Here is a 66,137-nt window from a genome sequence, read left to right as displayed (position 1 = left end):
TGAATGGGAGGGGGGAGTGATCATTCTTCGTCACCTTGTTTAGCTTTTGTTAGTCCATACAAATCCTTCAACCTATGACAGTCCTCGTCCGTAATAACTCGTTCTCCTCATTATTCACCTCAGTCACGTCTCTTTTCTTATGCACACATTGCACTGGGCTGACCCATGAACTATTAGAGATAGGGTAAATCATACTAGCATCCAACCACTTGATGATTTCATTCATCACCACTTTCTTTATTATGGGGTTGAGTCTTCTTTGGGGTTCAACAAAATTGTTGTGGTAATCTTCTAATTGAATATTATGCAAGCATATATAGGGCTTATTCCCTTCAAATCTATCATAGTCCACCCTAGAGCTTTCTTATATTGTGCCAAGTCATTTGGCAAACTGCATTCTTGCTCGGGGGTTAGACTAGTAGATATTATATTAGGCAAAGTATCTTCACTGCCTATATAAACATATTTCAAATGTGGTGGCAAAGGTTTAAGTTCCAAGGTAGGTGCATGTTGTAGCGAAGGTTTTGGAGAAATAAATTCATCAAAGTCAAGAGGTTCGAAACACGTACCTAGTCTAGTTAAGAGCAAGCTAGACTACTGTACTTCTGATGAAAATTCTTCGGACTCTGCTATTGCTTCATCTTCATTAAGTCTCTTATAGTCCTCCAACTATAAAAAAATTGCTACAGCAGAACTTTGCAGCCTCATCCTCTACTATTGAGTCCATTTCCAACACACTTTGGCATTCCTCTAAGTCATCTACATACTTGAGTGTGTTGAAGATATTGATCGTGACACTCTGGTTAACCACCCTCATTGTGAACTCTCATTTCTTGCAATCAATGAGAATGCAACCAGTGGCTAGAAAAGGATGCCCCAGAATGATGGGCACATTGTCATCGACCTCACAGTCGAGAATAAGAAAATCAACAGAAAATACAAACTTGTCAACTTTCACTATGACATCTTCAAGAACATGAACTTGGGCATCAAATTTACACTTGACCCCGTGTCAAATAAGGCTCTCCCAACATATTTATCACTAATAGAACATGGAATAACAAAGATGCCAATATCTTTTCGCTTTGGTAGAAGTTTATTGAGAACATATGGCGACAATTTCAAATATTTCCACCTTTCTCTTCTTTGTGACAATGTCCTTGAGAAACTTGGCATAAGTAGGAATCTGATCAATGGCCTCCAAGAGCGGAACATTGATGTATAACTGATCAAGGATGTCAACGAACTTCTTGAATTGGATGTCATCATTTTGTTTCTTCAGTATTTGAGGGAAATGTGGTGGGGGTCTGACTTCTTATACTGTAGGTGGGGGAACAACTTTTATTGTAACATTTGTTTGTCTTCCATTAGTAAGTTTACTCATGGAACCCTCATCATTGTCCTTCTCCATGGGTAATTCTTTTGGCACTTCAGGTTCTAGTTGCTCTTTAGATTTTGCTTGCATAATGTTATGGCTGGAATTTTCTTGCTTCTTCCTCCCAAACTTGTCTTCTTGATTAAGTTGGATACCACTCCTTAGTGTAAGCGCAATGCATTGCTCCTTTTCATAAGGCTTAGTGACTTCAGTATCACTATGGAGAATACCTTGTGGGCGAACATGTAATGTTGTAGCGATTTAACCCACTTGGTTCTCCAATGCTCTCAAAGATGAGCTGTGACTTTGCAACAAGGCTACTTGATTTTACAAAAATATGCCTTGACTTTTAATTGTCAATGAGTGCCCATTCAATAAAGACTTTGTTGAACCCATAAATTCTTGCATAGTAGCTTCAAGAGAATTAGAATTTGAAGTATAAGCTGAACCCTTGTTAACATTCTGTCATGGCGTATGTTGTTGCTGATTCAAGTTGCATGTAGTGTTGTTGTTTTCCCCTTGATTACCCCATGAGAAATTAGGATGCTGACGCCATCCTAGGTTATAAGTGTTAGAATAGGGGTTGTTGTTGCTTCAATTTAAATTCCCCACGTAGTTAATCGACTATTGATTTTCCCAGTATTCACTCTCGTGGTGATTGCCACGACATAAGAAACATGCAAAAGTTGCCATCTTTACTTCATTCACCTTGCTAGAACGCTGTAAATTTTTCAACATATTTGTTATGGCAGAAATTTAGACAGACATTGAATCCTTAACTTCTAATTCAAATGTCCCATATGCTTTTCTTCCAATTCCAAGCCTTGAATAGAAAATTTGATAGTCATTATTGGCTATCCTATCAAGTATGTCAAAGTCCTCTTCGGGTGATTTGTCAAGGAAAGTACCATTTGCTGAAGCATCTAACATCATACGAGTGGGTGCATTAAATCCATTATAGAACATCACGACTTGAGTCCATTCGTGGAATCTGTTATTAGTGCACTTACGAAGCAAACTTTTATAACGATCCCAACACTCATAAATCGATTCGTAATCAGCTTGACAAAAACTTGTTACTTCATTTCTCAACTTATTGTTCATGTTGGGCGGATTATGCCGTAGCAAAAAGCTTTTACAAAGATTTACCCAGGATTCCATCGAGCATAATGGAACTCCACTAAGCCAAGCTCTTGATTGGTCACACAATGAGTAAGGGAACAACTTTAGCTTTAACACATCTTCACGCACTCCTTGCTGCCTAAATTAGTCGCGAACTTCCAAGAAGATACGAATGTGTTCCCTTGCATCTTCATTAGGCATATTGTTCGATCAAATTGAGCATGTTGAACATGACTAGTTTAAGCTCGAAGTGGGCTGCCTAAATCTCGGGTGCTACGATCCCTAGGTTGAATCGTCCAGATTAGGAGCTAAATGATCTCGAATAGCTCTCAGTTAATTCCACAAGTAATATCATGCACAACATGATCCCAATCATCAATGATAATTTTAAATTCAAATTTTTTATGCCCATAAAATTGAACTCTTTTCTACTTCACATAATCGTTCTGCCCACAGTTATCTTGTTCAACAAAAAAAATCTTCTTTTGCTTAATTTATTCAAGACGTTTTTATCAGTAATAGTGTTATTTGACGAGATAGAGGAACATTAGCTACATTATCTAAAGCTATTGAGCCCTGTAGAACATAAAACTTGGCAGTATTTCTATGTCATTTCATCACAATAAGAGAGTCTTTACAATTTTCATAGCTCCATCTTCAGTGCAGAATTTGTACCTTTTTAAATCTATGATACCTAAAGAAATTAAAATTTTCCTCAAATTTGGAACATGTCTCACATTACCGAGTGCTCGAACAATCTCATCGAATATCTTAATTTTAATTGTACTAATACCTGCGACTTTACAAGGGACATTATTTCCCAAAAATATAGCACCTTGAGATGTAACTTTATACATTGCAAACCAGTCACGATTGGGACTCATATGAAAACTGCTAGCAGAGTCAAGTATCAACTCATCACTTGTTATAAAGTTTTTTCATCTGCAACTAAAAGTTCTCTGTCATTGCACTCCTCCACTTATTGGCCTAAATAGATTTTTCAGGGTTATTCTCTTCAGTTTCTCTTTTGATTTTATTTTGTAACCTATAACACTCCATTTTAATGTGACATTTTTGTTACAAAAGTGATAAGTTCTAACTCGGTTAAAAGATTTTGATATGTCTCTTCCTTTACTACCAAATGAACATTCATCTTTTCTTTCATGGTCTGAGCTAGTCGATCCATGCACCACAAGACCCTTTATAGGGGCCCAGAACCATATACAAAATGCTTCATCTTATCGAACGTGTGCAAGCCATTGTACACCTCTTCAAGAGTGAGTGTTTCAAGTCTGTACAAGATTGTTCCTCTGAAAGATTAGTAAGAAGAGGGTAGTGAACATAAGAGGATCAGTTCTAAATCTTCCTGATCATACTTCACTTTTAAAGTCTTTAGAAGAGAGACAATTTCCTTGAATGCAGTCATGTGATTTTCAAGAGACAAACTTTCTGCCAACTTGAGCGAATAAAGACGTTGCTCTAAGTGCAACTTGTTGGTCATCAATTTTTGCATGCATGGTTCCTCCAATTACACATGCAACGAAACAATTGTCCGCTCCTTGAACACATCTTACAAAATTTGATTTGATAAGTGTAAATGAATCTGAGAATGTGCTTTACAGTCCTTATGTTTTTCCTCATTCGCCTATTGTGTTACCGACTTCTCATCAAATCCTTCATTGCATTGTCTAGATCTAATTGTGTGCAAAAACATCATGAATCTTCACCTGCCATAGCGATAACATGATATTTGGATTGAATAACGGAATATCATAATTCATTATTGTCATAATCTTGAATCTGAAACTTTGATATCAATTGTTAGGAATTTGAGAGCAAAAAATAACCAAAACGATATCAATATAAAATAAGACATACATAAGATACAAGATTTAATGTTGTTTGACATTGCCTACCTCTACTGAATACGTGAAAAACAATTCACTATAAACATAGAGAACACAAAAAATACAAATACATGATATCACATGCATTTTAAAACCCGATATAGATACCAAAACATGTTATATCCCAAAACACTATTCCAACAACCTACAAAACTAAGCTAAAGACATAATATTTATTTATAAAGTCAAATACTTTGTCACAAAAAAAAATTATCCTATAAGAATTCTTGCTTAAAATAAATATTTATTTTATTACACAAATATAATTACTAATAATCTTTCATTATTAAGATTATATTATAATTCAATTTAATCACCTATTATAATTTAAATCAAAATATAACACATTGGCATCTCCAAATCCATTAGCATAAAGTCATTCTCTCTCTTTTACCGTAAAAAAGAAAGAAAAGAAAAAGAGAGCGAAAAACCCTTTTGGAACCTTCCCTCAAAAGATTAACAAGCGCCAAGATCTGTCGTTGGCTATAAGATCTAGGGGTGTTCAAAGAAACCCAAAACCATTAATCGTAACCGTTAATCAGTATAACCGTTACATTTAACAAATTAATTAATTGAACCATTAATATTAAACAGTTTTGATTAATCGAACCGCTAAAAATGGTGGTTAACAGTTAAGGCTATGATTACAAATTTTGATAAACGGTTAACCAACTATTAAACGTTAAGGAATTAAATTTATAATTATATTTCTAATATATTATATTTTTACACAAATAACTTAATATAGTTTTCTATTATTTATATATATATATATATATATATATATATATATATATATATATATATATATATATTTAATAAAATTTGTATACAAATAATTTTATATATATATATATCATTTTTAATTTTTATTTATTTGAAAATATAAAAATATTCTTATACCAATATAATTATGTATTTATTATTACGTACTAAGATATTTGGAGATGTACATAATTACACTGATGTAAATATTCATTAAGTGCTATATTTTTTTATTTTATTTACTTACTTAAGTGTAAATATGTGTTAAATTATATAATTTTTTTATAATATGAATTATGAAAAAAATGATAAATAATTATACGATTAACCAATAACCAAACCGTTAATAATGATTAACCGTTAACGATTAACCGTTAACGATTAACCGTTTATTAATGGTGAAGTTACAGTTAAAAAAATCTTATAATCGTTATTCTCCCCCCGTTCACGAGGGAGGAGCAGTCAACCTCCACCCTCGTCTCCTCCAGGTGGCGCTCTTTTGCAGCAGCAGAACTCACAATTCCAACTCTTGCCACCGTTGTTTCTCTCCCCTCCTCGAGTCCTTTTCTAAAAGCTCGGCTCAAGCCGTTTCCCTCGGCCTTGCCGCCGTTGTCGCCTCTGTGGCCACTGCTGCTTCGGTCTACGCCAAGGAGCCGCCACCAGCAGGAATCATGCCAAAGGAGGTTGTTCTTTATCAGTATGAGGCGTGCCCATTTTGCAATAAAGTTAAGGGTAGTATGTCTTTGTTGATTATCTTTGTTATACTGTCCGTTGTAATCATTCCAACTAAAATTCACAAAACTTATGAAATTTAAATTTAGTACTTTTTTTTACTTGCTTATTTTTGCCTGCTCCGGCAAAAAGTAAATAAAAAAATTATTTGGATACTCGCGGTTTTTGAATAAATAGTTATTTTTTTAGTGAATTATAGAGGAAACTTTGAAATGCATACGCTTTAGCTATTCGCTATATATATTTCTAGATCAGATATGTTTTGGCTTATAGATTTTGCAACTTTAGGGAAGTAGATAAAATATGTAGCAGCAAAAGCTACTACCATGGAGAAACCGATTCTTTTGAAGAATTAGAAACTGAAAAAAAAAATAACAAATGCATTTCCGTCATTGTTTCTCAGCATTCATGGACTACTATGATATACCGTACAAGGTGGTGGAAGTCAATCCCATTAGTAAGAAAGAGATCAAGTGATCTGATTACAAAAAGGTGCCTATACTGATGGTTGATGGTCAACAGCTGGTGGATTCATCAGGTTCTTGTTATCAAAACTGTTTATAGTCTACGTTTTCATTGGATACTTTATGTTAGCCCCAAGAACCTACTCATTTTTCAAGTAATTGAGTTTATTTAAGCTTGTTAGTTGCTATGATAGACTGAACTGGCATGTGGAACATGCAGCTATAATTGACCAATTGGGTGAAAAGATCCTTCCTGAGAAAACAAAGACCTCAGTTGCTGACGAAGATGAAGAAACAAAATGGCGTAGGTACGGACTGTCTTGTTTACGTTGTAATTAGATTTTCAATTTTACTATATCACTACAATATTATTTAGTTCTTAAGAACTTAATCTCGATCTAGCATTTGTTAAATTCTTAAGGAGGATTCAGGTATAAGGTTGAACCCCAGCTACTTCTATCAAAAAGCTATTTATTTCTTATTAGAATCATTTTATCTGGCTTTGAGAAAACTAGCTGAGTGCACAGTGCACTAAATTTTGGTGTTTATATGTATGTGTTTTTAATTGCTCTTAGACTTTTAAGCTAATTTGGATGAAGCTTAGCATGAAGTACATTCAAAATACTGTAAAATTGTTATGCTAGTGCCAACCTGTCAACCATGATGATCAAGTAGTGTATAAAGGACTTTTAAGTCTTTTCGTATAGAATTTTAGAGATAAGATCTAAACTTAACTTAGACTTTTACTGTGCAGCAAACAAGTTTTTACTGGAATTTTTTATAACAAGTTTCAGGACTAATATGTGACATAAGGGCCTTTCCACTGTTGGAATATATGGGTGATTTTTCCTAGCATTCCTATTAATTTTTTATTACCTGGCCTTGAATGATCAGAATTCGACATTAGTTATTTACCCTCTGAAAAACTGAATAATTTGTACAACTATTTATACTTGTTATTTTAATTGAATCCCATGCATGCAAACATTTCATCTATATGCATAGAATTTGATATCAGTTATTTATCAGGTCTCGTATGATCAGAATTTGACATGAGTTATTTACCCTCTGACAAAACTGAATAATTTGTAGAACAATTTTGTTAATCGTCTTTTTAATTGAATCCCTTGCATGCAAACATGAAATCTATATGCTTAGCAAAGATGTTAAGTATCAAGATATAAAATGAGCATATATGCAAGTAGTCTTGTTAGTATATAGAGTTAGGTGTGTACCAAACTAGACACAGGCCAATTTTTCTTGTTTCTGTGTTGCTAAGAATTGATGATCACTTTGGTTAATACATATAGCTGCATTAGTGCAATTCGTAGTCTTCCTTTAGCTATAGCTGCTTTTAGAATAAAGTATTTCATCTTTGGAATACTAATAATGATTTCCTTATGTAGGTGGGTTGACAACCACTTGGTGCATGTCTTATCCCCAAACATATACCGCAACACTTCTGAGGCTCTTGAGTCTTTCGACCACATCACTAGCAATGGTAAATTAATGCATAGTTTCATATTATATACATGTAGCTCCCTTCCCGTCTTTTACAAACCTTGCTGCTATCACATTAATTTTAGTTAACGATTGATCCATTTACCCCTAAACCTGGGAATAATTACGTCAACCACTATGTTTTACATAGGTCCTTTAATAAGTAGCGAAAAGGTTATTTTATCTATTTATGGATCATAAGAATTATCAGTTATCTAGCTTCTATACGTGTTCCATTACTTGAAACGTTTTTGAGACGCCCACGACTTCTTATATACTTTCCTAAGGATATTGCAACATTTTAAAGGTCAATAAGCTTTGAAGACGATTCTGTTTCAGTTTTTATCCAGGAGATGATATTTTCCTCTGAATACTTTAAACAAGTAACATTAACATTTCCAATAATGAACCTCATATAGAGTTTTAGCGTCAATTTTCTGGGAATTGAAGATGTGAAACAGTAGAAAATGTACTTGGACAGAAGACATTTGGAAATTAGATATGTCTAGGTCCATTTATTCTTCGAACCACGTGCTATGATTTTTTAGTATTTGTTCGAGTGTAAGTGGTTTAATGGCTAGCAAGGCAGGGAAGCTGATGAAGAGAACAGCTTCCGAACCTGCTGGTTTGGTGGGGTTTCAAGGGAAAGGGTAATTGAGAAAAGAGAAAGATAGGAATATAGGTATTTTCGTTCATATTTATTCAACACAGATTAGGACTTTCTGTATACAAGACAATCTGTTAGCTAGACAGCTGTTTACACCTTTTCCCACCAGGTAATACTAATCGCTGCCAACAACTTATTAACTGCCACTAGTTGCCCCTAACAGCTTTCGGTGCTAGTGCCGTGCCGCTGATTACAAAACTTAGTTTTCTAGTAGCTTCTCACATATTCTCCCTGTATCATTAAGCATAGCTTCTAATTAGTTCCGTGAAATTCATTTTTAATCATCTATTAACATAAGCAATTTGCTTTGTACAGAATTGTTAATTACACGAATTATAAATTACCTAACCTCAATTATTACTGTCAGCTACACTTCCTATCACATTCCCGTTGATGCTATTTTGATTACGGGGTTCCGTAGCATGCAACTTTTACTGGATGATCTATATAATCAAATTGTCATTGTTTTTTTTTCCCGTATGCAAGTCTGTGATTATGGCATTTTCCAATTTGTTTCAACTTTTGTTGATTTACTTTGATGTAGTCCTCATGTTTAATTTAAAATGATCTCTTCGAGGATTTCAACTGCCTTTTTTTTTACAATAGATTGTGTTTTATGCTTGGGTTTGCTCTTTTCTATTCAATCAGTACCAACATTGGGTTCTTGTTTTTCTTTCCTCTTAACTGCAGGTAACTTCAGTTTCACTGAGAAGATAACAGTGAAATACGCTGGAGCTGCAGCTATGTATTTTGTGTCCTGAATCTAAAGAAGAAATATAACATAACTGATGAGCGTGCTGCCTTGTATGAAGCAGCAGAAACTTGGGTGGATCTCTAAATGGTCGAAATTTTCTCGGTGTGATTTATATCTGCAGTGAAAACAGTTATAAGAGATCAACTCATGATACATATGAATATGCATCAGTCATTGATTGATAATTATGACATGCATTCATCACATTACATCTTTATATATATATATATATATATATATATATGAGGTAGGGTCTAGTTAACAATGTAAAACAAAAAAGTGTTACATTGATTTAGGATCATTAGATGAATGATAATAGACGACTAAGATTAATTGTAGGAAATAAAAATATATTCATTGGGGAAACAATTAGATAATCTCAGTCATCTATTTCCGCTCATCCAACGATCTTAAATCTGTATAAAATTATTTATTTTTACATTGTGTGAGTGGATTCTAACCCTGCACACACAATTTTGAGGTTGACAAGTTGTCTTGATAGGGTTGCAATTTAATTGAAATGGTACTTTATAGTTAAGCTACTACATTGATCTGACCATCTTAAAGATTGTCATATTACTTTTCTTATCCTATTGTCCTTGAAGGGTAATCGTTATCTTTTTTCTCCGATTCTCGTTGTGTAGAGGGATCGAAGCCTAATAATCTAGCCGACCTTGCCGTGTTCGGTGTGCTAAGACCTATACGATGCCTAAGATCGGGTAGAGATATGGTGGAACACACTCGAATCGGAGAGTGGTACTCGAGAATGGAGAAAGTAGTTAGAGAGCCATCAAGGGTCAACGCTTAAACCATATGGTCTCAGCAAGGTCTGTTCAATTGCCGACACTTTGCATATCTTCAAAAAGAAAAAATAGTTTTGAAATAACAATTTTTTGTTCATTAAACAAATTTTGCCATACCTTAAGCTTATAGACAATTCTGCTATTGGAATTGGAATTGGTTTCTGTAGGTAGATTTTGTAAGCAATTCTAAGGATGGATGGTTTATTTTGCCTTGATTTTATACCTTGGCATGGCCTCATAATAAATTCAGTGGATTTGGTTTGCTTCATTCTCACTTTTTGGGCTTCAGCTATATTAGTTGTCATGCAACTAATAATAGTTGCATAATGCATAATAATGATTCATAATGCATTGTAAGTTGACAATAATAATGGTTCATAATTGACACTAATAATGGTTGAAAAGTTACATGGCAAAATTACACATTTTAGTCATTGTACTTTAGGGTATTTACAAGATTAGTCCTTAAGCTTCAACTATAAATACCCTAGCTCATTTAGCTTCAAAATCATACCAAAGCATTCTAGCTTTCTTCTAATACTAGAGAATTTAGAGAGTTTCTTGAGAGTTATTTTCTCCTTTTTATCAAGAGAGAATTATCATTGTTTTCTCCTTGGTAGATCAAGAGATGTTGTAATTCCTATTTTCTCATAGTGAAATTCTTTTACTGTTACCTGTGATATTTACTGTATATTATTTAGGGGTTTTCCACGTAAATTTTGTGTCTTCTTTATCTTCATTTTTATTTTCTCAAATTATCAGTTACGATTTTACTCTATCCGATAGTCGTCTTCCGCAACAATTGGTATCCGAGCCATATTAGAGTGTGTAATATATGCTTATTGTCTTTGTGGTTGCCACTAAAAGGTGGATCCTCCAACATAAGAAAGTAAGAAGTTATTACTCATTCATTCAAGGTTCTAGAGAACTATTTACGATAGTGAAATAGTTGGAGTTATCCAAAAAAGAAGCTATGGCAACGAAATTTGATATTGAAAAATTCAATGGGAGAAATTTCTCATTGTGGAAATTGAAGATGAATGTCATCCTGAGGAAAGACGGTTATCTAGCAGCTATCAGTGAAAGGCTGGTAGATTTCACAGATGACAACAAATGGATCGAAATGGACAGAAATGCTATGGCAAACTTTCATATAGCATTAGCAGATGAAGTATTGTCAAGCATCGAGGAGAAGAAGACAGCTAAGGAGATATGGGATCATCTCACCAAACTGTACGAGGTCACATCGTTGCACAATAAAATTTTCCTTAAGAGAAAATTATACAATCTACATATGTCAGAATCTATTTCAGTGACGGAGCACTTAAACACACTGAACACGTTATTTTCTCAGCTTACATCCTTAAGATGTACAATAGGAGAACAAGAACGTGTTGAACTTCTACTTCAAAGTCTACCTGATTCGTATGATCAACTCATCGTCAACTTGACAAATAGTAATGTCACTAGTCTAGTCTTCGATTGCATTGCAGCTGTTGTTCTACAATAAGAAAATCGGCGCAAGAACAAGGAAGACAGACAAGTAAATCTGCAACAAGCAGAAGCGTTGACAACGATGAGAGGGAGATCAACAGAACGTGGCCAAAACAGCAGTCACAAACATGGTAGATCGAAGTCGAGGAGCAAGAAGAATTTAAAGTGCTACAACTGTGGAAAGAATGGTCACTTGAATAAGGATTGTTGGAGTCTAAATAAAAACTCCAATCCACAAGGTAATACCGCAAACACTTCAGATGATGGAGATGCTCTATGCTGTGAAGCGTCAACCACCATGGAAGGTAGAAAAAGATTTACAGATATATGTCTCATTGATTCAGGAGCAACATATCACATGACCTCAAGAAGAGAATGGTTCCATCATTATGAACCTATCTCAGGAGGATCTGTGTATAGTTGCAATGATCATGCCTTAGAAATCATTGGCGTGGGAACCATCAAATTGAAGATGTATGATGAAACAATTAAAGTTGTTCGAGATGTACGACACGTGAAAAGACTGAAGAAAAATTTATTATCCTATGGATTGTTGGATAATAATGCAAGCAAGATTGAAACATAGAAAGGAATCATGAAGGTATTCCGTGGAGCGCTTGTGGTGCTGAAAGGTAAAAAGATATCAGCAAACTTGTATATGCTGAAGGGAGAGACTTTGCTAGAAGCAGAAGCCTCTGTTGCCTCATGTAGTTCAAATTCTGCAATGTTATGGCATCAGAAACTTGGACACATGTCAGAACAAGGAATGAAAGTCCTTGTGGAGCAAAAGCTACTTCCAGGCTTAACAAAGGTAACACTTCATTTGTGTGAGCATTGCATAACAAGTAAGCAGCACCGATTGAAATTCAACATATCAAATTCTAGAGGCAAAAGTGTTCCAGAATTGGTTCACTCTTACGTATAGCAAGCACCAGTTACATCCCTAGGCGGAGCAAAATACTTTGTCTCATTTATTGATGACTACTCCAGGAGATGTTGGGTGTACCCTATTAAGAAGAAGTCAGACGTGTTTTCAACTTTCAAAAACTTAAAGGCGCGGGTGGAACTTGATTCTGGAAATAAGATCAAGTGTTTCAGAACAGATAATGGAGGAGAATACACAAGTGAAGAATTTGATGACTTTTGCATGAAAGAATGCATCAAAAGACAGTTCACGATGGCGAACACTCCTCAACAAAATGGAGTGACAGAGCGGATGAACATAACCTTGTTAGAAAGAACAAGAGCAATGTTGAGGGATGCAAGCCTAGAAAAAACATTCTGGGCAGAAGCAGTCAATACCGCCTATTATTTGGTGAATCGAGCTCCATCAACTGCAATAGAGCTGAAGACACCAATGGATATGTGGACTGGTAAATCAGCTGATTATTCAAACCTCCATGTATTTGGAAGTATTGTATACGTGACGTACAACTCCCAAGAAATCTCAAAACTGGATCCAAAATCCAGGAAATGCAAATTCTTGGGGTATGCTGATGTTGTAAAGGGGTATCGCTTGTGGGATCCCACTGCCCGCAAAGTGATCATCAACAAAGATGTTATCTTTGTAGAAGATAAACTAAAAAGAAAAGAAGAATATGGTAGCACTGAAAAGTCAGAGACTACACAGATACATGTGGAAAAGGATGTTGAACAAGGAGATTATTCTGAAGCAGAACCAGCACAAGATGAACAAGAACCAGAAAGTTCTGAAGCTTCAACAACTCGTCAATCAGATCGTGTGAGAAGACGTCCCAATTGGCACTCAGATTATGTTATAGAAGGAAATATTGCATACTGCCTTTTAACAGAGGACGGTGAGCCATCAACATACCAGGATGCAATAAACAACTCAGATACTTCACTATGGATTATGGCGATGCAAGAAGAAATTGAAGCCCTTCATAAAAATAATACATGGGACCTTGTGCCACTACCACAAGGAAGGAAGCCAATTGGTAACAAATGGGTCTTCAAAATCAAGCGAAATGGTGACAATCAAGTGGAGAGGTATCGTGCAAGACTGGTGGTCAAAGGATATGCTCAAAAAGAATGTATTGATTTCAATGAAATATTTTCTCATGTGGTTCGACTAACAACAGTTTGAGTAGTTTTGGAAATGTGTGCTACATTGAACTTACATCTAGAGCAGCTAGATGTTAAAACAGCTTTTCTTCATGGAAATCTTGAAGAATAGATTTATATGCTCCAGCCTGAAGGTTTTGACGAAAAAGAAAAGAAGAACTTGGTTTGCAGGTTGAACAAATCTATGTACGATCTAAAGCAGGCGCCGAGGTGTTGGTATAAGAGATTTGATTCTTTCATTATGTGCCTTGGATACAACAGACTTAATGCAGACCCTTATGCTTATTTCAAGAGGTCTGGTGATAACGATTTTGTTATATTGTTGTTGTATGTGGATGACATGTTGGTTGTAGGACCCAACAAAGATCATATTGAAGAATTAAAGGCACAACTGGCTAGGGAATTTGAAATGAAGGACTTGGGATCAGCAAACAAGATTCTAGGGATGTAAATTCACTGAGACAGAAGTAATAGGAAGATTTGGCTTTCACAAAAGAATTACTTGAATAAGATCTTGTCACGATTCAGCATGCAAGATTGTAAGTCAATTTCTACCTCTCTTCCTATTAACTTCAAATTATCCTCCAGTATGAGTCCTAGCAGTGAATAAGAGAGGATGGAGATGTCTCGAGTATCGTATGCATCAGTAGTGGGAAGTTTAATGCTCGTTATGATATGCACAAGATCAGACATTGCACAAGCAGTGAGAGTGGTTAGTCGGTACATGGCGAATCCAGGCAAAGAGCATTGGAATACAATAAAGAGGATCCTGAGATACATCAAAGGGACCTCAAATGTTGCATTATGTTACGGATGATCAAACTTACTTATCAATGGGTATGTCGATTCTGACTATATAGGGGATTTGGATAAAAGTAAATCTACTACAGGATATGTGTTCAAAGTTGCTGGTGAAGTTGTAAGTTGGGTTTCAAAATTACAGTCAGTTGTGGCTACATCCACAACAGAGGCAAAATATGTAGTAGCTACACAAGCCAGTAAATAAGCAATTTGGTTGAAAATGCTATTGGAGAAGCTTGGGCACAATCAAGAGTATGTCTCTTTGTTTTGTGTCAAAGCGCCTTGCATTTAGCAAGGAATCCAGCATTTCATTCAAGGACAAAGCACATACAAGTTCAGTACCATTTCATTCGTGAAAAGGTAGAAGAAGGGACGGTAGATATGCAGAAAATCCATACCAAATACAACATAGCAGATTTCATGACGAAAGCGATCAATGCTGATAAATTTACTTGGTGTCGATCCTCTTGTGGCCTGTCAGAGACGTAAGCAACATGATGGTACAAGGTAGAAAGAATGGTGTGAAGATATGATTGTTCCAATCAAATCTTCAAGTGGGAGATTATTAGTTGTCATGCAACTAATAATAGTTGCATAATGCATAATAATGGTTCATAATGCATTGTAAGTTGGCAACAATAATGGTCCATAGTTGACACTAATAATGGTTGAAAAGTGACATGGCAAAATTACACATTTTAGTCATTGTACTTTAGGGTATTTACAAGATTAGTCCTTAAGCTTCAACTATAAATACCCTAGCTCATTTAGCTTCAAAATCATCCCAAAGAATTCTAGTTTTCTTCTAATATTAGAGAATTTAGAGAATTTCTTGAGAGTTATTTTCTCCTTTTTATCAAGAGATAATTATCATTGTTTTCTCCGTGGTTTTTACCCTATATTATTTAGGGGTTTTCCACGTAAATTTTATGTCTTCTTTATCTTCATTTTTATTTTCTCAAATTATCAGTTACGATTTTGCTCTATCCGATAGTCATCTTCCGCAACAAACTTTTCGTTACGTCTCACTTTGGGTGGACAAATTCCATCCATTGGTTATAGTAATATGTCCCTCTTTCGGTTCAAGGAGGAGCTTATTTTTTATTTATTTTTTTAAGGAAAACAGGTCTGATTAAAAACCTCTCCTAATCAACACAAGGTGTTTAACCTACAAGGAGAAAAGAGTGCCCAACTGCATAAATCAAATAAAATGTACATTGTTTGCCACATCCAAAGAGATAATCTCGAGACAAATCGAGTCAAAAAAATAGTGAAGACAATGATATACAAGTTCATTTGGCCAAAGTATTTGCTACAGAATTACAAGATCGTTGAATAAGAGAAACATGAAAACTAGGAGAAGCCTGAAAATGTTCCTTCGCTAGTTGAATATGACAAGCCAAAATAATGAAATCTTCATCATCACGAAGTATCTTGTTCACTAAAAGAGCACAATCAGATTATCACAAGCCAAGGATAAAACAGCACTAAAAGCATGAATCTTGGCCAAACCCGGATCACCAACACCATGCATAGTATGTGCTAAACCACCCAAGACTCTCCCACGTGGTCATGAACCACAACTCCAATAGCCATACAACCAGAACTCGGATCAAGGACGAGCTTAAGAATACATATTTGGGATATAAATTTAGAAAGTTATATTAAAAATTTAAAGGATATGGAATTATAAAATTTCAGATTATAAAATTATATTATCAATAGAAAGTATAAAGAAAATAATTAAACTATATAAGAATTTAAAAATTTTAAAAGATGTGATCGTATATTAGAATACTCTTTAATCCATCCCTTCTTTGATTATATAGTTGAGAGAGATGAAAATCGATGTTCATAATTTGAAATATCTTTAAGCAAATAGAACCCACAAGTAGAACGTTAAAAACTTGGGTAAAATGCTAAAAAAGTGTAAACCAATAAGAATGAGCTATGATTTCTTTGTGCCAACAAAAACCTGTAAAACCCCATTGGAACCCCCTGCCAAAAGTGTGCACTTGTCTTCCTGGACTTGCCTCCAGCACACGCTATTGACGAACCCATGGTCAAACCCGACTCCAGCCATTGGCTCGAACCCACGTACCCGAATGGGTTCGCCCCACCTCTTATCGTAAACAAATACCTTGTTATTTTCCGACCCACATCCAAGCAACCCACCACGCCTCCAAACTGACAGTCCAACAAAGCTTCTACAATTCTTGTGTCCTTTGTATGTTCTGATTAAATGAGAATCGCTTATGTTCCATAGCTTTAAACACCCATCGGTTCCTGCTGAAACCATTGTTTGACTGTCGAGGAATCTAACGTATGTCACGGTTTTAGTATGCCCTTCGAACACATGCAACGACTCCTCCATTTTTCGCACATCGTAGGCATAAGCTTTTTTATTGGCTCATCAAGGCTATCAGATAGTCATCGGAGGGGCTGAACTCGACGCAACAAACGGAGCTACGTGCCATTGATGGTTGCACCTTAGCCACACATTCACCGCTGCCACATCGTTGGTCCCACATTTGTATGGTGCCATCATCCGAGCCAGATGCCCCGATGAATGTGTCCCTATGTGAATATTCCACGCTCCAAACCCGTCTCTCGCCGTGCTCGTCATGTTCAAAGACCGACAGCAATTCCTCTCGAGATCGTATTCCGTGACCACCCCATCGTAGTCTCCCGATCCGAGAAGCCGCCCTCCGGACCCGGGTTTCCATCTAAGGCTATTGAGCTTAGCCGGGGTACATATTGTCGTAACCGTCTTTCGGTTGGGCCACGGAATTGGGCTTCGACTTGAAAAATGTGATTGGAGTCGCCACCGATTATTTATTTTAAAAAAATAGGTTAATCGGAAACCTTATATCTTATCTGATCTGCGTCTTACCAAAGATATGTCGGATTCGGGAGTCGGTTACGGTCAAGGAAGGATTAGCACCCTTGAACCGCCCTTTCGGTACTACGTAATTTCCAGTTGTTTTTAATTAAGAAAATCGAAAGTTAAAATTTAAAGGTAACATATGATCCAAAATTACTTACCTCCGATCAATTTGAAAGAGTACCCTTAAAAAGTCGAGAAACGCGTTAAAGGAAAAAGAAAATAAGAGTAAATGAAATAAAGAAAATAGAAGGGAAAAAATAAAAAAAATGATGAAAAACTAAAAGAGGAATAGAAATATATAATTATTAAGTACAAAATAATAATAATGATAATAAGTAGTAAAATAAAAAAAAACGCAATCACACCAAAAGAAAGTAAAAAAAGAAAGTCAAGGTTTGGTGAAGTATAACTGTCGGGAAGAAAAAAGACGATAAGGGGTAGGACCGTAGTTAATAAATGAGTGTGATGTATCCATTTTATTGCTCCTGAATTGTTTACAATAGCTTCAAAACAATCTATTTGCTCGTATTTTTTTCTGGTAATTTCGTATGCCCATCGTGTGTTACAATAGTGAGCTACAATGGCTATTTATAGTGCTTGTGGATCCTATCTTTAAGAGTTTAAAACATAGCAAAATTCTATCATATTTTTAGGAGTTGAATCCTAGCATAATTCTATCCTATTTTTGAGAGTTTGAATCCTAGTAGGACGAAAAAGGTGTGTTGACAGCTGCCCCTCTTTGCCCATAGTCGTGTAACGGGGATAGGGCAAAGATTGAAAAACACACTTTTCGTTCGGTGGAGTTGAAAATTGACTCTGATGTTTCAATAACTCCCTGTCGAATTGAGTTACGGATGACTCCTCCGTAGTGAAGTCGAGTTCATCTGGAAGCTTCTGAGCACTATATCCTTCGTCGTGAAGTTGGAATCGAACTCAAAGCTTTTGGCGAGTGGCCTTTGAATCATCTTCTGGATCAAGATACTTCGTCGTGAAGGTGAAACTTGACCTGAAAACTTCAGTGTTGATGCGTTACAGATGACTCATTCGTCGTGAAGTTGGGTCAATCTGTTTGTGAAATTGGAATCGTACAGGGCCCCTTCGTCGTGAAGTTGAGCCTGAGAATTGGATATCCTTCGCCATGAAGTTGAAATCCAAATATTGTTCCGAGTCCAATATCCTCCGCTGTGAAGTTGAAATTGGTTCTAGAACCGGGAAATTGTTTGTTGACAGTCAGCCGCCCCTTCGCTGTGAAGTTGAGCTTGTGCTGTCTCGAGTCTAATATCCTTCACTGTGAAGTTGAAATTGACTCTGAACGAAATCTTGTTGACAATCAGCCGTCCCTTCGTTGTGAAGTTGAACTTGTGTTGTCTCGAGTCCAATATCCTTCGCTGTGAAGTTGAAATTGGCTCTGAAATTTGAAAAATGTTTGTTGACAACCAGCTGTCCCTTCGTTGTGAAGTTGAACTTGTGTTGTCTCGAGTGGCACGATATCCTCCGTCGTGGAGTTGAAATCGCGGATGAAACTGAAAAGTTGTTCGTTGACAACCAGCCGTCCCTTCGTTGTGAAGTTGAACTTGTGTTGTCTCGGGTAGCACGATATCCTCCGTCGTGGAGTTGAAATTGGTTCTGGAATTGGGAAGTTGTTCGTTGACAACCAGTCGTCCCTTCGTTGTGAAGTTGAACTTGTGTTATCTCGGGTAGCACGATATCCTCCGTCGTGGAGTTGAAATCGGTTCCGAAATTGGGAAATTGTTGTTGGCAACCAACCGTCCCTTCGTTGTGAAGTTGAACTTGACTCTAGCTAAAACCTGAAAAAGTTATGCATATATGTGATGAGATGGATGCAATTCTCTTAGGTATACCTAAAATGCATATGCAACATATGTTATTTTTGGGTTCAGGAGAGAAATCTCGATCTCTGGTTGTTTGTCTGGAATCTTGGTTCTGGAATCTTCAAATTCTGATCCATGGTCTCAAATTCTTCAAATGTTCAAATCTAATGTGCACATTCTATTTTTTGATTTGAGAAATGCTATCCCAAGTATGTGCCTGAGCTGAGTGTAACGGTTCAGATGATGCTTCAAGAGAAATTGTCTCAAAAGAGACAGAACTCGTTTCAAGGGAAACGATCTCAAAGATATTTGTTGTTTCAAGGGAAACGGTCTTAAGGGAGACAAAATTTTGTTTTAAGAAAAACTGTCTCAAGAGAGACAAAACTTAGTTCCAAAAGAAATTGTCTCACGGGGAGATGAAATTAGTTCCAAGGAAAACATATTCAAAGATGATGCTTCAAGAGAAAACTGTCTCAAGGGAGACAAAATTTTGTTTCAAGAGAAACTGTCTCAAGAGAGACGAAATTCATTTCAAGGGAAATGTTTTCAATGTTTATGTTTCAAGAGAAACTATCTCAAGAGAGACGAAATTCATTTCAAGGGAAATGTTTTCAATATTTATGTTTCAAGAGAAACTGTCTCAATGGAGACGGAATTTTGTTTCAAGGGAAACTATCTCAAGAGAGACAAAACTCATTTCAAGGGAAATGTTTTCAATGTTTATGTTTCAAGAGAAACTGTCTCAAGGGAGAAAAAATTTTACTTCAAGGGAAACTGTCTCAAGAGAGACAAAGTTTGTTTCAAGGGAAACTGTCTCAAGAGAGACAATGGTGAGCACGATTCCCTTCGTCGTGAAGTTGAAATCGTGGGTGGCCCCTTCGTCGTGAAGTTGAGCCAGGAATTGAATATCCTTCATCGTGAAGTTGAAATCCAACTTGAAAATGCGAACTGGATCGGTTCTGAATTATCTCTCGAACTCGTCTAAAGTTGATTCTAAGATCTGTCGATCTTTCAATATGTCAAATTGGTTGAAGTGTAGCTTCTTGCTGCTGAGTTAAGCAACCAACATCAATCTTTAAAGGTGTTTTTGAATCGAGTATCTTTCGTCTTGAAGTCGAAACTTGACTCTAAAAGCTGTAAAAAATTATGTATGTGGAAAATGATAAATATGATGCTCTAAAATGTATGCATAAGATGCATATAACATGAATTGGTTATATTTTATCTCTTGAAAAAGGCCTGATAATTCACATTAGGATGTTGAATCCCCAAAGATGCCCAAAAAATGCCCCAATATTTCATGTTGAATCTTCAAAGATGCCCCAAATATTCCTCATTTCTTACTTCAGCATTGATTCTGAGCATGAGTTTTGTGTCTAAGAGTCACATGTCATTTACCAAGATCCACTCTAGAGAGACTGTCTTGTTTGAAAAAAATGTTTTTCTTTCTCTTTTAATATCAATTAAAAGAGTTTCAAAAAATGTTTAATCCCAAGTTTTAAAAATATTGCCCCTTTCACGGTTTTACAATTGAGACAAATCATAAAACTATAGTTCATTGGATATCAAAGAATTAATTACAATGTTAATACTTCAATAAATTATAGCTATTTGACAAGTGTCAAGATCAAAGCTATCTTTGAGAGATGGTCAAGTAAGGAAAGGATAAAAAGTTAAGGTCATTGTGTTTGGACAAAGGTTTGGCATTTGATGCTCAAAGGATTTATGGGGTAGCTTGCATGCTTCTCTACTGGAAGTGTTCTCTGACTCCCAACCTTCGTTGTCACACTCGGATTGTGCGATGCCTTATCAAGGAATTTGTGTGATCGCTTCAGTTGCACAATTTTTATATTCGAGCCACCTTTTCAGGTTTTCAACTCGAATCCTCCTTTGGTTTCAAGACGTTATTCGGGATTTACGTCTTGAACCCCCCATTTGTTATTTTTCTCTACCATACATTAATTACATTATTTTTTTGCAAACAAAGATTAATCCTGATGGGCGGGATGAAATCTGAAGATAGTCTCTTCTATTTAGAAATCCATGTATGATTAGAAGGGACTTTTAAGGCACGTAATGTAGGCCAGGGTTCGTGGTTATGAAAGAAAAGGATAAATAGGCCCAAACAAGTGTTTCAGGGTATTGAACCAAGGATCAATTCATTCTGATGCCATCGATCTTGTCTTGCTCAAAATGTCTCTTTCTCTTGATGCTCTATGATCTTCGAGTGAAGGGATTCAGTGATTCGGGAATGATTGTGCTTGATCAATCTCATTGAAGCTTGATGCACCATTTTTCTTTAGGGAATTTTTGCATGTACTTTTTGTTCCCTTTTTTATTTTTGTTCTTTCTTTTTTGTTCTTGTTTTTCCTTTTTTGCTTCTTTTCTTTTTTCTTTTTGCCCTTTTTGTTCTGATTGAATCATCGCACTTGGCATTTGGTTCACCTTTCGGTATCTCATCTGAATCAATGTCTTCACTCATGTGAGCAGATTTTCTCCACCTTGCCCCCCAGTGTGGAGGGTGATCCTTGGTTAGGGTTGAATCAGAAGAAAAAAAATACTATAGGCTCAAAAGGGGACGCAAGGGATATATATTTTCTCCTGTTGTGAAGGGATAAAGAAAGAAAGTCGTTCATCATTTCATACATGTAAGTCTTCACAGAAGAGGTATCCCCAGGGGGATAGATTTTCAGGATTAATTCTATTCACATGAAAACAGTGCAATTAATGCATGATAGAATTATTTCGAATGAATTATTTTTTCTGCTCCTTGCTCCCAACATGTCTCAATGTTCAGGCTCCTGGCGAGATGCCCCAAACTGTATCTTGGAAGAATGCTCATGTTCAAATGAACAACTCAATGCCTTGGGTTTTAATGGTAAAAAAGGTTAATTTTGAGTCTAAAAAGACAGTTGTGTGATCTTATTGACTCAAAGAAATGTGTGGGTGTATCAAAAAGATAAAGGTAATGTTCAAGAATTTCAAATGGAGGTAATGTCAAAATTTGGTTTTTTGATAATGACCATGAGTTATTTTGGGTAAAGAATCAAGGTGTTTTATTCTAGGGTTTGAGACAGGGTAAGAAAGTTATAATCTTGTCATATGTCAAAAATCTATAATTCTTTAAGAATTAAAAGAATCCTTAATTCATTTAATATTCAAAGAACTAAAGATTAAAATTTGTTCAATTGCTCTACCTTAGAAAGTAACATGAATTCAATCGTTTAAAAGATGTGTTCAAACAAAATAATCCTCTAAGTGCAAATGGTATATGCCATGCCCCCTTCTTCGGCAAGCGCCTTACAGTTTTCAGAAGAATGTTTGGGAATCCTTATGTGGCAACAACTTCAACATCATAGCCCTTAGGAGATGGGTACTCTTTTCTCAGATCATCCTGGCAGGCTTAGTTCTACAATCAGCTGATCCAGCTCCCCCTGTACTGATTTTAGTTTTTCTTTAATTGTTAAAATCTGGCTTCCATGTGGTGTAATATGGTTAAGACCACTTCATCGAATCCTCCGTGATTTAATTTCATGTTTATGAAAATGCTTAAAAATGTAGATGAAGATGCAAAAATGCAAGAATGCAAGAATGCATGAAATGTTCGAGGCATTGATCCAAGAAATGTGACTGTTATTATGAATAATCCTTATTGGGGACAAAAATGTTTTATCTTTTAAGAGAAAAAATATCCTGACAGCTTCTGACATGTTGACTAATCTTCTACTTTCGTCTTTCACCGATTGAATAACCTGTCGAACCGCTCCGGCCTCTCTGGATGAACCGTGAAAATGTTGAGTTGTTTTTTGTACTGGTCCAAGAAGTCTCGAATGATCGCATCTCGAGCATTTACTTTTGTTGATCCTGTTCCCAATGAATTCGTCATTGGAGCCTTTAATTGATAGGAACTATGTGAAGTTCATTAATCTGTTTCTTGAATTCGTCGGCAATGGTCTCCAATTTCAGCTATCATTTTACCATTGTTATGTTCAAAGGGACTTCTGAGATACATAACCTTCATCTTGCCCCTGCAACCTCTGCCAGTCAGTTCTTCAAAGATAAGCTTTCATTGTGCTTGATGTAGACCCGGTTCGTTTTGGGTCTTTTATAATGCAGCAGAGTGATATACTCTTCAATTGTGGGCACCACGTCTTCTGGATTGAATGTGACACATAGTCGCCTTGTAGACTATCCTCTGTATTTTCATCTCTTGTATTACAACACCTTTGTCCATGGATTCAGATTATTCGAGTTTTAACAAACATGTTTTAGTGGATCAATAACCTCTTTTTAATGATGCAAGTGATGAAAATAAAATAAAATAAAGATGAAAAGAGTTAGTGAGGTGAAAAATAATCAAAAACGATCATAAAAATGAAAGTCCTACCCCACATGATATCTACCCCACATGCTTATTATTCCTACCCGGACATGATCTCTATCCCGCATGCTAATTTCAAACAAATCCTAACCGCATATTTGTCTAGTTCGCATGCTTTGAACAGAAAGTAAAGCATGAAATAAAGCAGCCTAGGGTTTGAAGTGAGGTTTTGGGTGGGCTCTAATTCTCCATAGTCTCCCGGTTTAGGTTATAAAAAAACGGTACCCGAGTTCTTCTTGCTGGTGCCCCTTTGGGCTTGCCAGACCCTTAGTCCTAAGCCTATTACAAGCTTGTGTGGACTAAGTTAAACTCGAGAGGACACATTCCCTTATGTCTATGCGAAGAATAAATTCACACGAAGACATAAGGTATATGAATCCCGAAGGCTACTTGCTAGGCATATGCGGTGAATAAATTCACACGAATGCGTCGCTTTCACCCCCATTTAAAATGGGTTCAGAGCTCGGGTTTAGAGCTTTAGATGAAAAAAGACTTTAAGGGCTGAAATCATTGAGAAAACGGTTAGTACAACTATTTACTCGAAAAAAATATAATCAAAAGTAAGCAATAAGGATCGAAAGGTTACCTTAAAATTTAAACTTACCCTTTTCGTTAAAAAGACAACTGGAAATTACCTTAGCCTGACTCACTTACCTGTGTCCCCAGCGGAGTCGCCAAGCTGTCGCAACCGTCTTTCGGTTGGGCCACGGAATTGGGCTTCGACTTGAAAAATGTGATTGGAGTCGCCACCGATTATTTATTTTAAAAAAAAGGTTAATCGGAAACCTTATATCTTATCTGATATGCGTCTTACCAAAGATATGTCGGATTCGGGAGTCGGTTACGGTCAAGGAAGGATTAGCACCCTTGAACCGCCCTTTCGGTACTACGTAATTTCCAGTTGTTTTTAATTAAGAAAATCGAAAGTTAAAATTTAAAGGTAACATATGATCCAAAATTACTTACCTCCGATCAATTTGAAAGAGTACCCTTAAAAAGTCGAGAAACGCGTTAAAGGAAAAAGGAAATAAGAGTAAATGAAATAAAGAAAATAGAAGGGAAAAAATAAAAAAAAAATGATGAAAAACTAAAAGAGGAATAAAAATATATAATTATTAAGTACAAAATAATAATAATGATAATAAGTAGTAAAATAAAAAAAACGCAATCACACCAAAAGAAAGTAAAAAAAAGAAAGTCAAGGTTTGGTGAAGTATAACTGTCGGGAAGAAAAAAGACGATAAGGGGTAGGACCGTAGTTAATAAATGAGTGTGATGTATCCCTTTTATTGCTCCTAAATTGTTTACAATAGCTTCAAAACAATCTATTTGCTCTTATTTTTTTCCTGGTAATTTCGTATGCCCATCGTGTGTTACAATAGTGAGCTACAATGGCTATTTATAGTGCTTGTGGATCCTATCTTTAAGAGTTTAAAACATAGCAAAATTCTATCATATTTTTAGGAGTTGAATCCTAGCATAATTCTATCCTATTTTTGAGAGTTTGAATCCTAGTAGGACGAAAAAGGTGTGTTGACACATATGTAATAGCAACATGCATTAACATGGTCTAGTTAGGCTATATCATTTTGCTCACTGTGGCATACTCGGATGTCATCTTGTGGCAACAAAGACTTCAAATTGTAAATCCTAATATTTCTCGCGATCCATCCAGTAGCTACAATGGTATTTGAAGGATCGAATTCAATGAAGCCGAGAGTGTCGGAGACAGCGGTATTGGCACCGGAGGAGAAAAATCCCACTCGCAACGAGCTGCTTTCGGTTGACGATCACCTTGCTTCTCCGTATCTTTCCCAAAGCTTTCGTTTCGTATTCTTTTCTTCCTTGAGTTGGGAATCCAGAGGAAAAGTTGTTCATTGCCCATTCATGTGAAAAGAAGATGGTGGCGTTGGAGGCTTTTGGACCCGGAGATTGAGATAAATGTATGGCTCCCACGGACACTACCAAAGCTCAATAAAGTTTGGCTTGTGTGGCTAAATACACATCATTAAGCTTCCTCACTTTCTATGCTCGTGTTGTGTTATATTACTTTAATGCCTATACCATATCTGTACGCGGATAACCGATATATTCTATAGTTATGTGGTCATGAAAATATATAGAAATATAACGGTGTTGGTTTAAGTGGTAAGCAGTTTGATATCGTTTAAGCAAGATCTCGGGTTCGAGTCCTTGTGTATGTAGAAAATCCCCACTGAGATACTCACCCACCAAAGCTAGGTGTGCGACCCAGGCCAGTTCAGATTAGTCAAGGCGAAGCCTTAGAATTGGAGGGTAACAAAAAAATTATAAATATTCCAACACTAATAGATGAATTAGGAAAATGGGTAGAGTACATGAATGGTCCCCGATTACAGGACACTATTTTGTTGAGTCTCTCAACTAGTTATAAAATGTCCCCTCAATTATAAGACTTTGTTTTGTTGAGTCCCTTGATTAGTAAAAGTTACAAAATGATCACACGACTATTCATATGTTCTAAACTCATCATTTTCATTAAAAATGACGACCTTTTAACTTGGTCGTTGATCGAGATATGATAAAATCTGATCTTAGAATTATTTGAGGTGTATTTTGTGGATTGAGTCTCAGTTTACATTATGTCGTCAAGTTAATGCTTGCAACATTATACCGTCGAGTCAGTGCTTAAAAGTAATGAAGGTGTCAATAGACATCATTAAGATATAATTTTATCATATTCAGTCAGTAGGTTAACGTCTAGCTCAAACGACCATGGAATTTTTCAAAAGAAAAGAACGAGTTTGAAATATAAGAGTAGTCATATGACTATTCTGGAACTTTTAACAGTCGAATGACTCAACAAAGCAATGTCTTATAATAGAGAATCATTTTGTAATTTTAATTAGTATGAGACTCAGTAAAGCAATATCCTAGAATCAGGGGACCATTTGTGTACTTTACTTAAAGAAAATTGAGCAGAGAGAAGGTAATATTTAATGCAGATCATTAGTGGAGTGGCTTAAAGGGTAATGGGGAATGGTTTGTAACCACAACAATAATTAGGGGTGAGCGTTCCATCGAGTCGAGTTGAATAAAAAATTTCGAGTTATTTGAGTTGAAGAGTCATATTTTACAACTCAGAGTTGACTTGAAATTTTTTCGAGTCGAGTCGGTTTTTCGAGTTTCTGTTTAAATTTAATTGTAAATAGTTATAATATTAAATATTATTTTATTCTAATTTAAGTGACTTTCTATAATCATATATATAATACAAATATATTTCTTCATATTTTTTTTCATATGTGATATACATATATCATTCAAAGTCAAATGACTCGACTCAAACTTGAAAATAAATCCACTAAATACTAAAAATTTTGAGTTATCGAGTTGTATTTTACAACTCGATTTGAACTTGAAATTTTTTCAAGTCAAGTCGAGTTTGTGAAATTGCAACTCAAACTCAAATCGAGTTGAAAAATCGATTTTTCAACTCGAGTCGAGTTTTGCTCACCCCTAACAATGACCATTATGCTGTGATAATGATATTGTTTGAAATTACGATATCTGCAATTGTTATGTACACAAAAGCACATGTTATTAAAAATTCACAACCACAATACTTGCAATAACCACAATATCATTTGTTATGTTCACAATAGCGATAAACGCAACGCGATTAGAGACATAAATGCAAACTATAATTTAAATATTTGATTAGGGTTCTAATTTTTATTCGCCCGAGAGCTACCAAAATCTCAGAAATGGGTCTGAATCTAGCAATCGGATAGTGGATTGCATATCACATGAGTCTATCGATGGTCAGGCCAAAGTGTTGTAGTCCGGATGATATAGGAATTCAGAGACTTTGAATAACTCCATAAGCCTTGAGGAACTTCGGAGGCTTAAAGAAATGGTAGCAGAGACATGACTTCCGGAAAAGATCCGAAAGAAGCACAATAATATTGTAAAACATTTATCAATTTATAATTGACATAATGCTAAAGTTAATCCTCAATATTTATCAAAAGAATCATTTTAGTCTCTATTCTTTTTTATAGCATTTTGGCTTCCAGTGTTCATTTTAGGGCAAAATACCCCTAGCATTTGAGTGAATAGTTACTTTGGCCCTTATTATTTTTTATGGAGTATTTTGACTATTAACGTTTAATTTTAGGATTAAAAATAACCCTAACTTTTAGTGTTAACTATTTATTAACTGCACGAACCAAATTGCTCTAATGGTTAAAGGAATGATTGTTCCTCCTAAAAGTCACAAGTTCGAATAACAATGACTGCAAGTGGGGTGATTGAACGTTCATTGTCAAATTGTTGAGAGTATGTAAAACATATGCTACTTTGTAATCACGTTTAGCTTAATAAAAAAATATTTATTACCTAACAGTTTTCATCCATAGAATGATCTTTTTACCCTAAAATAAAACGTTGAAGACAAAATATTCTAAAATAATAAAATTAAAGTAATTATTTATTCAAACATTACAGATATTTTTTTGAAGTTATGCATTTATAATAATTGAACAATCATTTGGAAAATATGCATTGCTTAAACGAATAAATGTATAGTTTGGAAGGATGGTCGGACTGGACCTACAATCTAGATTGATGGAATTACTACTCCCAAATGAGTGGGAAAATATATTGGTGAAGAAGAAAGGGTGGCGCATTGAATCTCCCAAGCTTCGACTGCAATTTTAAATATTTTTTATATACATATATTTTCTATTGATAATATATTTTTTCTTAAAATAATTATAAATTCACTCTTTATATGTAGTCATCCTTGCTTAGGATGATAATCACCAATGTTTTTAAAATCAGACCGGACCTTAAATCAGACAGTGGTTAAACCGCGATTGAACCGGTTTATATAAAATAATATTTTTAAAAATTTTACATAATATTCAAAATAATATATATATATATATATATATATATATATATATGCTCTTTTTAAGTTCACAATATTAAAAGGTATAAAAATATCACAAGTCATAATATATATAAGTTAAATATCATAATATCAAGTGAAACAAAATGATTCAAATCAACTACAACATAATATTTAAGGTCAATACCTAATAAAATTCATCAACAACTAAATAAAAAAACACATAATTGATACAAGTATCAATCATCATAATATTCATTGAAATTGATTCCCTCAAATTACAAAATATTGAGAAAAGCTTCTTCATTAGTTGAACTACCACTGCCATCATCACTTTGAACTTGAAACTCTATAGCATCACTTTGAACTTGAAACTCTATAGCATCACTTAAGATCTTCATCACATAACAATATGATAAATAAATACAAAGTTAAATTTAAACTCCCAAACAATACCTAACAATTAAAAGTAAAAGTGTAAAACATATTAAATAATAAATATAATTATATAACTAAAATAAACAAGCAAACATTAACATTCATTGTTTTTTGATGATTGACCAACTGGAATTGCATTCTCATGATAAAGAAAATTATCAATCTCATCAATATCAAGCTCTGAAGGTGTTTCTTCTTCAGTTACCCAAAAATCAACATGATCAATAGATTCATAATCAATAGGATCATAACATGGCTTCTTGAACAACCTAAACTTAAACATCACACTATCAAGAAAGAAGTTGATTAATGATTAATTGATAATGTTTAAAAGGATAAGGAATTGAAATAATATTTTGACATTATACCTATTCTTTAAACGCAAGTTATAAGTAACATAAACTAGATCATTTAGTCTTTAATGTTCTAGTCTATTTCTTCTCTTTGTATGGATGCGTTCAAAGACACTCCAATTTTTGTATGGATGTTCTAGATCATAACAAACGACGTCGTTTGATTTAATTTTTTTTTAAAAAACAAAACCATGTGAACTGCTTGAACCGTCGGTTCACACCGGTTTTGCCGGTTCTACCGGTTCTTTAGCGGTTCATTACAAAACTGGTTTTAGAGGCTAACCGGACCGGACAGGCAACCGGTTCCTTGTTCAACCGGTCGAACCGGCCAGTCCGGGCCGGTTTTGATAACATTGATAATTACAAAGCAATATATATTTTGGTAAATATTCTTAATCATTTGACATTGAATGTTCAAATATCCTACTGCAGTTGCTGGTGCTCGAATCCATGACCTCTAAAAACAACAATAATTTCTTTAACCACTAATGTAAGTTGATTCATGCATGCTATATAATCTTTGGTTTTGGTATTCTATCACAAGTCAAGGACAAGAAAACTACAATACGGTCCTATTTGATTTCACGTTAAAGGTTCCCAGTGATAGACCCCGGTGATCCTTGGAAATTTCAAATTCACATACATTTTAGATATTTTCTCTATATTTTATATTGATAATTTATTTTTGTCCCTCCAAAATATTATAAGTCCGTCCCCTGACATAAAATCATGCATCTATTTCTAAAGGTGCCAATAAAGTTTTGAAACCATGTCAATGCAAGGAATACTACCACTTCTAATCCATCCTTGATTTCTTGCTTGCACAAGAGGATATGATATTAGAAAACAAGAAAAGAAATGAAATCCTTGTCATTAAAGAATATCAATATTTTGCTTCTATCTGTTTCAGATTTCTATTATCATTTAAAGACACTCTTTGGGTATATTTAAAATGTTTACACACACACTTAAAGGATTGCATAACTAGACTCCACTATTATTGTGTCACAAACAAACTTTTTATTTTGTGAACATAAAGGAGAATCATCTGCATTTATTCATTACAAATTTACCCTTTATCGCCTCGCTTTCATTTTCCGCTCTTTTACCATACACGAGGGAGAAAACAAATTCCCTTTCTAAATGAAGTAGGGTTGTGAGGAAACCAAGCATATGCCAAGTCCACCTTATGAAGGACAACTAAATATTAAACATACTTCAAGCAAAAGAACAATGGATATGAAGAAAGAAGGCATAGATAACCACTAGAAAAAGCAATGGGGAAAGTATTAATAAAGCAACTAAGTTCACAAGCTCACAGTGTGCTATGAGTTTACAAGCTCACAGTGTGCTATGAGTTTACTGCAGTGTACTCAAACTAAGTTCACAAGCTCACAGTGTGCTATGAGTTTACTGCAGTGTACTCAGGCATGTGGTTTATGGAGTGGCCACATCCCTTTCCATATCTTCAACCCACATATCTGCAACTAAATAAAGTTGAAATTTTTTTATTTATATTATGACTCTTTTCCATATTAGAGTCGAACAAAGTAGCAGTTTATCAGTTAATCATCAATCTAGTAAAAGAGAATTTCCTGTCCAAATGTGAAAATTTCAAATTACTACGAGTGGTCCTACTCAACAATGACTCATACGGCTGCAATATAATCTCATTTATCATGATATATATCCATGGGATAACTTCCTTGGGTTGACTAGCAGAATTCTTTATAACTGCACGTGACTAAAGTAGTAATTACATTTTTATGAAATCATATTGTTTTGTCCAAACAACACCCTTAATGTGCATGTGTTGAAAAGGAAAAAAATAAGCAAGCTGGGTATGATTTTCAGTCTATTAAAATGTTCAAAGGTAGACTGAGTTGGTGGAAATGTTCAAAGATAGACTGAGTTGGTGGAAGGCTGTGGAACTTTTTTTGAATAGCCTGGGATGATTAGAAGGTAGTATATTTTCAAATGTTTTCTTAGCCTATTGACAACACCCACACACCCGGCAAACGCGCTGCTCGAACCCAGAACCTCTAGGAAGAATAACAATCCCTTTTACAAGGATGTGGAATTTCTTGAATAATATACCATCATAGATTCTTTTGTGTCATGTTTTAGCAATTTGGCACTTCAAACATCCTTGTAAAGGTATAGAAAAATGAGCGTACAAGGACCAAGAAAAAAATTAAGCATGCCAGCAACGAATATATACCAATGAGCAATATAGCTTATATGCATTGTTAAAGAACAGGATCAAACTGGTTAAATGGGAACTGAAAGCTCATTTGGTCCAATGTGATACATAGAACAAAGAATTAGCTACTCCGTTCAGTCAAACAGCACAGACAGGTGAATGGCAGTAGGTTCTTCCACATATGTACCCCAAGATCTTCGTATTTCAATTTTAAATTCCATCAAATAATGCAGCATAGAATAGCAAGCTAGCAAAGCATGTTTGATAATTTTGTGTAACAGTCTAATAATAACAATTTGCAAAAAGATTAGATTTAATCTTACCAGTTTGGCCCTTCTTGCGGCAAACTCCGACTGTAGAAAGGAAATTCAAAGAGACAAGTGGCTTTGACCCATAATGGTAGGTTCCCATATAAGATTTGTGGCAGTGGAATGAGAGGAATGAAACCAGAGAGAAATGCTAGACTCAGTAAATTTCTTCTCCAATTCATAGTTCAAGAGATGAAATGGAAGCAAGTTGGCTAACCTAGTTGTTTTCTTGTAAGTCCTATATGCAGGAACATTACCAAACTTCTTGTCCGCGGACTCCTGTGAGATGTAATATAATATCAGTAAAGCAGATTGCAGAATTGTAGCAAGATCTTATAATATTAGAACAGAAGGGTAGGACGATGGAACCTCGAGCATTGGTAGGCCACTAACAAAAAGAAGTAGCAATGTCAGAAAGATTGGCCCAAGAATTACGAGCCATTCAGCACCTTCGAGTATGGGAACGGAGGCGATGAAAATTCCCCACCAAAGGAAAATCTTGCCAATATTTGTTAAGAACAAAAGGAAAATCACATGTCATTTGAGTGATATAACCATATTTTTTTATAGGAATAGGAGGCCTCATTAAAAACCTCCCTCTTAGTTGGCTCTTGTGAAAGAGACAACTAGCGGAAGGAGGAAAAGAGTACCTCATTTTATTAATAACCCATAATTACATAAGATACAGCTTACATAATAAACTTCCCTAGATAAAATACATAACACTACAACAACAGAACACAACACCTCAACCAATCCCCTCTTTTGCTAACTTGTCTGCTTCCCAATTACAACTCCTTGGAATCCAATTAATAATAAAACCCCTAGCAGATACATAGGCCCCAATTTCCTCAACCAAAGAGCTAAAAAACGTTGGGGCAAAAATAGGTATCAAGATCCAATCCACTGCTTTCCTGCAATCACTCTCGAGGATAAGTCTTCCCTTCGTTGCCCACTCCGATGAAAGAAATACATCAATTCCCTGCTTAATAGCTTTTAACTCAGCTAACATAGGAGGGCCAGGTCCCACAGCCATAGAGAAAGAGGTTAAAATAGAGCTATTGGAATCTTTCAAAACTTCTCCAATTCCTCCCTGCAGCCCATCCCCTCTCACCGCCCCATCAACATTGAATTTAAAGAAATCATGAGGGGACGGAGACCAACAAATAACCTTCTTCTTCTTAGATATCTTAGTATGGATTATGTCCGCAAGCGATGGATCCCCTATTAATAAATCAGCCTGAATATTAGTAAGAGGAAATTTAGCTAAGAACCATTTAGCCAGCCTAAATCTGGTTATAAAGAACAGAGATGAGCTATCAAAATTCCAGTTTTCAAATACCACCGAATTCCTCGCTTTCCATAGTGACCATAAAACTACTCCAGGAATAAACTTCTAGATGGTAGAGTACTCCCAAATATAGGAACAAAAACAAAGAAGTGAAACCGAATCTTGGGGCAAAACTGTAGAAATATCCCAAAAATTTATGAATCTATTCCACAGCTCCATTGCAACCGAACATGATACAAAAATATGTTGAATTAACTCCTCAAAGTTATGACATAATGGACACTGGACATTTTCCAGATTAACTCCTCTTCTTAAGTTCCACTCTAACAGCCACTTTCCTATGAGAAATTTGCCATAGGAAAGTTTCCACTCTAGGAGGTACCAAACCAGACCAAACCCACTTCTTCCACTGAAAAGTATCTTTATTTCTGCTTGAAAGAGCCATTCTGCATGACTTAACCGAGAACAAACCATCACCAATCCCCGACCACCCAAGGAAATCATCTACTGATTCAGTCAGGCGAATATTATCAATCAAAAGCATTAATGACATCCACTGATCCAATTCCCAGTCACATAAGTTTCTCCTTAACTGAATATTCCAAACCCAACCATTATTTTCAAAGCACCCAAAATCTGCCACTTTTCCTTTTTTATTGTTCGATAGAGCGAATATCCTAGGGAACTGACTCTTTAAGGAAGAGCCATTGACCCCAATCATCATTCCAAAATTCAATTGATCTACCATTCCCCACTTGAATCTTCGAATTGGACCTCAAGCACTCCCCTATCCGATCCTCTTTCTCATAATTATTCAAAATACCTCTCCAAATCCAAGAGTCTACAGGAGAAACGGCATTGCATATTGATAAGGATAAATTACTGACATTAAGCTTACAACACAGTAATTTTTTCCATTGAGCTTCTTTATCGTTTGCATACTTCCAAACCCATTTCCCTAGCAATACTCTATTCACTAATCTCGTGTCCAAGATTCCCAAGCCACCCTTGTCATAAGGCTGACACACCATATTCTAATTTATCCAATGGATCCGTTTCTTGGCTTCTCTTTCACCCCAAAGAAAACTAGCCATTATTGAGTTTAGTTTCTGATTAACCTTCAACGGTAATTTAAAGATAGAAAGGTAGAAAATAGGTAAAGAAGACAGCACCGATTTCACCAACACCACCCTCCCAGCCATCGATAAAGAGGAAACTTTCCAACCTGCTAGCCTGCTGTACATTTTCTGCAGAATTGGCTCCCACAATTCTTCTGAATTTTTAATTGCACCTATTGGTAAACCAAGATAAGTCATAGGAAAATAACCCATCCCACAACCTGCTTCAGATGCCCAATCTTTCACAATGTCCTCTTCCAAATTAACTCCAAACAGTTTACTCTTAGACAAATTGAGGTGAAGCCCTGAAATTACACTAAACACCCTCAAAACTCTCCTTAAATTGAGAATTTGAGTTGAAGAATCTCTGCAGAATAAAATAAGATCGTCTGCAAACTGTAAATGAGTCAAATTAAATGGATTATCCTCCTTACCGATACTAAACCCTTCAAAAAGACCTAGATTCGCAGCCTTGCACAACATTAAATTCAAGAGTTCCCCAACTATGTTAAACAACAAAGGGGACAAACTACAACCTTGCCTCAACCCCTTGCCCATCTGAAATTCTGTTGTTGGAAAACCATTAACGAGAACTGAAATTGAAGCAGAAGAAATACAGTACCGAATCCAAGAAATCCATTTCTCCCCAAACCCCATGATCTTCAATAATCTCAAAATAATTGGTCATTCGACTGAGTCATAAGCTCTACGAAAATCAATCTTGAAGACGACTCCTTTCCTTCCTTTTTTCCTCCAAAAGTCTATGGATTCATTGGCCATAAAAGCACAAACAAGCAACTGCCTTCCAGGAATAAATGCAAACTGAGAGGGGCTAATAAGATCTTTAATAACTGAAACCAGCCTTTTCGATAAGATTCTGGAAATAATTTTGTATAAGGTACCAACTAGGCTAATTGGTCTATAATCTTCAATACCTTCTGGATTAGGTCTCTTAGGAATCAATGTAATAAAAGCATGATTGACCCCATGCTCCCAACTCCTCCCTCTATGAAAATCATTCACAAACTTCATAAGATGATCCTTCAAGAAAGGCCAGAATTTCTTAAAAAAGCCCATCGTGAAACCATCTGGACCCGGGGCTTTGGCACTGTCCGAATGAAAAACTGCTTCCCATACTTCTTTTTCTGAAAATTTGACCTCCAGACCATTCTTCTGCTCCTCTGTTAATTTCATGAAATTGAAATTGATTTCTTCCACCTCTAATGTATCTTTAGAATTGTAATTCTTCTTAAAATAATCATAAACAAAGGCCTTCAACTGATTCGGGTCTGAACACTCTTTATCAGCAACTTTCAATGACGAAATAGAATTTATTCTGTTTCTATTCAATGCTGTTAAGTGAAAAAACCTCGTGTTCCTATCCCCATCCTTGTTCCATTTCAATCTTGATCTTTGTAGCCAAATACTCTCTTCTCTTCTGTGCAGCTTCCACAATTTGTGTCTAGACATTATCAGCATGTCCCTTTCTTGCATTGAAATTCCACCATTTTGTAGCTTCAGTTCCCAACAATTAATCTTACCTTCTAATTCTGAAATCCCTTCAGATATCCCACTTAAATTCCTATTAGGCCACTTCTTGGTCTGCCGTTTTGTTCCTCAAAGTAAAGAAAACAGACCCATTCTACCATTGTCCATCATAGGGTTAGACAAAGACTTTTCAACCAATCTAGCAAACCCGTCTTCCTCTAACATGTAATTGTAAAATCTAAAAGGCTTCGGTCCCCAATTATTGCATTCTTCTGCTAACACTACCGGATTATGATCCGAGAGGGACTTGGGTAGCATTTTCTGTATCACTTTTGGAAATTTGTTAAGGAAAGAGCTGCTAACTATAAATCTGTCAAGCATTACCCAAGTGGGATAATCTCTATTGTTGCACCAAGTAAATCTTCCACCAACTAACTGAAGATCCATAAGATTAGTGTGTTGTACAAAGGATCTAAACAAATCCATGCAATGCCAATTTTGAGATACTCCACATTTCTCCTCGGTATCTAAATATGCATTAAAATCTCCCCCTATACAAACTGGCTGATTTAGACCTTGAACAAAGCACAACAATTCCCTGAAAAACTCCTCTTTATTCGCCTCTACTGATGGACCATATACATTTATGATAACACACTCAAAGTTAAGCAACTTGAACTTCCCCGACAACGCCATGAATCTGTTCTGGATATGTTCTGCTGTGACCCCAAAAATGTTTTCATCCCACATAAATAACTGTCCACCAGCCGAGCCCTCGGCAGGATTAAAGCTACCACCTTTCAAAAGATTACCCCCTAACTTCCTCCATAGACCTGAATGGAAAACATTCAGCTTTGTCTCCTGTAGTAAAAGAATAACCGGCTTCTCTCTATTAACAAGTCTGGCCACTGCTCTGGTTTTTTCTCTTCTTCCTAGACCCCTAACGTTCCATGTTATTATTTTGAATTTTGACATTAGAAATAACTGTCATACAAACCAACACAAACCAAAAACATTCATACTCCCCGAGAAGATCCCTTCATCTCCATCTTAAATATCTCTTCCTCTAATAGATGCTGACCCCCTTTAAAAGTAATTCCCAACAAATCACAGATCTCTCTAGTTGCAGCAGCCTCGTTCCTAGCTTTAACTGAAAGTTGAGAAAACTGAGATGACTCCCTATCTTGATCCACCGAATCCCTGACCATCCTCCTAACAACCCTTCTATAGACTCTATTATAAAAACTGATAGCCACTTCACTGTCTGAGCACACACTCCCTGAGCGATGTGGAGCTATTCTCAATGTCCTCTGATTCATCTTCTTTTTGACAGGAGTATCCTCTGATTTTTAAGACTTTTAGATCGAGAACTACACTTCCCATGATTGATAACTGGAACTGGGTGATCCTCCTTTGCTAAAAATTGACCCACCCTCATCAGTTTTGAAGTACTTCCCTCGTGGTTCTCATAATTCCTGATCCTTGCACTTGGAATTGATACACTTCCCTCATTTTGACTGCATTGCTTATCCTCCATAACCTTCTTCATCTTCCTTGGTCCATCCACTTGATCATCTGACCTTATATCCCTTTCTGCATACTTATGGGTCTGAAAGCTACATACATAATCTTCATCCAGACTCCTCTGGCCAGCAGACTGAACTATCTCCACATTAACACCCTGTTCACTTAGAACCACCATCTCCCCCTGCATATTCTCCTTAATCACCCCAGCCTCTCCCTCATCAGCAACATTCAAGGAATTTTCAGAACAGGGGTTGGGCTGTAGAATAAATCTTTTCCCAACCCATTTTATATTGTAAGCAGGCCCATTAGGAATCAGTTTTTTAGTTGGAGAACCAACTACCTCATTTTCCTCTGACTGACCAAAATCAACCTGATCTTTTGAACTCCTCAATCCCAGGCACGCATGACTTCCCATCTAGTTAGTCCTATTTTCCAAGAAATCTGACAGCCCACAATTTGAATTTTCTGCTGTTGACTTTCCCGATGGGACTTGTCCCCCACAAACTCCATTCACACCACTGTTCTGCCCATTATTCAGCCAAGATATGACTTTGAATGTACCATCGTCTAAGAACTCATCCCCATCTGCTTCCAAAGGACATCTCCCAACCCCTTCCCTAGACAAGACATAACCACTGTTATATTTTTTTGAAATTTTCTCCACCATCTTCCTCCCCGCTTCTTCTGGTTTTTTCAGAACAGAACCCATCGAAATCTTAACTTTGAAGGATCTGCCATAAGAACCAATCGTAACCATCTCAGGTACATCATAAGGACTTTCCACCCTTAGCAAAACTTTCGCCACCGATAGGTCTGATCTGGTTACTGATTTCTCCTTAAAACAAATAAAATCACCCCACTTCCCAGAAAGTTTCTTCACGAATGACTCATTCCAACATAACAAAGGCAATCCATACAACTCTATTTGACAAGGAGCCATCGGAACTCTATCCTTGTTCAATACTGGTGCCAACAGTCTAAGCACAAGAGCAACTCTTTCTTCTTATTCATCCATACGTGAGAGAACTCCTCAACTGAATTGAATGTAATGATGCACGCATTCCATACATACCCCCATCTCACAATCTGAACTTCCACCCCCTCCATCTCCAAATCTTCCTTTAACAAAACAAGATCAAAAGAAGGTTTCATTATCCCTGTTAATGATCTCTTCACCCATTCTGAGTTGTCTGATGGAATATGCATCTCCCAAATATTCCTCACAGCAGGAGCATTCTTCTTAACACCCTCCAAGTTACTTTCAGAAATTACTACATCTTTATATGATCTGCCGTCTCTCATACCTCTACCCGACTCAAACTTCCTTCCAGTATTTGAAATATCCCTTCCCCCTGACTTGATCTCCACCATTCTCTTCCCCTTATCCTCTTCCCTCCTCTTATCCTCCTGATACATAGCAACCCCAACAGAAATTCTCTTCCCATCAAACCACTTCCTTTTATATCTCAAAAACACATGATTGAACAATGCAGGAGGTAACAAGAGGCGGCGTGATAGAGTATGGAAGCTAAAAAGATAAAAATGAATTATGCACTTAATCACACCAGCTACCATTTGGGGTGTAAAATAAGCTAAGCATTACTTGTAGATAGAATCATCCAGGGAACAAAGCAACCAGATAAATAATTGGTGACATTGGAAAGTCGTGATGCTCACCTCACCGAAATAGTTTGGATGGCGAGAGTATTTCCATAGTCCAATATTGCACCACTTTCCTCTATTTTCTGGAGAATTCTTGAAAAAAACCTTTTGCTGATCAGCTGTAGCTTCAATAGAGAGACCCACTGACCACATAATCCACCCTATGATGTCTGCTTCCTAAACGGATGGATCTCTATCGCTCGCATTGGCAACAGTTACAGGTAAACTCACAGTCCACACCCAGACAGCCTGCAATGCATGGAAATATTAGGGTGCATTAAGGTTTATTAAACGTTCGATCAACAAACAGAAAAGAAATAGATGTACTCAGATAAGGATACCTGAAATATCCAGAAAATTGCTAATTTCCCCAAATTACTGGGCATCTCATCAAAACTTTGATCCTCCCCCCATAGCAAAATTCTTAATGCCATAATGACAAAAAACATAACTGTGAATAACTTAACGTATAAAGAATTGTTACAGTAAGCACTGCTTCAAAAAAAAACATAACTTTGAATAACTATAACATACTATTATACCTCATCAATAGAAATAGTCCCAAGCGTAGACCCCATATTACTACAAGTAAAGTCAAGATTACCTGAAAAGAATAATTGCAAAATCACTCACTGAAAAATGAAAATGTCTATTGAACATTATTCCATGCTGAATTACATTCAGAAGGGTCAAATCGTCAAGATCCTCAACTATAAATCCATAGGAAATATAAGTTATGTTTTCTTTTGCCAACAAGATGTTGGTTGAGAAGGTAGCGGCCTCGACCACCAGATGGATGAGGATATGAATTTGAATCTTGGAAAGCGCACTTATTGGAAGAGCTTACCTTTAACGCTCTTGGCTCAAGAGGGATTAGTCTCAACTCTCAAGCCCATTGTGGCTTGAGGACACCTTATGATAAACCAAAAAAGAAATGTTTTCTATTTCACTTCTTCTACAAAAGAGGATATGGAAAGGAAAATGTTAAGATATCTCTTTACCACTCAATATGAAAAACTTAAACCTATTTTGTATGAATAGAATTATGTTTATGGCTACTTCCTCCAATGCATACGCAAACAATTAAATGTGAATTGTGACTAAAGTAATAGAGTTATGTTTATGGCTACTCGAGTAAAATTCTTATCAGAATCAGAATCCTATATGAGGTTCACCGGTATTTCATGCAAAATTGTAAGCAGTCAATTATTTGAGGATGTCATGAAAGTACTTCTTTGTCAATGTAGTTTCCATATTTGAAAAAAAAATAGTGATTTCGAAGTTCCTGTCGAAAATGCCAGGATCCTTTAATTACCAGGGTCAACACAGCAATTATAACAAAATTTGTGCTTCCCGAGTGAAAAAAAAAAACCGATATCAACACCGAAATTGTAAAAGATAAGTAATTATTGTTTCTTGTTAGAAACCAATTAACCAACAAAACTATTTTGGCAGTTTGAAGATTCTTTTTTTAATAGTCTAAATGATGTCATTACAATATAATATCTGTTTATAATTTTATTAGTAGATTGACAATGTACACATCCTGCAGACGTAATCAAGCAATTACTCTGACTCGGGTACTAAAGGAGAATAGCATTGACTTCTACTGAAGATTTGAACTTTCGAAACCCTGCAAAGTAAAGAATAAGTAAAGAAACAAAATTTGAGGATTAGGTAAGTACCTGCTAAGTCGGTGACTTTATCAAACAAGAGAAGAGCAGTGACTAAAGAAAAATAACTGATATCCCACCTGCACCAAACACCAAAATAAATCAATGAAGAGAGAATTCTTTTAAAAAGAAGATGAAGAAGAGAGAGGAGTAAATTAAACTAATAAAACATACAGTAACAATGGCCGTTAGAGCTAAGAAATGGGAATCTATGACAGTTCCCATTTTGATTCCCGTTTGCTTACAGAAAGGTTTTTGGTCTTCTGGATTTTCTTTTGTTTGTGATTAAAACGAAGGGGTGGCTTTGTGCTTTTCCCAGATGGTGTGGCCAGTGGCCGTTTGGTATGTGTGGCTGTGAGTTGAACAGCAATTCTAATTGCCTATCGGTTTGAAATATATTTGATTTTTTATAGTCTATGATGACTTGTTGGAATTCCTCGTATTTTCAGTTTGCCTCATCCAAATTTGTATAATGAAGATTTTTTTATTTGTTAACCATGGATAATACTAAAATATTTAAGTATTATTTTATACATTTTTAACATAAAACATTCACAACATGACATTAATAGCATGAACCGAATGATATCAATGTCATATCATGTTAAGACAAACATGTTCCTAATTTAAAACATTGATTATTTGTTAACTAATGATTATCACTCATGGAAGAGTTATTTCACCTCTAAATGAAACATTGAAAGTTAAAATGTTCCCAAAATATTCCTATTTAATCGAACTTTAAGAATATTTTTTATATTATACCAATAAAAATGTATTATTAAAATTTATAATACAATTTAAAGAAAAATGTATTTTTAAGATTAAGGACCAAACCGAGAGTACCACAGCAGATGACTGAAGTTCGGACTTAGAAGGCATTTTGAAACAAGAATAAGGTGAAAATGGCATCATTATGTATGCTGAGCCATTCTTCAAATTTTGTTGCCACAAATGAGAATCATATTCCTTGGTGAACCACTGTTTCGTGTTTCAGCTAACAAATGTTCAGCAGATTAAAATAATCTACAGTTTCAAAAAAAAAACCCTCTAGAACACAAAATGAGGCAAAACACTGATTACAACTTTGCTTTCTTTCTTTTCTTCTTTTTTTACAAATAAATGCACGTCGAAAATGGCTGTCACCGACACCACGAAAAGAAAAAACGAAAAAAAGACAGCAACAAGTCAAAACAAAAACGGAATGGAAAATGTGCAGAAAGAATCACATCATCCCAAATCAGAGTATATGTCTATGTTGTGTAATCTTCAATCATGTGTACTCATACTTTGTCCCAAACACTTCAACAACACTTTTATGGCTGAATCCTCTCATTGGCACTTGATCTAGGTACTTGTGCACTTGTTATTGGCTTTTGCAGGGGCTTCAAAGCAGCCATAATTTCTGCAAATGTTGGCCTCAGTTTTGGATCTCTACAATTTTAAACAACAATGGTCAGTCCTTCCAATCAGAATTAATATGCATTCAGATGCATCGACGACAACAACCTATAGATTGCAATGGTGATGACAGAATATAGTTCATCTCCATTCAACCTCCATCATTTACGAAAGTTCAATAGTGAACATGATAATAGAATGAAGGTGACTGTAGGTGAATAGAATTTTCGGCACAACACTTCTACACAGTTAACGTATTTGTTAGTGTAATTCAAAAGCAAATGCATAATAACAAAAATACAAGTCAAAGAAAATTCAGACTACAAATAAAGGTCAGGCTATAGATTAAGAAGTGGCAAAATCTGTACAAAGTAGAGATGGAAAATATAATTCATAAGGCCCAGAATTCTCCGATGCAGATTGTTTAGAATAGCTAAATTCATGAGTATTCATAAGACTGGCTTGTAACACCAGCCAGATCACCGACTACACATGCACCAAGATTGTAGCAACTAATCAACTTCTAAAAGTGAGTTGATTTTCATATTAATAGACTAGCGAACAATACAAATTCACAGTAAAAAATATGTGATTGTCTAGTGTCATTTTAATAGTTTAGCTTTCCATTCATATACACAGAGGATTAGATGTCACTGTCGAAAGTTGCCGACAATTAGGAATTTTATTTCACTCAGAAGTTTAATTTATTTTAGGAGACAAAGTTTACTTTATTTATATTGTACGATTAGGATTAAGTTTCTTGGGAGATAAGATAAAGTTTAGGAGATAAAAGTTAGGAATAGAATAAACGTAGCAGGACTCCTAACTTGTAATCCATGGCCTATAAAAACAGGTTGTGTTTTCTGCTTTTACAATGAGAAGTTTGATTAAAAAATTTCTTTTTTCTTCTGTCAATTTCTCCTTTTTATTCTGTCTCTCACATGAAATCAGCCAAGGTTATGTAACCTAGAAAAGATGGAGAATCCGCCCACATCATCGTTGGTCGGAAATTCATGCTCCGAAAATCATCCCACCAACACAGTCACTGACACCTCCAATGAACAACATCCCAACAACAATTCGAAGTATACATACTATTGAATATAAATGGCATAGGTTCAAGATAACTCATGTGGTATGGTGCAACTATATGAACTTGAGCTTTATAGGAATTAGCAATATTACATCACATATCTAATCAAAGACAAAATAAATAAATAAAGGCAATAATAAAAATATACTCACGTCTGCCAACACCTTCTAATAATTTCTGCAATGGTAGAATCCATGTCATCTGGAATGTCAAGTCTACGATGCTGAAATCCTACTGCACCAACAACTTGCATGGGATTCATCCCTCCCCATGGTTGTCGCATTGTAGAGAGTTCCCATAAGATAACTCCAAAGCTATAAACATCACACCTGCATGTTGACCATATTTTATATGACCATTAAATAACTCTAGAATCACGACCGACGATAATGTAAAATGACAATGGGAAAGGAAAATGCCTACTTCTCATTTGAAGGTTCATTTCTTAGTACTTCTGGTGCCATCCATTCAGCCTGGAGAAGAGTGAAGCATAGACTTGGATAAATTCAAAGATACATATTGTATGGTACACTTAAAAGTCGACATTGGCAAACAATGAAAAACATACGTAGTGTGCAGAGCATATTTGACGACACTAAAATTATAATTTGTCCCAGATATCGAACAAACAGACACCAGAAAGTTACAACTTACACCAGGTTTAAAAAAAACTGCTTAAATCAACAATTCCACTATATCCATTGGCATTGATTCAGATTGATCAGCTATATATAAGAGAAAATAGAAGTGTTCATTGAAAACAAAAGAATAAACAAGTTGTTTGTCATTACCGTCCCTGCAGTTGACCTTGATGATAGATATGTGCTGTGCTTTATCCGTGATAAACCAAAATCACAAACCTAAATCAAAATTTCATGCCTGTTTTAGTTATTTGTAAAATAAGTTTCTAATGGGATCAGCAAAAGTAAAGAAGAGAAGAAGGCAACCTTTACAACCCAATTTTTATCAACTAAAAGATTTGGGGACTTCAAATCACGGTGTACTATCATTGGAGTGCAATTGTGCAAGTAATTCATTCCCCGAGCCTGAAAGTTAAGCATCCAAAAAGGAAGGATACCAAGCAAAGCCATCAAATGAGCTTTAAGCAAACTAAATAAAATAATCATTTCAAAGGGTAATATATGTAGATTAAGAAACATAGTTTTAGTTAATCTTAAGATTTAAAACACAACTTTATATTAATCTGATGTATTTTGAAAGTATGAAAACTTTACATGATAATACAAATTTACTTCTTTATTAGTTTCAGTTATTTGTACATATGCAATTCAATGTGCAACAAATAATTATTATTCAATGTGCAACTTTATATTAATCTGATGTATTTTGAAAGTATGAAAACTTTACATGATAATACAAATTTACTTCTTTATTAGTTTCAGTTATTTGTACATATGCAATTCAATGTGCAACAAATAATTATTATTCAAATATAGAGAAAAAGGAATATTGTAATTATCTGTTTCATACTTGATTATTGTTTAAAAATAAAATAGAAGAAAATATTCACATACAAAGCATGCAAAATGCCGAAATCAGATATTAGTAAAATTGAAAACAGAAACATACAGCATCAAGAGCCATTCTCAAACGTCGTCGCTCATCTAATTGATTATTTGGCCGATGAAGTAACCTATACAAACTACCTCTGCAAATAAGATGCAAAAATGCTTAGATAGAATATGTCTTACAAAGTGAATAAAGAGTTGCTAAGTGCTGAGCAACTAGGAAAACAGCAAGAAAAATAAAACATTTTTTATAGGAAAGAGGCCTCGTTAAAAACTCCCTTCTTAACCGTCAAGCAACATAGGTATCTTAACAGACATTGGAAGGAGGAAAAGAGTGCACACATTTTATTTCTAAAACAGAAAGTACATCCTGGGTAAAACCCCCCTTAATTACAACCTTCCCCACAAAACAAAACCTCTATCCTCAAAAACGCTCATCCTACACATCCAGTTGAAAACACCCTACATTACCCTATTTCCGACTTAGCTAAACCATTTGCTTCCCAAATTAATACATCTCTGAACATGCCTAATGATCACATTATAATCCAGCATGCTCTTGGCAATTTCCTTAACCAGATGAACAAATGCAGCAGGACTTGCTTCCGGATTTTTAATCCAATTCAAAGCATTAGAAGAATCACTTTCCAAAATAAGATGCCCCTTTTCGCTCCACTTCGAATCTAAAAAAAGATTCAAACCAGCTTGAATTGCTTTGAGTTCAGCAAGGACCAGAGGGCCTGGTCCAGACGCAAACGAGGACCCCACCAGCTTACCTTCAACATCCCTAAGTAGTCCACTGATACCACTGCACCTCCAGTCACATCTCACAGCCCCATCCACATTTACTTTAAACCAACCCGGTGGAGGGGACACCAATATGGCGAGGGAGGAATTCTCTTAATCGGACCAGTGTGCAAATCAGCCAAAGTTAGATCACCCACAAGACAATCTAGGGGAACAGGAAAATTGAAATTCTTTGCGAAAAACCAGGCAGCCACCCTATATCTAGCTAAAAAATAGTAGAGTTTGATCCAATCTTCCATTCTCAAACACCATTTGATTCCAACATTTCCATACGGACCACATTACAGCACCCTGAATGAATTTCCAAATATCAGATTTCGGAATTAAATCAACCCAATAGTACATAAACTCCTTGGGATTATTAGGCAAGGCTGAACATAGATTCCACAACCTTAAAAACCGGACCCATACTCCCCAAGCTATCCTACATGAGAAGAACAAATGACAAACAGACTCGGGCTCCGAGCCACAAAATGGGCAAAGAGGATCCTCAATCCCATTAAAACAGATTTGACTGCCATCTTCTGGTGAAAAACCTACCATAAAAATGCCTCCACTTTGGGAGGTGCAATTCCAACCCAAACAAGCTTCGTCCAAGACAAATCCGGATCAGATAATTGTGAAACTACATTAATGCACGATTTAACCGAGTATACACCTTCCCCGTTCCCTTTCCAAACACAACAACCATCAACAACCGATCCAACACTAACATTATCCAACATCAACAATAATTCGATCCATTGATCAACTTCCCAATCCAACAGATTTCTCCTCATCTGGATATCCCATGCTCATCTACCATTGATTAGTGACTCAAAATCCGCAAAAACCCATCTTTATTAACCGAAAGAGCAAAAAGCCTGGGAAATTTTATCTTCAGAGGAATGCTGCAAGACCATCTATCCTGCCAAAACAAAATGGAATTTCCCTTCCTAACTTGCAGAAGAATTTGATTGCGAAAGCAAAGACCAAAAGCATCGTTTGACCAAAAGTTATTGAATACTCCTTTCCAAAGCCAAGAAGAATGGGAAGAAGATTTTTATCCAACAGAATCGACCTTCTATCCAAATTGTACTTAGAGCACACCATCCTCTTCCACCAAGACTCATTTTCGCTACCAAATTTCCAAACCCATTTTCCTAATAAAGCTCTATTCATTAGATTTAAATCCGTGACACCCAAACCTTGTTATCTTTTTATTTGTAGACTTGCGACCAATTTACCCAGTGAATTCTATTTTTCTGAGTCGTGCTCCCCCAAAGAAAATTAGCCAAAACTAAATTCAACCTTCTTCGAACACCAGAAGGCATTTTGAAAAAAGACATATAGTAAATCGGCAGCGCAGTTAGGAAAGACCTCACCAAGACAACCCTTCCAGCAAGGGATAGCGTCGATGTTTTCCATCCAGCAAGCTTCTGATAGAATTTTTGAAAAATCGACTCCCATAAAGCTGTCAAATTCCGCCTGGAACCAAGTGGAAGCCCAAGATACTCTGTTGGTAAAACACCAACCAAACACCCAATTGAATTCGCCCATTCATTGACAGTTGATTCTTCCAAATTAATACCAAATATCTTGCTCTTCGAGAGATTTAACTACAACCTTGTACACATCTCAAAGACAACCAAAATTCTCTTAATATTCTTCAATTGGCCTTCTGAAGCGCCACTAAAAAATTAGCAAATCATCGACGAATTGAAAATGAGAGAACGAGAAAGGACTATTAGTGCAATCGATCTAAAATCCATTAAACAACCCCAACTTAACCGCCTTGGACAACAAAAGATTTAACAACTGTCTCACTAAATTAAATAACATCGGAGATAATGAACATCCTTGGCGTAATCCCCTAGATATATTGAAACTTTCTGTAGGAGATCCATTTACTAAGACTGAAATAGTTGTTGTGAATAGGAACTCAAAGATCCAAGAACGCCATCTCTGCCCAAACCCCATACGCTCCATTATTTTTATCAAAATCGCCCAATCAACTTAATCGTAAGCTCTTCTGAAGTCCACTTTAAAAGCTATACATTTCCTCCCTATCCTCCTCCAGTACTTGATGCCTTCATTCGCTATAAGGAGCAATCACAAATCTGCCTCCCTGGGATAAACGCGAACTGCGAGTGACCGATCTGCGAATCTATACGCACCCTTGGTCTTCTTGACAACACTTTCGACAAAATCTTATACAATCCTCCCACCAAGCTAATAGGCCTATACTCTAAGCCAACCGGATTAGACTTCTTTGGAATCAGCGTGATAAACGAATGGTTCACACTTTTTCGTAGCTTCTTTCCCGAGTAGAAATCCATGAAAAATTTCAGAATGAACTCCTTTAAAGATGACCAAAATCTTTTGAAGAACCCCATGTTCAAACCATTTGATCCTGGCACCTTGTTGCTATCCGATGAATTAATTGCCTCCCAAACTTCCTCCTCTGAAAAGTTCCTTTCCAAAAAAGAACACTATTCCTCGGTTAATTTAGTGAAAGGAAGGTCCAAATCCACCACCTCCAATGTTGGCTTCAAGTTGTATGCTTTCTTGAAGTACCCAAGAACGCTAGAGTTTATATAAACCAGGTTCGAAACCAATTTACCATTCACTTCCAAAAAGTTCAGAGCATTAACCCTTCCCCTATTTGAAGCGCGCTGGTAGAAATTTATTGAATTCCGATCGCCATCCTAAATCCACTTCGCTCGAGATTTCTTAAACCAAATATGTTCATCTTTTTTATACAAATACCACAACTCTTTAGCTCTCGCGCTGGACTCCATCGAAACCAAAGAAGACTTTTGTTGTGCTTCTGTCTCCAATTCAAAAATTGACTTTTCTAAATCCACAATCATTCTCGGCAGCTTTAAGTGACTGTTAGATGACCAACTTTTGATTGATTTCTTTAATTCTTTTAAAATATTTTCAGTTCCCCTCCTCTTGTCCTTCTTCACCTCTTTTATTTTCAATTCCAGCATGTCTTAGAAGCCCACCTCATCCATAAGATAGTTAAAAAAAATAAATGGTTTTGGACCCTAATTAGCCTCACTCCTTTCCAACACAATTGCATTATGATCCGATAACGACTTTGGAAGTAAGACCTGAACAATATCTGGAAACATAACCAGAAAATTAGCATTCACTAAAAACCGATCAAGTCTAACAAAAGAATGGTCTTCCCTATTGTTACTCCACGAGAAGCTAAAAACAGACAACGGTAAATCCACCAACTTAGCCTGAAAACAAACTCCCTGAATAATCTCAAAGAATGCAGATTATGAGATTTTCCAATTTTCTCCTCCTGAGATAGGTACGAATTAAAATCGCCTCCAACACACAAGGGACAGTCCACTACTCCTATGAAATTGAGCAGTTCCTAAAAAAACCTCCTCCGACTCAACAGCAGGGCCATACACGTTGACTAAGCCACAAATCTTTTGGTTGTCCTTGAACTTTTCTATAATTGCCACGAACCATTTAGAAATTTCCTGCACCTGAGATTCAAACCAATTTTCATCCCATAGACTCAGAATACCTCCGGAAGACCCTTCTGAATGTGACATAGCGAACCCACTAAGAGCCTTCCCCCCTAAATTTCTCAACAAAGCCAGTCTCACCAATTCCACTTTAGTTTCTTGCAAAAATAAAACAGATGGTTTTCTGTTGATAACCAAACTCCTCACAGCCCTTACCTTTTCCTTCCTCCCTAAACCCTAATGTTCCACGTTACACATGAGAACCTTACCATGACACATCAAAACATAACACCTGATACAGAGATGTGAGATTAATTCCCACCCTCCATACCCCTACTTTTACTTATTTTTTTTATAGAACCCCTACTTTTACTTATTTTCGAGAATTTCTTGGCAAAGGCGCTCTTTCCTCCCCTAAAAGTTATACCCAACATATTGCTTACCTGCCAAGTTGACAAAAACTCCTCGTTCGCATCAGAATCTTTCACCAGATAGCCTCACACCTACGATTCCACTATGGTCATCTTCTTGTTTGATCTATTGTACACTCTATCATAGAACGCCATCTTTGTCCTATCCCCTGAACCATTTCTAATACTACGATTCGAGAGAGGAGATGAAGTTCTCATTCTGATTAAAATCCTGTTTTGCGAACTATCGAATCCTCCTTCTCCCATATTTCCTCCCTCATGTACAAACCCATATCAGCGCTGATTTGGACTCTTTCGGATCCGTCCTGCTCCAAATCCACTTGAAGTGAGGCCCGATCATTGCTCTACTCATCAAACCCGCACTGAGCTATGTTCACTGCAGGCCCAAAAGGTTTAATTCTCAAAATAGGAGAAATGGGCTCACTATTTTCCTCAAATTGGGCTTGTTCATTACACGTCAGGTTCACACTATTCCTTAGACCAAGACCCTCATATTCCCTTATAGCATTTCTCCCAATATCGAGGAGTTTGAAACCCCGTTATTAAAATTCTCTATATTATGTATCAATGAATGTTGTCCCCCACCACCGCCTTCAATTCCAATGTTCTTCCCTCTTCAATCCACATGTCCACCCTTATTCATGCTTCCCCAAATGACTGTTTGTTTCTATCTTCCTCCAGTATCGTCCAACCACCTTCCTCATCCTCCGATGATGCATTCTTGCTAAAGCAATCATCTGAAGCCCCCTCTGGTTCTTTTTCTAGGAAATCACTCGACTTTTTAAACACCGAACCCTCCCTAATTCTCACCTTAAAGGATCTCCCATATGATCCTAAAGTAATCATATTCGGAACGTCAAAAAGGCTCGCCACCCTCACTAGTAATCTCGCTGCCGACAAATCTTCTCTGTTCTTGGTCGACTCTTGAATGCAAACTAGCATCCCCTACCTCCCAGCAAGCCTCTCCAGTAATGACTCGTGTCAACATAAAAGTGGAACTCCATACAATTCAATCAAGCAGTATGCCATTGGGACTCCATCATCATTCAGAAGGGGAGCCAGACAGTTGAGCCAGAAAAATAACTTGTCTTTCTTATTATTCCACGTTTCTGATAACTCTTCAATCGACCTGAAAGTGATAATACATGAATTCCATGTATAACCCTAGCTAGAGACCTTTACTTGGATCCCATCACTGGACAAAGCCCTTTGCACCAGATCCAAGTTGACGGATGATTTAACGATCCTTGTTAAAGAATATTTCATTAAACTCGATTCATCTAGATGGATATGCATCTCTCAAACATTCTTCATTCCTATTGCAACATTCATGTTACACCCTCTAATCTCTCGGGTTTCAATATCATCCCTCAACCTTCTAGCCAAGACCAGTGCTTCTTTGTAAGATCTATCAGCCCTTATACTTCTCGGAGACTCAACTCCCTCTCTGATCCTCTTTTTTTCACCTTTAGTTGACTTCTTCGCTTCCGCCTAGGCTCTATTTGCATCAACTTCCCTTCTTCGAGGATTCTGATATTTTGCAGCCCCCACTGAGACTCTTCTCCCATCAATCCACGTTCCATTGACATTTTCAATCATTGTCCTTAGACCAGCCTCATTAGCAAATTGAACAAAGGCGAACGTAGAGGCTTTGTACTTTGGCTTGTTCTTAATACTTGGAATAAAGACCCTAACAACTGGACCCTGGTAATGGAAGAGTTCCTTTAACGCTCTCCTTGAGACTCTCTTGCTCTGATTATCCACGAACGTTGTCCATTCCTCACCGGATAAAGAATGACATTTCAAATTCTCTCTCACTCCCTCTCTCCCGCTCTCTCTAATGTTTTTTACTAAATTTTCAAAAGATGTTTTATCTCTAGAAAGAGATGAGTTCTCCTATAGAATTAAAGATAGGAAAAATAAAACATTCAAAAACATAAGAATAAAAGAAACAAACAATGCCAAGATGAGCAAGTTCAGAATCCAGAACCATGTTTCGAACAGCAATTTATTCATTAGGGCACAATTCCAGTAACTCTTCCGGAGTGTTTCTTCAACCCATTCCCTTTGCTTATGGTAAATTCAACTTTTAGCCCTCTTTCTTCTTTTACTCACAATTAAATTGCTAATAAAATACTGGCACATGACATAATGATGAGGATTTATGGAAGCTCTACTTGTGATTTGACACTTCATTTCCATTAAGTTGCTCGGGAAATAACTAGTTCTCATAATCTATGTTAAAAAGTCACCACTCTTTCAAAAGTGTTATGTCGCTTATATGACTAAAAAGTAAAATCAGACTATTTCTTCAAAATACAAATATAAGTTTCTATAAAATTGTTAAAAGAACGAGTGGCAGCATACCTATGAAGAAATTCTGTTACAATTGAAAGGTTTGGCGGACGGGTTACGGCTCCCATGAAAAGAACAACATTGGGATGTCTGATTTTTTTCATTATTAGGACCTACAAAATTAAAATGCTTTAGTTCCTCAACAAAATAGACAATAGCTTAGGGCTCTCCAAGGGTTCAACCAGTCTGGTATGGAACTTGAACTTTGAAAATCAAGATCATCCATTAAGCCTACTTTTTGTAAACTTTTTCAAAACAAAATTGTAGTCAACACGTATAATACATTTATTTTATTCTAAATGATAAAATTTTATGTTATCGGGGCCAAGCCGCCGGATGATGGCTTAATTTTTTTTCTTATACTAAGCATCATACATCTAAAAGAGGTGCACCGGGATATCCAAACAAAAAGTGAGAGATAATGAACTGGAAAACCTTCTAGACTCTAGGAAAACTCTAGCCATAATGGCCACTAGAGGAGTATAGACAGACATCAAGTGGGGCAATATTAACTAAGTTTTAGGTGTGAAAGATGGTCAAAAGTTACATGGAATTCAGTAACTGCGGGTTATAACATATCTAATGACATTAACAACATGCAAAATTAGGCTTTGGCATCAGGTATGTACATGTACAATTAGCAACAAGCAGGGGCAGAACTAATAATTTATTATAGCCGGGGTTAAAATATTTTTTATTTTTCATAAATACATTTTTTTAAGTGAGGGGGCCTGGTAAAATTTTCTTTATTTATTTTTTAAAAATATATATTTTTTTAATATTAATTAATACTTGAAAAAATTATTGGCGGGGGCCAAGGGCCATGAAGTTTCGCCCCTGCAAACAAGAGAGATAGGAAAGGCCAGTACCTCGCTTTTGAATTCTTCAAGTAGTTCCCCGGAGATATCTTGATCCAGGAACTTTTTCACAGCAACTTCCTATGAAATCAAAGTGTGAGAAAATGATTAATATTCTCCTTCAAAGCACAGCAACATAAGAGAAAATTTTACCCAATTGAAGATTAAGGCAATAAATGATTTCCATTCAAACGGCAAAAAAGAAACAACTTATTTGATAACATTGTTTGACAACCAGGTTTACATTGTGTATATACAAGCAATTTTTTGTGAATGAAATAATGCATAGTTAATATATATGGATAGCGTTATCCAGCAATGCCAGTAAATAAGATTGAAAAGAAACATAAGATGCAGCAAGAAGCCAAAAATTAGAAGTCTTATTTTTTAAATTTTATAGATCAATTATTATCTAATTAGATTAGTTTCTTACTAGATAAGAGTCTTTATAGATAAGTTTCTTAGCAGATAAAAGTCTTAGAAGGTTTCGTATGTGCATGAGGATAATTAGGTTGTCAAATGAATACACATGAAAGAGAAGAAAAGATTCAATACTCTTCAAATAGTGCCTTGCAATACACTTATCTTTTATGTAACTTTTCTTAAAATTTTCATTTCAATGGTCCTCATTCTCTAAAAGCCAAATTTCCAGTAAAGAGCCATGTATTCTTTTAAGCCACATAATCAGCTTATATTTTGTAGCTTACACCCAAAAAGGTTATTGCACATCATCCAAGTTGACTTACCAGCCAATAAGCATTATACAAAATCATACTTTCTATATGATAATAGAACATCCTTAATGCTTCTCAACGAAAGTGAAAACATAAATTGTTCAGACCCAGAGAGGACGGACATTAGACAAAAGCTAAGCAGGAGAAAACTCACAGTTCCATGCCATTCTCCACGATGAACCTCACCATATGAGCCTGCAACATAAAGGATGCACCAAAATAATGATTATAGCTCACATTAATTGAAAGCAATCTGTAATCAAAATATCTATCAAAGAGAGAGCATGAAAGATATAGCTAACGGAGAGGTGAATACCAAGTCCAATGCGTTCTCCCAATGTGATTTCCTCCCATGGAATCTCACAATCTGCAATATCTTCAAGTGCAACATCCGACTTTGAACTATCATTACCAGCTGATCTATCTGATATTCTCTCACCTTCTGGGTTGACCCCCAAAGAATCATGTTCCCTTTCACCACTACCTTGTGGCTCACTGCCAACTAAGTCGGCAACTACATCATTATGCTTATTCACAGCTGCACTAGTTGCCGCCACAGCAGCAGCCGTAGCAGTAGCAGCAGCAGCTAAAGGAAGTTCAACATTTGAATCGGTGCAAGACTTTTTTGCAGCAACTACCATTGAAGATGCAACAACAGCAGCAGCTGCTGCTGCTGCAGCAGCAACTGGGACATTTCTTGAATATTGAATAGGAGCTGCATCAACTTCTAATGACACAGGTGTTCCAATGGATTCCCTGGCATCCAATGGATAAGAGATTCTCAGGCCTTCTCCGGGTTTAAGATGCTCAGGTTGGCTATAAGGAGAGCTTGCTTTGGCATATACTTTGCGATGAGGTAGAGGAGGCAAGCAATGAGAGGACCCAAAATCATCTTGATTCTTACTTTCGCGAGGTCCAGTGCTCTGTATGTTTCCATCTTTAGTCTCAGCCGCCAACCTGACTTCAATATTTGATCTGTCTAACTGCTCGGAATAAACCTCGGTGAATAAGTTAGGGGGAGCTACGACACCACTCTCAAGTAAAACATCATGAAGTTTTTGTGCTAACTGTGGATTTTCCTTGGCAGCATCAAGCATGTACCGTGAGACATCTTTCACCTGCATCCTACGCACAGCAGGAGAGCTAATACCTTCTGTCCAGGAAGGAGATCTCGCGTGTGTATGAGGATAATTAGGTCTGTTTGGAAGTTCTCGCATAGGTGCCTTCTCCATGTAAGGGGTTTTAAGGACTTCTATGGGCTCCTTAGATTGCTCCAGACTTCTAGTTGCCCCAGATAAATCTGCAAAAGCATTAGAATCACCTCTTTCATCAGATTGGTTTCCTCCAGTAGCAAAGTTTTTTAACCTGGATCTCCTCTCAGCTGTCCCAAAGTCTGAATTGTCTTCAAATGAACTCCCAATCCCACTACTAGAAGAGGCCATATGAGATGAATCAACGTCTCTAGACAAAGGACTGGTGGAAAAGAAAGAATCAGCATACTCCACATTCGATCCTGCTACATCAGAAGGAATAAGCGTTCCAGGATCTGCCATTAGGTCAACAATGTATTCCCTGAAAAATATATGGATCCCTTAGAATAATAGTTAAGCTTTTGTAATCTATATGGACAATTTCAAACCTAGATGCACTACTAGCCTAAAAAAAATCTCGTCAAGCATCTTTTGGAGAAGAACCACAATGCAAATTCTAAAATAGAGAAATATATATGAATTACGTAGAGGTTTGTATAGAAGTTAGTACAAAACATAATTAAACAAAAGAAACACATTTGATCAAATGAAACAATTTACTGTTGCCTACTTTATAGATGATACTATATTCTGTTGTCAAGCAAAAAGAGCCTAAGTAATTCAGATGACTTATTTGTATGAGAAAAGATAAAAATATATGCCATAACGGTAATCACCTTTCATCATCAATCTTTACAAAATTTATTGCTACATCGTCAGAACCTGTGTGTTGTTTCCCCTTAACCAATCGGCAAGGAATACCAGCAGTATCAGCCAAAACCTATGCAAACACAAAGAAATAACCATTATTGAAGAAGAGAATTCCTTAAATATCATTACAATCAAACCATGAAATCGAATTACTTAGAAAAATGTGCTTCCTAAAGGCAAGCATCTAGAAGTATGCCCAAGAGTGCAAGAGTAGGGTATTCATTGTACATGACCTAAACTAAATAAGCAATATAAATGAGACGGCAGTTTTATGGGTGGAAGAAAAGCAACAATGAAGAGCATCAAGCAAACCAAAAATATTTAACACACATGGGAAAGAATGATATTCTTAGAGGGCCATTTTGAAATCATTATTTTCCGTCACTTCTCCTCAAAACCATAGCTGTACTGAAAATTTTGAATAAACTATCAACTACTCTGAACTGTTTGTTAATTCCAACAACATGGCATTTGCTGTATGGGATCTTCTTTTTTTCATTGTTCTCGTAGATCTTGAGAAATCCAGTTGTCAGGCTGTAAACACCTAATGACCTAAATCAAAAGAAATGAAAACAAAGAGGGCAAATACCTTGAATAGCAATGCACGATGACGAGCCAACCCAATCGTTAAAGAACCAAGTGGTAAAACCATGCTGCCAAGAGTAGCTTTTAAACTGTAACTAAGACTCAGCCAGGCTCGTGACATATTTTCAGGATCCGCAACTGGTCCACCCATATAGTCAGAAACTAGAACCGCAAGTTTTTGCACCAGGTTGCTGCTTACAGAAGCCAAAGATTCTGATCTTAACTTCGAAGTCATTTCTAGTGCTTTTCGTTCAAGTTTCAACAAATTTGCATCAAAAGCCCTATTAACCAAAACTGCTTCCTGAGAGACATTGCCCGACACTGACGCTCCTTGCAAATCAAGAAGTGAAGGCATTCTTTCGGAAGTGGGTTCAGTTAGAATTCCATACAGGTCATAAAAGCCATCCAGGATCTTGTCATCATAATTAAGATAACCATAATTCTGTGAAGCACGAACAAATCTACATATAAGCTGGGTTAGCAGGAAATAAACATATAGCAAATAAACCCTAAGAAGCTAACACAGCTGTGGGAAGGAATCTAACAAATGTGTAGATATTCAGAAAGTCCAAAATGACACACTACCAATCTTAGCCAAAACTTTTTATTATTCTTTTCTTAAACATAATCTATAATCTATAGCATTTCACCATGTAATATTATGCTTGAATCAGAACCTGCAAAGTTGACACAAACCTAAAAACCCCATGGGACATGATGACCCGTAGTCAAAATGACCAATCCCACACTTAGATTGAGTAATAATAACACTTTTATATAAATATTAAATCCGAAATTCCAAACCCAAAATTACTAATATCTTAAGCAAATAGAAACCAAAATGACCCAAATATCATTCATGCCCCTAATTGCCCGACTCACCCAATTGTCACTTCTACTCAAACCTAGAAACTTCTAAGACAATGAAATACTTCCATTGTGATAATTAATTTCCAGAAAAGAAGGCATGTTAGGAAAAAGCGCAGAATAAGCAAGTTAGAGCTTAGTGTAAATCATAAACCAGATCATTACAGTAAAATGCTCAAAACATGTGTTTGTCAATGAATTGAAAGAACCCATGAGCTTACTAATAGAATTTAGTATTTCTATGATGGCCATTCAACTAAGAAACAGAAGTGATAAATTTCTATTCTAGAAATACGACGACTGGGTTGGAAGTACAAAAGAGCACTATTTAAAAGATAATTTCAGTTGCTGACAAGTTAGCTGATTATAAGAAATAAATGGATGAACTTATGGACTTAAGACTTAAAAGAACATAATGTCAGACGAAGATTTCAATAAACATGAGGCTATATCAAAAGGGGACAGATCCAGGTCAAATAAGATCAACAGACAGACATGAAACGTTAACAAAGAATCTGGAAACTCTATTTAAGCTCTGAGGATGGTCCTTATAATTCATATTTTGATGCTTTTATAAAGTAAAGGTGGAATGAAAATGAGAAGGATTCACGAATCACAAACAGCACAAGGGGAAGGCAGACCTCCTCTCAGAACAATAATTGGATTCGGTCTCGAAAGTATTTCTCCCCCTAAGCATAAATTACATTCATTCCAAAGAGGTATGTGCTAAACTTTTCCGATTCACAAAATAACGTTCACGTGATATTCGAGATGAAACAGGAGAAAGAAATTAAAGGAGAAAAGATAATATACAGTTAATGCTATGCAAAACAGTTGCCAAAAGCTCAACCTATGGCACATTGATAAATTGCTTAAACTCAACCAAGAAAAGGAAGTCAAAAATCAAGAATTGAACTCAAAGATTCCAACTAAGACTTTAGTACGTACTAAGAAGCAGAACAAAAGGAAAGCTAAATGGATTAAACATGGGAATGAAGTTGGAAACATACCCAATATCTAAAAGCAACAACTTCAGCGGGAGTATTCTCAGGATCACAAGACCCTAAACTAATTTGCTTAACAGCCTCGATTTGAGCCGCCTCGGGATCCTCCCTGGCACTCAACTCAAGGGCCAATTGTATCTGATACTCCTCTTCTATATCAGGATCCCTTGAGTTACTAGACCCTGAATCACGCCTCACTGCATCCAAGGCAGCCTCTAAGCCACTAGTACTAACTAAATCAGTAGGTTCCATAGTTTCCTCCCTTTCCACGTTTAAAGAAGATGGTGACCTAGGATCTTTTCTATTAGCAACTGAATTTAACCAATTCGAAAGTACAGACAATGGTTTATTGTTTTCAGGACTATGATGAGGCTTTGACTGCACAGCCCCATCAGTTGATGATGATACATCACTGGACTTGTTTTCCTTTGATGCAGTTGACCCTTCAACATCTTCAGATTGATTAGACATCATGTGCAGTTTCTTGAGAAGATTCTTCATGTTATTTCACCAAGACATAGCATCCAATGCTAAAGCAATAAAAATCTGGCCAAAAACATCTCCATTGTCTTGGGCCAAGCATGAATTGAAATATAGATTCAAAAGAATCCAAAAACAAACTATAAACTAAAAAGGAAAAAAACTCTTCCTTTTTTCCAAATTACGTTCCAAGTTCCAAACCTCAAGCTATCCAAAACAAATCAACCCATCAAATCCAAGCCCCAAAACCACCGTAGTTCAAAGCGATGCCCAGCAAAGTTAGTCAAATATTAGAAGGACCCAGATGTTTTAGTTCAAAGAAAGCACCCTCCTTTACAAAGAAATCCAGCAAAAAAAAAAAGAGTTGAACAGCATACAAAGAACCAACAGTTTCATTCACCTTCAACAACCCAAAAAAAGAATGGGTCTTTCAGTTGGGATATAGAAATTAGATTAGAAAGCATAGAAAAGGGAGTAGTTTGGGGGAAAATATAATATTTAAAAACAAATAAAGGTAAACACTAAACAAAGGGTAGAGAGAGAAGCAGCAAAGACCAACAAGTGGGATTGTAGGACCTCCCCAAGAAAAAAAAAACAACAAAATATGACCCACTTGATTCATAGGGGCAACTGCCAACAAGGATTTTACAAGGTCCCAAATGAAGGGGTTTTTTTTTTTGGCAAACACTTGCCTTTCTTTCCTTCTTTCCCTTTCAGTTTCTCTCTCTATATTCTTGGAGTTCCAAAACTCTGCTTACAACTTGGAAGGTGGTGTATGAGTTGGAATTTGAGGTAAATAGAATAATATTGAACCAGCAACTTGAAAGACGCAATAGGGGGGTGAAAAATACTACACTTCTACCGTTTTTTAGCTTTTCTATTTTCTTTTTCGTTTTGGGTTTCTGGTTATTTTTCATGTGAATTTGCTTTTGTCGGCTTCTGTTTAAAGACCAAAAGTTGCATAGGTGTGAAATTAACTGCAACGAAACGTAGAAGAGAAAATAGAGCTATAATATTTGGTCTAATTATTCTTTTAGTCTCTCTACTCTTTGTACTTTTGAATTTTAGTTCTTTTCCTTTTAATTCCAAAAGGGTATAATAATATAAAAAATCCCCTAACGTTTGATTTAATAGTTATTTTGACCTCAACATTTTATTTTGGGACAAAAACAAAAACCTCTATATGAATGAAAATATTAGTCAACAAACAGTCAACATTCTAAATTAAGGGCCTTTTATCCTAAAACAAAATGCCAGAGACCAAAATGCTAAAAAAAGGAATAAAAACTACATTGATTATTTAGTAAAATATTATAAGCATCTTTTTCTAAAATAAAATATTAACGATCCAAATGTTCTAAAAATATATGTTAAAATGACTATTTAATCAAATATTATCAGTGATTTTTTGGCATATGTCTTTAAAAAAAACTCAATCCTTATATTCTTGTGAATTAATAATTGAAATTTGGAACTTATTGAATGACCTCAGTGATAAAAAAAATATTATTCTCATTATAAAATTTAGATTCGAACAGATATATTTACAGGATACATATACATATCAACAGATTAAAAACATTAAACAAATATTAACTTGTAATCACCTTTGACTACTAAAATTAATTGAAATTCGATCAATAATATTCTTAGAAAAGACTTCCTTTAAATTGGATAATGTAATATTAATAATTTTATTTAAAGCTACGATAAAGCCATGAAAGGAAAAGAGTATCAAATTCCAGTATGTCCCAAAAATAGTATCCAAGAACTTTATAATATAGATTCAATTTTTATTATTTTTTGGTGTGAATATTTTTTATTTTGAAAGGCAACATGATTCAATTTAACAGAAGTTCTTTTTTTTAATCAAATTATCAAGTCAACTTAAATTAAAAGAGAAATAGACTAAACTTTTGAGATTAAAAATATAAGAACTAATTTTTTTATCAATAAGAATTAAAATTTAAATGTATGAAGAGCATGGGCCGAAATCTGTATCCCGTCAATTATTTTTTTAAATATCAATTAATATTAAAATATATATTTTAAGAAAATAAATAAAGAAAATTTTATTAGGCTTGTTAATTAAAAGAATTGTATTTATTGAAAATAAAAAATATTTTAATTTCATTATAATAAATTTCTAGTTTTGTCCCTAACGAATACAACATGAGCGGAAACCAAGATTGGACCTAAAATTTTAGAGCATTACAAATTATGGATGTTTGTTATTTGATTTAAATGTATCAAAGGGGTTTTTTTTTTTTTGCATTATTTTAAATTAAAATTATTTTTTATATTTTATTTCTTATAAAGCTAAATATCTATTCTATTTTTATTTAAAATATTGATTTATCTCCTAGCTTTTATTCGATTTTATTTTAAATTTTGTTCTAATAACTATAAAAAGAATAAAATAAACCTTTAGTTCTATGCGTTTGGTTGTCCAACAAAAATAAAGATTCTAAAATACAAATTATTAATATGAAATTCAAAATTTAATAGAATTGTAATAAAAATTATCAAGCGTAATTCTTTAAGTCGGTAAAATGACATTTTAAGTTGAAATCGAAAATAATATCTTCTCCATAACAAATCGTGTAAATCACATAATTATTTTGACTGCAACCTTAAAAATTATCGTCAAGACATTTTTTTATTGTAGTCAAAATTATTATTGGTTATATAACTTTTAACGTAATATTTTATGTCAAAACCTGTCTTAATATAATATTTTAGATTATAGTCAAAATTATTATAAATTAAATAACTTTGCAACTTGAAGCCCATCATAACTATTCCAACAATGCACCAACCTCGAGATGCTAAGAAAAATAGTGATGAGCCTTCATTAATATGAGTCCACACTGGACGTGTCTGGTGATAAGTAGCGGTAGAAATTGATGGCCATAAAGAGCTTATTCATATTTGAGGAGGTTACAACATTTTTTTGCAAGTTTATTCTTTTGATACTATTTCATTGATTTGTAAAATTATTATAAAAAAAATAAAGATAATCTTTTTACTACATTAAAACGTTTAAAGATAATACAAATTGAGGAAGTGATATAAACACTTCACAACAAGTTAATCAAGTGAAAAATGTTTAAAATTTTCGATTTTAATCTATATATTTTAAATTTGAGCAACTGTGTTTATAGGGTGTATACACAGAGTGTTGGATTAAAATCCATAATTATGAGCATATATTTATAATGTGTATTTTTATCATAAAGTATGACATAGATTAAGTGATCAATTATGTTATAAAATCATAAGGTATTAGAAATGTCATGGAAAATGAGAGTGTATATATTATTAAAGTTGTACTTATAATTTGATGAGGGGCAGAGTCATAAAGGGGTTATGGTCCCCGAGAAATAGTCAATCTCATATTTACTATTTTCCTTGTCAAAAAGTTTATACTTAAGGAAATTATATCTTCTTGGAATATCACAACCAAAGAAAGACTTAAAGATTTCAACCTATCAACTAATTCAGGTACACTTCCGCAAATCTAGTATTTTTTTTGTTCTTGGTGATTTGATCCTAGTTTGTTTCCATCATTATTATGGTTTGGTTCTAACACAGAGTTGTAGCATATAATTTCTGGACCATGAGTGAAACTGAAAAATAAGACCTTATAAAATGAAAGTATATTCTATTACTTTGAACAATTAACTTAATATTACATCAAGAAATCGTAGAAAAATAATTAAATTAAGGACTTAAATTATAAAAGTAAAAAGTATGGTTGAAAAAAATGGGACTTCAATTATAAATGTAAAAAGTAAGATTAAAAAATTAGTAGCCTCAATTTTAAAGGTAAAAAATGAGATTGAAATCATTATGGGCCTAAATTATATAAGTAAAAAGTGAGATTGAAAATTTAAGTAACTCAATTATAAAGGTAAAGAGTGAGATTAAAAAATTAGGGGCCTCAATCATAAAAGTAGAAAGTGAGATTGAAAAAACTAGGAGCTTAATTATAAAGGTAAAAAGTGAGATTGAAAAAAAATAGAATCATCAATTATAAATTTAAAAAAATAGGGATTAAAAAATTAAATGCTTCAAGTATAAAGATAAAAAGTAAGAATACAAAAATTAGATAACTTAATTACAAAGATAAAAGATAAAATTGAAGAAAATTAAAGGACTCTGTTATAAAAATATAATAAAAAAATTATGGGCCCAATAAAAATAGGGTCTTGTACGATCGCTCAAGGTACACCTCTAATAATCAATTTTGTGTTTGTCAATTGATTAAAAAGTTTTGAAAAAAATATTATTTTATAACCACTATAAATTATTAAAAAATATATAAATAAAGTTAAAAGTCTAATCTTAAAAGATAATATTGGGGGAGTTATAAAGTATAACAACTTAATATAAGGTTAAAGAAAGAAGCAACCGAAATTGTTACGTTAAAATGTTATTTTTTTCTAAATATGTTTTGAATGCAAACCTTCTTAATAACATTTTAGGTTACAACCGAAAATATTATATTTTTATAATATTTTTGACTGAACAAAAAATGTTAAAAAAATTAAAATTTTAGGTTACGCGCAACCTAAAATATTATGTTGTTTATAATATTTTCGATCGTGTGTTTCTTTAACATTATATTAAGTTGTACCGTAAAACTACCCATAATATTAAGGTAGATTTGAAAGTCATCAATCCCTAGAAAGTCTAATTTATTCAAGAAATTTAAAGAGATTCAATAAATGTTAAATCTATCTGATTAAACGTATATAAAAAAAATGGATATCAAATCGAAAAATGAAATCAACTCATATTTAAAAAGTCTAAATCTTTCGTTGATTCAAACAAAAGTTGCTCAAGTGATGAACCCTAACTGAACAAGCACATACATGCCTAGCCAATGCCATTAATATTATCATGAAATTGGGACTCTTCGAACCACGAAAACGGTAGGTGACCTAAACACGAGACGAGGGCGTTTTGAGGGGCAAGCACATACATGCCTAGCCAATGCCACCGGTAACAAAATGATAAAACCGGTAAAACGTTACCGGATATATTGAAAGTGTCGATACTTTATATAAGGATCGACACTTTGTGAATTTAAAAGAGAAGCAGTTTTAGTGCCTATAATGTGTCGATACTTTAAAAAAATATATCGATCCACAACGATATAACAGGTAAAAATATGATAAAACCGGTATCAAAATGATAAAACCGGTAAAATGATACCGGATATATTGAAAGTGTCGATACTTTCGTAAGTACGTGTAATAAATTATCGACACTTTCAAAGAAATAGGTAATTATCCTTTCGAAAGTATCGACACCTGACATAAAAGTATCGACACTTTTGTATTTGTATCGATTAAATATAAATAACATATCCGATGAAAATATAAAGGTCATAGCTAAATATCCTCTGAAAATAGATAGAACGGACGAGTTTTTGAAATCGAAGCGTAATTGTTGCTGCATTTCAGAAGGCGTTTCTAAAGCGAAGTTTGTTTGTTTGTTGCTGCAGTCGAATCGAAAAGTATGTTGTTGAAACCCTAATTTTTTATTATTACAGTAATCGCGATAGGGTTTTTATGTGTTGTTTAGGGTTTTAGAGTAAAGAAGCATTTGGGACCGATTGCAGGTAAAAAGTGATATTCAAGGAAAAATATAAATGTCGATACTTTTATTAAATATTATAGGTAGAAAATGATATTATAGGTTGTATAAATGTGCCGACACATTTTGGTGTGGCCATTCAAATTCTTTTGAAGAAAACCGTTTTACCACAAGAATAGTTATCTATATTTGTATATTGAATAAAGTGTATGTAACAAAATAATTTGATTTGCGTAAACTGATATATGAAGGAAAAATGGAGTCAATGGGTTGGAAAATTGTTGGTGGAGCAGATGACTTTGAAATTGAGACCGAGACTCGAAAGCAACCAAAGGGTGGATATATGTACTTCTAGTAAGTATCAATGTATTTTTGTTATTATTGTTGAAATGGTAATTGGATTAAAGTATCGATAAACTTTAAATTGATTACAAATTTTAAATGTTGACAGTATGGCCGAATGCAAAAGGTGAAGGAAGATGGCACACAGAGCGGTTCGGTATGTAAAATGAAATTGACATTGAGTAGTATTTAGTGTTAATGTATTGATTAAGAAACGTTTATGTTTAATATTAGGTGACAAAAGATGTGAGGTCCAAATGGAATTCAATGAGTGATGCTGAAAAGGAACCTTACATCACACAATCAAGGAATGATAGTAAAGAATACAAAGAACGGAGGAAAGCACATGAAAATAAGGAATTCATTAAACTTGTAAATACGTTGATACAAAATATATAAGAACTATAACATTATATATTGTTAAAAAATGTAGGAAGTGTCGACAAGATGCAGTATTAAAAGGGTGAATTCATTAATTAAACACCTTAAGGAGAAGGGTCAGTTGAATGTGCTGGGAGAAATAGGTTTTGGATCGTTGGTAGGAGTAAGGGATCGACCTATTCGGAGGGAATTGTGTCGATCCTTGATGGCGCAATTTGATGTCAAACAATGTATTGCTAAGTATGGTGATTTTTCATTTCCTCTCGGGATCCCATGTGCTGCAGCCGTATTGGGGGTAGAAAATGAAGGCAAAAGTGTTGTAGAAGTCTGTAAGAGTAAGGACTGGAAAGCACTTGCCTCCAAATATGGTTTGAAGCAGAATGTGACATATGCTGAAATTGAAGAGGAAATAAAAAGTGGATCTTATGTTGGGGATGAGCTGAAGGCCAGAGTTCTATTATACCTTGTCGGTATCTTTCTTTGTCCAACGGGTAATACGTCAACAAACAAGGAACATATGAAGCTCATTTGCGATGAAGGATTGAAGGGTGAATTCAATTGGGCTGAATATATCCATTCGAGATTGATTGAATCAATAATCACCTTTAAAAAGGGCAGCCAGAGATACCTCAAAGGGTGCATAGCAATCTTAGAGGTAAATGAGTTGAAGAACTTTTTTGTGTTTTTATATAAAAATATAAATTTTATTATAAATGCAGGTTGCACTGTTCGATTTTTGGTCGGGCTGTGAGGCAGTGCCGGCTTATGAAAGAACCGGAGTGGCACGCATCCGTGCATGGGGGAAGGAAGAGGTGGTTAGAGTGATGGTGAAGTTGAAGTTGGATAGAGCAAAGAAGCAAGAAAAGGTAATAAATGTAATTAAATAATATTAAGAATATAATCAATGTCTTAATATTGTAATTTAATTTTGAAGGTTATTGGCAAGGATGTAGAGGAGGCGGTGGAGGCAGAGGAGAAGAAATGAGAGATGGTTGTATTGGGGGATGACGGTGAGTGGGACGACGGTGAGGGAAAACATAGTAACTTCGACATTTTGATGTCTGAATTGGCTGATATCAAAAAAAATCCAATTTGATATCATGCAAAGACAATCAAGAGTCGAAGAGAAACTTGATAGAGTCGAAGAGAAACTTGAGAGAGTAGAAGATACACTTGAGAGGCATAAGGGGGTAGTGGAAGGAAAAATAGATGGAGTGGTGAAAGAAGTAGAGGTGTTGAGGGGTGAAGTGGTGAAAGAAGTTGGGGTGTTAAGGGGTGATATTAAGATGGTGACGGGTGAAAATTTTGAGGGAGTGGTGAAGGAGGTTGTGGAATTGAGGAGTGAACTTACGGGGGTGAAGGGGGTGGTTGATAAATACTTGGATGAAGGAGATCAATTGAAGGGTGAAATAAAAGAGATGAAGAGCTATGTAGAAAAAAATACGATAAACTGAAAAAATATGAAGAATAAAAGAGGGAGAAGGAAGAAGAAGAGATGGAAGAAATGAGGAGGAAGGAAGTCGATGTCATTTATACACCAGAGAGTGTTATAGCAGCAGATTTGGATTCGGAATGTCCTGCACCCCAGAAGAAGAAGCAGAAGGTAAGTTGAATAAAAGAAAACTTAATTTGATTTTTATTATGTTGTTGTGACAAAAATTTGTATGCAAAATTGTAGGTTGAAAAAGCGGATATTCCAAGCGGAATTG

General features: G+C 35.5%; 1 protein-coding gene and 3 pseudogenes across 1 annotated transcript; 1 reads left to right on the top strand and 3 right to left on the bottom strand.

The window, feature by feature from the left end:
- The first annotated feature begins 5,564 nt into the window (after positions 1 to 5,564).
- Positions 5,565 to 9,468, top strand: LOC120125010 (annotated as a pseudogene).
- A 6,939-nt stretch (positions 9,469 to 16,407) lies between these two features.
- LOC120124839 lies at positions 16,408 to 17,221 on the bottom strand (annotated as a pseudogene).
- Positions 17,222 to 31,810: 14,589 nt separating this feature from the next.
- Positions 31,811 to 40,800, bottom strand: LOC120125090 (annotated as a pseudogene).
- A 767-nt stretch (positions 40,801 to 41,567) lies between these two features.
- Positions 41,568 to 58,266, bottom strand: LOC120125129 (probable serine/threonine-protein kinase SIS8). The gene is made up of 13 exons (XM_039143621.1): positions 57,628 to 58,266; positions 55,755 to 56,192; positions 55,132 to 55,235; positions 53,521 to 54,776; positions 53,359 to 53,399; positions 52,483 to 52,551; positions 51,626 to 51,726; positions 44,609 to 44,687; positions 43,966 to 44,064; positions 43,810 to 43,878; positions 43,442 to 43,491; positions 43,171 to 43,347; positions 41,568 to 41,958 (listed from the first exon to the last, which is right to left on the bottom strand). Exons 1-13 carry the CDS (start codon positions 58,120 to 58,122, stop codon positions 41,841 to 41,843), a joined length of 3,096 nt encoding a protein of 1,031 aa, XP_038999552.1. The 5' UTR covers positions 58,123 to 58,266; the 3' UTR covers positions 41,568 to 41,840.
- Between the last annotated feature and the right edge of the window lie 7,871 nt (positions 58,267 to 66,137).

This window comes from Hibiscus syriacus, unplaced genomic scaffold, assembly GCF_006381635.1.
Source record: "Hibiscus syriacus cultivar Baekdansim isolate YM2019G1 unplaced genomic scaffold, ASM638163v2 tig00110429_pilon, whole genome shotgun sequence".
NCBI classification, from domain to species: domain Eukaryota; kingdom Viridiplantae; phylum Streptophyta; class Magnoliopsida; order Malvales; family Malvaceae; genus Hibiscus; species Hibiscus syriacus.
The sequence above is the reverse complement of the archived record's forward strand: the minus strand, read 5'-3'. Positions and strand labels throughout refer to the sequence as shown.

Coding starts and splice junctions, on each gene's coding strand:
- LOC120125129 (XM_039143621.1), bottom strand. CDS start 58,122: ATGAAGAATCTTCTCAAGAAACTGCACATGATGTCTAATCAATCTGAA. Junction 54,777..55,131: donor GTAAAGATTGATGATGAAAG/GTGATTACCGTT, acceptor TATATTTTTCAG/GGAATACATTGTTGACCTAA. Junction 52,552..53,358: donor GTGGAGAATGGCATGGAACT/GTGAGTTTTCTC, acceptor TTGATTTCATAG/GAAGTTGCTGTGAAAAAGTT.